Source organism: Ursus maritimus, unplaced genomic scaffold, assembly GCF_017311325.1.
Source record: "Ursus maritimus isolate PB19 unplaced genomic scaffold, ASM1731132v1 scaffold_8, whole genome shotgun sequence".
NCBI lineage: Eukaryota > Metazoa > Chordata > Mammalia > Carnivora > Ursidae > Ursus > Ursus maritimus.
Genome location: NW_024426996.1, coordinates 63,075,092 through 63,147,180, shown reverse-complemented (window position 1 = coordinate 63,147,180; position 72,089 = coordinate 63,075,092). Strand labels below are relative to the sequence as shown.

Genomic DNA, 72,089 nt, shown 5'->3' with positions numbered 1-72,089 from the left:
CTTCTAAACACTCTGTTTAACACTGCAGAGCAATTTATCAAGGCTTTACTGGGGCAGCTGGCTGGAAGAAAGATTTCAGGGGATGTAAGACATAGGATAAATGAAGGGAGTCAGGTTGTGAGGGTTGATTACGTGAATGAGTGAATGATTGCTTGATTTACTCATTCATTCATAAATTTAACAAACATTTATTGAATACTCTCGCCTACTGTATGATACTATATGATAGCCTAAATACCAGGGAGATTATACCTGTATATGGTGGAGACCTGCCAGGATTTTCTTCTTTTTCCTGGCTCTGCGGAGAGACTACATTTCCCAGGCACCCTTGTGGTTGGGAATGGCCATGTGCTGATGTGAATGGGAGACCTCTCTTCTCCCTGCTTTTCCCCTTTAATGCAGATGAGCTTGGAGAGCTTGGAATCTCTGAATTATTTTATTCTTGCCAATTTGGAACACCCTTTAGACCTAAACTTCTATTATATTAAACCACTGAAAGTTGGGAGTTTATCTTTTATAATGATTAGTGTTACCAGTGCCTCTTAACCAGGTTTCAGGAAGGAATTAAGCCCTAATACCCTAAGGCATCCATTGTAGAAAATGAATTAACTTCTCTCTTTTGCATTGAAAATGGTACTCGTTATAGATCATCCCTGAGAGACTTGAGTAAATAGTCACACATAATTTTCTGTGGAGTTTAATTCTCTTGCGGAACCCCTGTTGAGAAAGGCTGGATACACTTGAGCAATCCCAGTTGTCAAGGGGTTTATCATAATCTAGTTGTGGAAATTGGACAGGTGTATGTACCTCTAAAAGGGAATATAAAGGGGAATAACTCATATGGCTTCACTTCATCCCTAAGACAAGCCTGTGAAGCAGACTTTAGTACTGCCATTTTATAGCTAAAGAGATTGAGAAGTTAAGCAAATGTTCAAGGTCGCTCAGCTAGGAAGTGGAGGAGCCAGGATTTGAACCTATGTGTGACGGACCCCCGCTCATGCCAGAGGGACTCTGTCCATGTCACTGCAAAGTAAGCAAATTTAGGGACGCCTGGGTAGTGCAGTCGTTAGGCATCTGCCTTCGGCTCAGGGCGTGATCCCGGCGTTCCGGGATCGAGTCTCACATCGGGCTCCTCTGCTGGGAGCCTGCTTCTTCCTCTCCCACTTCCCCTGCTTGTGTTCCCTCTCTCGCTGGCTGTCTCTCTCTGTCAAATAAATAAATAAATAAATAAATAAATAAATAAATAAATAAATAAAAAATTTAATCCAATCCATGGTTCTCATTGGCGTGCTCACAAGGACCAGAGGAACCAAGACCTTTCTCTGCTTTCAAGGACAAAGATAACTCTTCCCTTCTGGAGGGAATAGGACCCTCCCCAGCACCCCTTGGTCTTGGGTATCCCTGAGGTGCGCGTTGTTCATCACAATTTTCCTACCCTGCACCTGTTTATGAGAAAGTGATAATAATATCATTAAAGGCCATTTATAGAAGCAAATTAGTAAAAAGAAGAGTCATCCTACATTCTGACTTTAGGAAAAGGGGACTAATTTATGAAAAGTTTGGGTGGTGTGATTAGGAAAGCAAAGGATTGTTAGCTTACTGAGAGAATTAGGTTAACTAACGACCATCTTCCAAAGGCTTAATTAAGTCTCTCAGCTCTCAAGTGAGGCCAGGAAATAATTGATTTCTGCATTGCTGGTGGGGAAAGCGATGGGGGGAGGTAATTTGCCCAGAGCCAACGAGGGAACCAGCATCTGTCCTGGGATTAAAATCTAAGAGTTTCTGGCTCTTGGTCCTTTGTTTCACTTTGGAATCTGGTGCGCTCAGGGCCCCGAAGAATTTTTTTGTGTGAGAACCCGTGAGCAGGACCATCACCCAAGACACGCAATGCAAATAACAGACCAAATAATTAAGGATTCACTTCTTAGTAATCTTCTGTCCTTCAAAGAAGTAACACAAACCACGCACTGCTGGTGAGAGTCAAGGCCACGTGGGTTTATTTTAATGCGTGCTGGCACTTTTCATTGCAAGGCCTGCCCATTGCCCAGTGATTTCCGATGCCAGACAATATTTGAACATCTAAAAATTTAAAAGACTGTCTGGACCAAAGAAAGAAAGAGAATAGTGAAACGGAGGGGAGAAGAAAGGAAGAATGAATAGCAGAGGAGGGATGGAAGCATTCCAGAAGAATGATTGAATCCACCAGTTATTGAAGGAATTTTCCTTTTTTTTTTTTTTTTTAAGATTTTATGTATTTATTTGACTGAGAGCAAGCACAAGTTGGGGGACCAGCAGGCAGACGGAGAGGGAGAAGCAGGCTTCTCACTGAGCAGAGATTCTGATGTGGGGCTCAATCCCAAGACCCTGGGATCATGACCTGAACTGAAGGCAGCTGCTTAACGACTGAGCCGCCCAGGTGCCCCACCTTTTTTTAAAAAAAAGATTTATTTGTTTATTTGAGAGAGAGAGAGGAGGGGCAGAAGGAGAGGGAGAGAATCCTCAAGCAGACTCCCCTCTGAGTGTGGAGCCCAACTCGGTGCTCGATCCCAGGACTCTGAGATCATGACCTGAGCTGAAACCAAGAGTCAGACTGACTGAGCCACACAGGCGTCCCATGTGCAAGGAACTTTTCAAATGTTTCCTCACGAGAACTCAATGTGTAGGCATTGAATTATTTCATATAGCTGTGAACACCAAGGCTTAGCTGGGAAGCATTCTGTCCAAGCTAAAAAGGGACAGGATGAACATTTGAATCCAAGTCAGACTGTTACCTTCATGTGTTTAAAAAAAAAAAAAAAAAAACCACAAAACCCCAGTCCTGTCTCCTCCTGCATGTCTCTCTCCTTTACTACTCACACGGAGCAATTCACTTCTGACGCTTCTGGTCATCACGGGTGTGGGCTTCCTCCCAGCAAAGCAATTATGAACACTAGCTGGGCAGCCTATAATTTAACTCAATTTTGACATGATCTACCTGGAGATGGTGTCAGATCCCACAGAGTAAGGGCTCAGTCCCAGGACACTGCTCCCTACTTCAGACGCCAATCACAAGTCGTAGGTCACCAGGTGACCCACAACTTCTGTCCAACTTGGCTATAATTGAAGGTTCCCATGACCTCCTCCCCCTTGGACTCAATGAATTTGTTAGAGCAGCTTGCTAGTTTATTACAAAAAGATACGACAAAGGAAATAGATGAACATTCAGATGGAAGTGATGAGAAGGGGAAGGTATCGGGAAGGGGTATGGAATCTCCATGTCGTCTCCAGACATACTTCCTGCACCTGTTCACCAACCTGGACGCCTTCTGAACCCCAGCCTGTTGGAATTTTATAGGGGCTTCGTCACATAGGCATGATTGATCATTAACTCTATTTTCATTTTTTATTTCTTCTCAAGAGGATGGGGGTGTGGGCTAAAAATTCCAAGCTTCTAATCAGGGGTCGTCTTTCCTGTGACCAGCCCTGATCCAGCAGCCCACCCAGAGTTGCCTCATTAGGACAAAGACACTCCTGTCACCCAAGAAATGACAAGGTCTGACGTCAAAGATCAAATATTACAACAAAAGATGCTCCCACTTGTCTCATCACTTAAGAAATTACAAGAGTTTCAGGAGCTCTGCGTCAGGAACCAGGGGCAGAGACCAATGTATATTTTCTATTGTCTCACACTTAACTGCTGCACAGTAGTGCCTTCTCCCTACAGATTTGACTAGAAGAGGGAAGCGTGGGCTGCTGGAATTCATGTGCTTCCTTGTCTGTTTCTCCCTGCTCGATGATAAGCTCCTTGAGGACCAGAATCAAGATTTAATAGTTCATGAAAGGCAATAAACATTTGTTGCACAAGTGAATGAATGAATATCTATAATGAACGAAGGCCGACAAGTAGCTCATCTTCTCATCTAAACTGAAGTCATCAATATACAGGTGAAATTGGCTTGTCTTCTTCCATCCTCCCCACACCCAACTCCATGGGCTGAGGAAGTCTGAAGCTCTCTCTGGCAAGTCTGGAAATTCTTGGGTTCGGGTACCGCCTCGCGCTCTCATCATCCTGGCCCAGCTTTTTCACCGTGTGCAGTGAACCAGATGCCAGCTGGATCACTTGCCAGTTATGTGACTTTAGGCAGGTCATGTTTGCATTCGGAGACTCTGTTCCCTCCTCTCGAAATGAACATCTCAATTGAGAGAAGGTTGGAAAATGCCTACAAGAGTCAGGCATGTATCAAGAAGGAGTGCTGCAGATACCTCTCATGTCAGATAATGTGGAGTGGTGACAATTACAGCCGACGGGAAAGGGTACCCCTGGCAGAGGAAGAAGCTTCTACTCGTCTCCAGCTGATTGTTGTGTGGGAAGGAGGACTCAGTATGGCCACATTTCCAGTTTTCTCAAAAGATGTAGGAAGTCTGGATTTTTATGTGAAATCTTCCAATTTTTAAATGTTGGCACAAACATTTTCAGAAACACAAAGTGAGCCAAACTCAACACATCTGTGTGCCGAATTCAGCCATGGGCCTCGAGGGTACAGCCTCTGGACCAGACGATGGCTAACGTCTTTGCCATCTCTAAAAGGATTTGGCCTTGTGGAAGATTGTCCCTTCAATCTGTATGTTTTTGGCTCTCTCTACTATTTCTGCTACAGTTTAAGCAGAGTGGACGAGGGCTTAAGTGTAACTGTGTTTATAAACACCCTGAAGAATTCCATATGGTATGCCGAATGTGAAGTTGGCTTAATTTGAAAAGATTAAATGTACTCAGGCAATTGCAGAGTTGTCTGTTTTGTAAGTCAATGCAATTTGTCGATGGCAGCCCGGGGAGGGATGAGCGTTGGGAAGTGCAGCTGGTGTGACCAGTAAGCCCAGTGGTAGGAGCAGAAGAGGCAAGTCAGGTGGCAGGGCCTCTCCCAAACACTCACCTCTTCCTCTCTGCACCATACACACATGTGCTCTCTCTCTCTCCCTCCCCTTGCCCCTCCCCCAGCTCTGATTTAGTTTCCTCCCTCTTAATTTGAACCTCATCCATCTTTACCCATTCAGAAGTAATGTTGGAAATGCTTAACAATCTGGGACCAGGTATCTCAACTGATTGGGGCAGATTGAGTCACGCAGAAGCCCGCAATTAGGAGCCTAAATGCTGGGGTGCAGACCTTCCCTCCTCTGGCATTACCTAACTGCGGGAGTTTCCCTCGCTGAGCCTCATGTCCTCATCTGCAAAATAATGGGGATGAACTTGGATGTCTTAGGTCCCTGCCAGCACTAACAATAATCAGGATTCACCTTAGGAAGCAGGTAAGGGCGATTGCTCTTGTTTTCTCTTTCAGCATTGTTTCTGCCTCAACAATGGGCAGCAACCTCTCACCTTTACATCTAGGTGTATGAATGACCTCTGAATGCACGTGGTCTCTCTCTCTCTCTCTCTCTTTCTCTCGACACCACCCTGAGCAGCGGGAAAGGAAATCCGGAGTAACGGAGTAACGTGTGGTGTGAACCCAAGACGGACTTTGAGGAATCTCTGGATTCCATATATGCCTGAAACAGAGGCACCCTTGCCTTTTTCTCTGCTTCTGGCACAGTTCAACAGTGCAAAGAGTGTCAAAGTCATATAATCGGGTTCCCTGATCAGCAGTTTTCAACACTTAAAAAAACAACCATGCAAAAAGGAGGAAAAGAAGAGGGAAAGGTATATGAGTAGGCTTTTGTTCACAAATAACAGAAAAGCAACTCAAGCCGGCTCAAACAATAAGGGGAGATTTAACTGATGTGAAGTGACTGGCCAGAGGGCACAGAAGCAGGGCAGCCAAGGGGCGGGGACCTGGGTCTAAGCTGCAGGAATAAAAACTGAGTGCCTAGGGATGCCTGGGTGGCTCAGATGGTTGGGTGTCTGCCTTCGGCTCAGGTCATGATCTCCAGGTCCTGGGATCAAGCCCCATGTTGGACTCCCAGCTCAGCGGGGAGCCTGCTTCTTCCTCTCCCTCTGCCTCTGCCTTTCCCCTTGCTTGTGCTCTCTTTGTCTCTCTTTCTCAAATGAATAAATGAAATCTTAAAAAAAAACAACAACTGAGTGCCTAGAGCAGGTCAGGACCCTCAGATGGCCTGTAGGGTCCCTTGGGGCTGCTTTTGAAATTCAAGCTCCTCTCTTTTTTGAGGCAGCCTCTTATTTTTCTTAGAGTCCATACTTTGGAGTTGCCCCCCAATGACTGAGGCTGCACTGGTTGCCCACCAGACCACCTGCGACTAAACCAGTTCAGAGCTGCCCCACTGTATCGGTCAGCACCAGCTGCTGTAACAAAGTCCCACAGATGGAATGGCTTATAAACAACAGACATTTATTTCTCACAGTCCTGGAAGCTGGAGGTCCAAGATCAAGGTGCCGACAGATCATGTGCTTGGTAAGGGCTCTTTTCCAGTTCTTCTCACTGTCTCCTCTCATGGCAGAGGGCAAAGAGCACCCTCTAGGGTCTCTTCTGTAAGAGGACTCATCCCATGCATGACGACTCTCCCCCCATGACCTAAGCAGCTCCCAAAGGCCCTACCTCCCAACACTATCACTTTGGGGGTTAGGATTTCAACATGTCAATTTTAGGGGGACACAAGCATTGGCTAGTGAGCCTTCACAATTCATTTTTGGGTATAGGTCAGTGTGTGGGTCTTGAGGACCAGCTTTACACCCAAGCTGAGCAAAGCGCCCAGCGTTTTCGTGTTTCTGCAAAGATCTCCCTACCTCCCTCCTCTTGAGGACGACCTTCTACAATTCAGGGTCGGTTGATTGATGGTCCCCCAGAAGGTGAGGATATGGGAATCCCTGTCACAAAAATAGCCAGACAGCACCTGGGTTTTCTTGTTACAAATCTCCCCCAGAAAAGGCAGCACTGTTCCCTCTCAGCCCTTCTTCCTGTTAATACTTTGGCTCTGGAGTCACATGGCTCACTCCTTTCCCCACTGTGAGGCCTCAGACAAGATGCATAGCTTTTTGTGTGTAAAAAGGAAGAGCCGTGAATATTGAAGTCCTCCAGATCATGAGCTCCTTGAGGACAGGAATCTTCACCTGTTTGTATACCTTGAATCCAGAGAGCCTGCAACACTAAAGGGCACTCAGCAAACATTTGTTGGATATTGAATAAAATGAAATAATCCATAACTTCATAAGCACGTAATTAATGCTATCTATTGTTATCAGTGGTTTGGAATCTTCCGCAGTCAGCGTTTAGAAGAATATGAAGATACGTAATTCATTCAGTGAAAATATGTGTATTGACTGGCTAGAGCATGCCAGGTGCTCTGTTAGGTTTGAGGGAAACAGCAATAAATAGAGACACATTTGCTGGTGGAGTTTATGGTCTATGAGGGAGGGAGACATTGAACAAGTGATTATATGTGTACTGAGGGTTACTCTGAGTGTTGATTCTCCAATATTTGTGGCATAAAATGAGCTTGGTTATACTAGGAAAATTGAGCTGCAGACCAGACTTCGGTTGGACTAGATCACCTTTTGTAGGTGTATGAGTTAAGGTAATGTTGGCCACTGCCGCAGATAAACTTGAATTATCAGTGATTAGAATAATAATTTCTTGCTCATATAAAGCCATAGGTAGATATTTCTAAGTAATGGGCAGCTCTCTATCAATGTTTCTGGGATCCACTTTCCTTCCGTATTGTGACTCTCATCTTCAACATTTGGTTTCAACCTCCCCACGTTCCTCTGCATCAACCTGGGCGAGGGGGGTGGGAGTGGAAGAGAGGGTTTGGCAGGGGGTTTTAATGGGCCAGACCAGGAAGTGGTGAGTATAACCCATAGTTAGCAGTTAGTCCACAGCCATACTAAACCACAAGGGAGACTGAGAAATGTCATCTAGCCTGGGGTTCAGGGATCTCTCTGCAATATGCCCTTCTGACCACCAAATAACCTTCACACACTTCTTCTCATGCAGAGAATACACTGACGCCCCCTGCCCCTTAAGGAAGATCACCCAAAGCCCAATCAGGTTACTGGGTCTAGCTCAATGTCCTGAGTATCGAGGTGATATGTTAAATCTCAAAATCCAGATGCAATATTTGATGTTCATTGACCTGTGAGCTAAAAAGACAAGGTATCTGCTAGCATCCTCCACATACACCACATGCCATGATGGAATAGGGGCTGGACCAGGCAATAAGCATTCTCATTCAGAAAAGCACAGAATGGGAGTCCCATGGCAGTCACTGGTCCATAGTCCTTAGATTGTAAAATTGTACAATCCCACCAAGCAAGAGTGTCTATCAGGCAGCGGGAGAACTTTCTTGATTATACCAAAATTAAATTCCTTGGGGAAAACTCCCTCATCTACGGTTTTCTGTGGTCTGTTAATCTATTGACATTTGGGACCAGACAATTCTTTGTCGTGCAGGGTCTAGCCTATGTATTGTAGAATGTTCATGGCCTCAATCCTTAGATGCCAGTGGGTGGAGGAATCTCTGTTCCAGTTGTGACAACCAAAAAATGTCTCAGACATTGCCAAATGTCCTGCAGGGGGCAAAATCATTCAAGTTGAAAACTAGTGGTTTAAGTCTTGAACAAAGTCCTAGCTTATGGTTTCTTTGGCAATATTGTCCTCTCAAAATCTGAGTAGGCTTCTGCTCTACCTGCTTCCAATCAGTTCCATGAGCAGTAACCATGGCTGAAGTTCTTTCCTAAACAAAAATGACTCATTTCCTTCTTTCCAAATGTTTTGCTACTACATAACATGGTCTTCACCTTCACGGCTTCTAAAGCATTTTCTTGGCATGTGGCACTCACCACTAATTAATTGGACAGCGGACAGTAAGGTAGGTGATCTTGGAGATTGGAAAGACTCACGTAGTGACAGAAAATCTGTGATGGCTTGAAAAGCAGGCCACGAAACTGGAGCCACACATTTTAGGTATATGTCACATCAGCACCCCGCACCAAGGTATCGATTTTTCTATTGTTAAGACATAAAAACAGGCAAAAAAGTCATTTTTCCTGACTGCCTTTCCTTCTTGTCTATCAGTGACTAACTGAGATAGCAAGTCCAAGGAGGAAGGGGAGGGTGATTAGCCTAGGCTAGGGGGAAAAGCAGGAATAGAGTTATAGGGTTAAATGGAGGTCAAAGGAGCAGGCAGGTGTGCAGAGAAGAGAAACCTCGAGGTGGGGCAGGGGGTGCAACTGGAGGGAATCTGGAGCAGCTCTTGGGATGCAGTGCTGATTTCTGAGGCCCAGCATGAGTGAGATGGCACAGGCCAGGTTCATCCAGAAGGTCCAGAGTAGGATGAACACCATGAAACCACTCAAGTAAGCCATGTGAACTTTGAATTTTGTGCTTCCAACATCTCATTTAAAATGTGTATATACAAGGGCACCTGGGTGACTCAGTCGGTTAAGCATCAGACTTGATTTCCGCTGAGGTCATGATCTCAGGGTTGTGAGACCGAGCCCACCATCGAGCTCTGCACTTGGCAGAGAGTCTGCTTAAGATTCTCTCTCTCCCTCTCCCTCTGCCCCTCCCTCACCCCCGTGCACACACACTCTCTCAAATAAATATCTTTAAAAAAAAACCAACATGTGTATATATTTTACATTTAGTGCAAAGGAAACTTAAAAATAATTACTATTTTATTCTGATTATAAAAATAATACATAGACATTGAGAGGTTAAATATCCACCCATACGGGAAACGCAAAGAAGCTATGGTATGTCCATACTGTAGAAGACTGCGCCACGGTTCAGCTCTCGTGTACGGTGTGATACCGTTTCCATCAAGAAGAGGAGCCCCCCAGTCGCGCCATACGTTGTGTGTGGAGAGTTGGTTGTGTAAGCAGATGCATAGGAAGTGATGTGCAAGCACTCACCAAAGGGACTGCTAACTCCGGCTGTGCCTGAAGAGGGGGCAGGGGAGGCGCAGATTGGAGTGAGGGTTAAGGGGCTTTAAATGCACCAGTTTGGCTGGAACAGAATGTAAACACAATCTGATAAAAACTGAAAGCATAAGATGGCTCTGTTCACACTGATAGATCCCTGGTTTCTTTTTTTTCTTGCTTGAAGGAAGCTATTAACTGTACTTACCTTGGGGGGGACAGACAGAGGGTGTAGGCAGATGGGAAGTTCCGCCATTAGTGTTGTCCTCCACGCTCTCAATTTTCTAGCCATGTTTCTATGTTATTTTAAAAAATGTCAATAGAGTTTTCAGGGTGATAAGATAAATGGGGCTTGCTTTCTTTCTCTTTCTTTCTTTCTTTCTTTCTTTCTTTCTTTCTTTCTTTCTTTCTTTCTTTCTTTCTGCTTTTTGCTTTGTAGTCATCTCTATTGAAATAATCTAATGGATGCTATTTGAAAGGCATTTACACAAAGTAATATGTGATCCAGGTGAATAATTTTGAAAAGAGAGTAAAGCACAAAGAACAGAATTTAAATCGTCCAGGGGGGCGCCTGGGTGGCACAGCGGTTGAGCGTCTGCCTTCGGCTCAGGGCGTGATCCTGGCGTTATGGGATCGAGCCCCGCATCGGGCTCTTCCGCTGTGAGCCTGCTTCTTCCTCTCCTACTCCCCCTGCTTGTGTTCCCTCTCTCGCTGGCTGTCTCTATCTCTGTCGAATGAATAAATAAAATCTTTAAAAAAAAAAAAAAAAGAATTTAAATCGTCCATATTCTCCCTATCAGACATGATGGTCATTAATAACATTTTTGATGATTTCATCTAGTCTTTTTTTTCTTATGTCTATTTTAATAAAATTGAGTTATGTTTAATGTTCAGTTTTGTACTGTTTCTTTTATTTAATATGCTATTATAAGCATTTTCCATACTATTAAATATTCTTTAAATAATATAATTTGTAATAGTTACATAAAACTGTACTACACATAATGTAATCTATATGTAATACAATTATAATGTCAGTAGTTAGGCATTTAGAGTGGTGAAGCACTACATAGGGCTTTATTCATATTGTCTTATCTTATCCTTCTAATCGGCCCCTAAGGTAACGCTATCATCTTCATTTTATAGATGAGGAGACCGAAGCTCAGTGAGGTTACATATAGAACTGGCCCAAGGTACCAAAGCTAGTGAGTGGCTAAGCCACGTCTCAAACTCACACCTATTGTCTTAACTACAAGACAGTATTTTATTTTTTTTTAATTTTTAAATTTTTATTTTATTTTTTTAAAGATTTATTTATTTATTTTATTTTTATTTTTATTTTTAAAAAAATTTTTTAAAAGATTTTATTTATTTATTTATTTATTTATTTATTTATTTATTTATTTGACAGAGACAGCCAGTGAGAGAGGGAACACAAGTAGAGGGAGTGGGAGAGGAAGAAGCAGGCTTCCAGCGGAAGAGCCCGATGCAGGGCTCGATCCCAGAACGCCAGGATCACGCCCTGAGCCGAAGGCAGATACTTAATGATTGTGCCACCCAAGCTCCCCTATTTAGTTTATTTTTAATGATAAAATAGACTTTTATTTTTAACAGTATTTCATATACTTTTATTTCTTTTTTTATTTTAAATTTTTCTAAATTTAAATTTAAATTCAATTAATTAACATACCGTGTATTAGTTTCAGAGGTAGAGTTCAGCGATTCATCAGTTCCATACAACACCCAGTGCCCATTACACCCTGTACTCTCCTTAATGTCCATCACCCAGTTACCACATCCTTCCCACCCATCCCCTCCCCTCCAGCAACCCGCAGTTTGTTTCCTACGATTAAGAGTCTCTTACGGTTTCTCTCTCTCTCTGATTTCGTCTTGTTTAATTCTTCCCTCCCTTCCCCTATGATCCTCTTTTGTTTCTTAAATTCCACAAAGGAGTGAGATCATACGATAATTGTCTTTCTCTGACTGACTTATTTCGCCTAGCATAATACCCTCTAGTTCCACTAATTACTGTTTTAATCCCCTATTGTTGGACATCTGATGGCTTTAAAATTTTTGCTACGTTGAGTAACAGTGACAAATACCCCGTACACACAGCTTTGGTCACATCTTAGAATTCCTTGCTTCGGCGGGTGCCTGGGTGGCTTCGTCGGTTGGGCATCTGATTTCAGCTCAGGTCCTGATTTCAGGGTCCTGGGATGGAGGCCCAGGGTGAGCCCTGCAGAGAGCCCCTCGGGGAGCCTACTTGTCCCTGTCCCTCTGCCCCTACCCCCGCTCGTGCACCATTGTCTCCGTCTCTTTCTCAAATAAATGAATAAAATCTTAAAAAAAAAAAGAAAAAGAATTCCTTGCTTAGGCCAAATTCCTCAAGGTGGAATTACTGGGTCATCATGAGAGAACATCTTTCAGGTTCTTGCAACATATTTCCAGACCCTTTTGCAAGCAGGCTTTGGAGCTAGAGGCTACTCCTGCCAAAAGGAGCGATAACCGAAGAAACTCAGAGCTTCAGTAATCATGGCCCCTCTGGGCGAAGGGCCGAGCGGGAGGCTGCTCCCATTGTCGTCTAAATGATGGCACTCAAGTCACACCTGGCAATGGAGAGTTTTATTGAATTTCCCCGCGAGGCCATTATGCTCAGTAAACACACAGTCGGGCAGAACGGTGACCAAGGGCCCCTATTACGCCAGGGGAGTGCACATCTTGCTACAAGCCGCCTCTCGAGTTTCTATTATTTCAAATGTCAAATGCACTTTGCCTCAAGGCTTCTCGGCCTTTAATTTTTAAATCCACATGCATTTAATTTATTTATTGGATTTCTATAGGACTTGAGGGGAAATTTAATTCGCATACTTCTGGTTCATCTTCGCTTAACTCATTTGATGGCTTAAAAAACTTTGTTGGCTCTTTTAAACAAGAATTTTGTGTGCAGCTTCTTTCCAGAGATGGGATGCTGGGGGGCAGGGGAGGGGTGGTGGTGGTGGTGGAATTCTCACTGAAAAAAATCAGTACAAAGCTAGGACGGTGGTGGGTATGGGTAAGGGCAGGCTCCCTGCCATTCTGGGACGCGTTTTTGCTAGTCAAGAGGTTAGAGAAAGGTACACATAACTGGTACAGCAGTAGCCTCTTCCTTGGCCTCATTAACTTAATTTGGGGGCCCACCATTACCGCGGGGATGTTCCAGGGAGCTCAGAGGCACCTCAAATGAAAACTTCTCACTCAAAAAAGTTAATTGGTGACATCCGAACTCCCCCATCTGTCCTCTTACTAAGACAACTGAGGTAATTCCAGCCCAAAGAAACCCAAACTTGACATTCTCTTACGTCATTTCAGCCCGAAGGTGGGGACGTGTGTATTTTCCGTTAGGCTTGTTCTTTATTTCTTCATTTCCCCTTTGACTTTATTGTGGACATTTTCAAACATTCAGAAGTGGAAAGAATGGTATGCTGAACACCCATATACATAAGCCCTTAATCCTGCAGTGATTACAGTTTTGCCCTGTTTATCTCGTATCAATCCACCTCTCCGTGCATCTGCAGTTTATCTGGTTTTTTAGCGGACTTCAGAGAAAGTGCCAGACATCCGTACACTTCATTCCTAAACACTTCCGCATGCGAGTCATTAACTAGAGCTCAAGATATACTTTTTAAAGATTTTATTTATTTATTTGACTGAGAGAGAGCACGACTAGCAGGGGGAGCGGCAGGCAGAGGGAGAGCCAGATTCCCTGCGGGGCTCGATCCCAGGACCCCGGGACCATGACCGGAGCCAAAGGCAGATGCCCAACTGACTGAGCCACCCAGGTGCCCCGGAGTTCAGTTTTATTTACATCTCTTTTTTTTCTCTTCCTGGAAAAATGTATGTAAGTGAAATGTGCAAATCCTCATTGTACCCTGCAGTGAGTTTTGACTAATACGTACATCTGAGTAACCCCAATCTCATCAAGATATAGGCATTTTCATCATCACAGAACTTCTTTGGTGTCTTTTTTTGCAATTAACTCCTCCCTCTCCCTGGTCCCAGACACTGTTCTAGTTTCTATCACCATATATTTGTTTTGCCTGTTCTAGGACTTCACATAGCTGGAATCATACCACATGAACGATTTACTTGGTCAAGTCGCCATAGCTTGTTACTTGTAGCTACAAGCTTCCTAGTGGAACCAAGAACTATTTGAGGGTGGTCTCTCTTGCCCTATGTTATGCATTGGAATTTCTCATGGAACACATGAAATGGAAGTGAAGGAACCACCTCATTACTGAAAAGAATAACCTTGCTAACAGTTTGCTGGAACGCTATTAAACATGCTATAGGGTTATTCTCCTTAATAAAGTAACATTCAATGGAGAGGCTTGCCAGAAAAATGCAATCTGTATTTTTTTTTTCTTAAAGATTTTATTTATTTATTTGACAGAGAAAGAAACACGAGAGAGAGAACACAAGCAGGGGGAGTGTGAGAGGGAGAAGCAGGCTTCCCGCTGAGCAGGGAGCCCGATGCGGGCTCGATCCCAGAACCACAGGATCGTAACCTGAGCCAAAGGCAGACACTTAATGACAGACCAAGCCCCCCCGGGCGCCCCTCCAATGTGTATTTTGGAAAGAATCTTTTCCCACTGGAGTTATTATCCTTTCTCACAGAACCACATTGACCTGCCTTACATTCAATGTGCTATGGTTTCGTTGGTCTCACGGTGCCTGCAAACACTAGAGTTGGAAGTCAAGACCGAGAGTCCACTGGTCTGCTCAGATGGCCCCTCTACACCCTTTGAACAGTGGTAGCAGGAGGGTCTAAGCCCCACAGCAGTCGTGTTGAAGGTGGAGCAGGTCATCAGTAGGTGGCGCTCTTCCTCTGAACCATGACCCAGACAGGCCAGGCCACCGCCGGCTAAGATCAGAAACTAGCCTACGGAAAGGCCCTGCCTTCCGAAAGTGACAATAAAAGGAGTCTTCAGATGCTTTCAGTTTGAAGGTTGCTTAGACATCCCTCGGATGGAGTCCAATGAGAGTCCTGTTAAACCATTCCCAGGGCTTTTCCCTGGAAACAGTAATCTTAAGTTTCCTAAGAACAGATGTTTCATGATGTTATTGAAGAAAGATGCTTGGTACATATCAGTGTTAAGAATCAGCACTGGGGCGCCTGGGTGGCTCCGCCAGTTACGCACCCAACTCTTAATCTCAGCTGAGATGTCGATCTCAGGGTCGGGAGATCAAGCCCTGGGTTGGGCTCCATGCTGGGTCTGGAGCCTGTTAAAAAAAAAAGAAGAAGAATCAGTACTAAAACATCTGGGAAAGAAAAATCTGGCAAGGGAGTCAGAAGACTTGATAGAACCTGAGTTTTAATCAGTGATATCAGAATGATTTCACCAGGGAAAAAATAGAATAACTCAATCCTTTATTCTTTTATTCATTTATTCAGTTTTCAACACTGTGGAGGGAATGGAGTATATCATTTGCTTAAGAAACAGCTGTTGGAGTCAGTCCAACAACCTCTCCTGAATTTCTACCTGAGCCCTTCATGGAGTCTCAATATTTTCCATCTGTCAAATGAAGATGATAATATTTACATCATAGAGCATTTCATTCTTTGATTCAATAAAGGTTTATTAAACACCTATTACGTGCCGGGCACTGCTCTAGGGCTGTGAGTACGTGTGAGCAAGGCAAGGTCGCTGCCCACCTGGAGCTTTGCAGCGGGCTGGATTTGCTTTTCCGTTGTTTGGGTTTTTTTTGGTTGTTTTTGGTTTTTTTTGTTTGTTTTTTAGTTTATTTACTTAAACTCAGTGCTCCATTTTATCGATTTACTTTTTTTCAAGTGTAATTCACATCCAGTGTTATATTAACTTCAGTCATACAATATAAATGGTTCAACAATTTTGTATACTTCTCAGCGCTCATCACGGTAAGTGTGCTCTTAATCCCCTCCTCCTATTTCACCCCCCCACCTCCCCTCTGGGAACCACCAGTTTGTTCTCTATGGTTGAGTCTGTTGTTTTGTTTGTGTCTTTTCTTCTTGGTTTGTTTGTTTTGTTTCTTAAATTCCTCAGATGAGTGAAATCATATTTGTCTTTCTCTGACTTATTCTATTTAGCATTATACCCTCTAGATCCATCCATGTTGTTGCAAATGGCAAGATTCCCTCTTTTTGATGGCTGAGTAATATTCCATTATGTCTATATACCGCCTCATCCTTTAGTCCTTGGGTAAGTACCCTGTAGTGCGATGGCTGGATCATATGGTAATTCTGTCTTTTCGTTTTCTGAGGAATCTCCACACTGTTTTCCACAGCAGCTGCACCAGTGTTCATTCCCACCAACAGTGCACAAGAATTCTTTTTTCTCCACATCCTCGCAACAACTTGTTATCTCATGTGTTGTTGATTTTAGCCACTCTGACAGGTGTGAGGTGACATCTCATTGTGGTTTTGATTTGCATTTCCCTGATGAGTAGTGATGTTGAGCATCTTTTCGTGTGTCTGTTGACCATCTGTATGTCTTCTTTGGAAAAATGTCTATTCGTATCCTCTGTGGCAGGCTATCTTTTCAAAGACGGCTATTCTGGTATATTCCACCCCGTGTCTCTTCTTCTTCTTCTTTTTTTAACTTAACTTTAATTTTACTTCTTGGTAAACATCCTTACCCTTACAAACAATGAAAGCAAACCAAATCATGAATACATGTCTATTTTTTTTAACCACTTTATAGAGGTATGATTGAGATGTAAAAACTATACATATTTAACATCTGCAATTCCATGAGTTTGAGAATAAGTATACATCCATGAAACCATTACCGTCATCAAGGCCATCAACATATCCACCACCTCCCAAAGTTTCTTCCTGTCCCCATTACTATTATTTTTATTATTTTTTTGTGGTAAGAATACTTAACATAAGATCTTGGCAAGTGTTAAGTATATAATACAGTGTTATTCATTACAGACGCTGTTGGAGAGTAGATCTTCAGAACTCATTCATCTTGTAAAACTGAATGTTGCACCTTTCGACCACTAACTCCCCATGTCCTCCTGTCCTTGGCCCATGGCGACCACCAACCTACTCTCTGCTTCTGTGAGTTTGACTTTTTAAGATTCCACATGTAGATGAGATCATACAATATTTGTCTTTTTGTGGCTGGCTGATCTCACTGAGCATAATATCTTCCAGGTCTGTCCATGTTGTCACCAAAGGCAGGATTTTTTTTTCTTTTTTAAGGCTGAATAAGATTAATTGTATGTATAGTCTACATTCTCTTCTTATATGAGGACAGTGGCAATCCTCCGTGGAGAGGTAGGGTCTATGCTTCCTCCCCTCGCATGGGACAGGCCTGTGACCAGAGGAAGTGACACTACATACCCTTTGAAGCTGGTTCCTAAAAGTTAAGGCGGCATTCTCTTGGCCCTCTCTCCAGACAGGCGCCTGATGATCCCTGAGCTGACACAGAAGTCCAGCCACATTGTTGCTGCTATGCTGGAGGGATCACATGGAGAAACCACATAGAGACAGAAAAATAGCCCAAAGGAACCGCTGTCGTCCCAGCCTCCAGCCTTTGAGTCTTCCCCCTGAGGTCCTAAGAGATCAGCTGCCTTTATCCGACTTTCTTACCTGCAGAATCCGTGAGCGTAATAAACGGTTCTTTCATGCTACAAATTTTGGGGTGATTTGTTATGCCACCCTCGTAACTGGAACAAGCTATATGCTAGCTGGGCAGGCAGAAGATGAATCAGCGAACAAATAAACATCAAGATATTGTCAAACGTGGCTGTAAAGAACCAGAGGCAGGGTGATGTGACTGGAGTTTGGGGAGTGTTGACCCCAGAGAAGGAAATCCTGGCAGAAGAGAAAACATTGGAGCCCTGGAGATCTGCAAATACAAAAAGGGGCCAGAACGAATGTTCTGGGGACAGCAGTAACAGCAAGTGCAAAGGCCCTAGGGCAGGCAGAACCATGGCACATTCAAGGAACTAAAAAATGGTGGGTGCCCCTGGATTAGAGGGAAGGGAGGATAATAGTCCCGTCTGAGGTCAGAGTAGACAGGGTCACCTTCCATAAGGACTTCCAGGCCAGAGCTAAGGGTTTGGATTTTTATCCAAGTGTAATGGAAGCCTTTGGAAGATTCTTAGCGGTGGTGAGATGTGGTTTTATGTACATACTCGCAAGATCTTGTTGGCTGCCGTGTGGTGAAAGGATCGAAGGCTGAGAACTGAAGCAGTTCTGGGAGGCTGCGGCCTCAGTCCCAGTGAGATCTAATAGCAACTTGGACCAGCCCAGAACTTGAGGACGTGGCTGTAAGAGCAACAACCAGGACTAACTGCCTGACTGGTTTCTCTGCTCAGGCATTGTTTCAAGTGCTTTCCTGGGATTGTTTGGTTTTGTCCTCACACCAACGCTATGATGCAGGTTCTCTTGTTATCCCAGTGAGAGTTCAAGTACTTTGCCCGTCAGCACCACGTAGTAAGTGTGGGAATCAGGCTCCTAACCCAGGCGGGGCCACCTGCAGAATGCTGTTCTCCTGCATGGAGTCCGGTGGGAGGATTCAGGATATCCTAGATGCAAAGCCGACAGGACTTGTTGAATGATTGGACCGGGAGGAGTTGAGTAGAGAATCAAGGATGATGCCTTGGTTTTGCACAATCAGGAGGCAGGTGGTGCTATCTACCGAGACGGGGGAAGGCTGGGCGAGAATCAGGGTGGGAAAGCCAAGACTTCCCTCGCTGTAAGAATGAACAGTAACGGTGCTCAAGTGACCATCATAAAGGCTAATATTTATGGATTTCCTACCACGTGCAAGCATTCCACATATTCCAAACTCATTTAATTTTGTAGCCACCCTAAGAAGCAAGGTACCATCCTTCCCTCATTTTACAGAGGCTGAAACTGAGGAACGGCAAGGCTGAGAAAATTTGTCAGAGGTTACAGGGCCAGGGAAATTGTGGACCTGGGATTCGGGCTGTCTGTCTGTCTGCTCTACCCACTGCATCCACGGCTTCTCCTGCAAAGAGAAACGTGTTTGGGAAGCAGGTCACACAGTGCCCAGCACACAGTAAGTGATCAATAAATGGTAGCTACTCTCATTATTCAAACGTGGTTGACCTTCTCCGGTGGATATGACATTGTGTTACTAAGAAATAGCACCCCATCGGAGCCCCCAGGAAAGATGCCATGTCTAGGACAAACCCAGACTCAACACGCATGGAAGTGTGAATGATTCGAGACAGCCACACAACAATACAAAACAGCAACAGAAGAATTGCCACAAGGCAGCACATGATAAAGTGCTGGAGGAACGGCATATATCTAGCTACACAGAGGTTTTCAAATATCTAGAGGAATATTAAAGCCTTGTGCCAGGATTATTAACACATGTGCTTGCAACAGGGAGATTCCTTCTCTATAATTCATTGTGCCCTGTCAGGACCCAAACCAAATGTCAAAGATTGGAATAGTGACATTTACACTGTTTTAATTACCCAGCGAGATTAGTGTTTGTGGTCTTGTGAAGCAGTTTCCAAACAAAGCAATGAAATAGAATGTTTCTGCTGTGCAACAAAATTTGCCCCCTTAGTTTCTCCTCCTTCCCTCCCTCCCCCTTCCCTCCCTTCTTTCTTCCTTTCTCTTTTTCTTCTCTCCCTCTCTCCCTCTTTCTTTGGGGAGGCAGTGGGGACAAATTTTTACTAGTATAATCAAGACCAATTCCTTGAAGTTTTGATACAATAAAAATGAAAAACGCAAGCTGCTCCCACCTTTTTTGCTGTTTAGAACACCATCTTTTCTCTGTGGTTCCCCAAATGCCAGAGCTTCAAAGCAGTAAGTCAAGCTATGTTTTGAGGAGGCTTTTCACATTTCCTTAAATTAAAAGTTTGGAAATAGAGAACATTAAGAAAAACCTCATATAATCAATCATACCACTCCAACACAACTACTGATAATATCTTGGTGCTTTTTCTTACAGTTTTCTATGTTCCCATGCTTAGTTTTAATTATTGTGTGCTTATAGTTTTGTATCCTGCTTTTATATGTAAATGTTTATCAGATAATACTTTTCTTTGCTATTAAGTAGTCTTCCAAATTTTGCTGGAAACGTCTCTTGAGTGAATCTCCCTTAATTTTTAAACCATGTAACTAAATATCTTTTAAAATAAGAACATGAATACATAAAACAAAATACATAAATGAAACATAAATACGTAAATGTTACTCTTTCTCTTAAGGTTGATCTTGGCAAGGCCTCATGGATAGGGGTTGAGCGTTCTGGCTCTGAGTTCTGCCACTTGCTAGCTGTGTGACCTCTGACAAGTTACTTACCGTCTCTGGGCTTTAGTTTTTTCACCCATAAAATGGAGATAATGACAGTCCTACCTCGCTGAATTGGGATCACGTTCACTGAAAATACCTAGACAGCACCTCTCCCCTGCTGAGCACTCCATAAATGCCAGCCATCATTGCTGGTAGGATCGTCATTGTTATTTACATTTCCAGACATTTACTTTGGCGCATGCGCACTGGATTAGGAATCAGAAAGTCTAGAAGAAAGGGGCGGTAAACAGAAGGGGGAATGAAGCATGAGAGACTGTGGACTCTGAAAAACAAACTGAGGGCTTCAGAGGGGAGGGGGGTGGGGCAATGGGATAGGCTAGTGATGGGTATTAAGGAGGGCACGTATTGCACGGAGCACTGGGTGTTATACGCAAGTAAAGAATCATGGAACACTACATCAAAAACTAGGGATGTACTGTAGGGTGACTAACACAATATAATAATAATAATAATAATAATAATAATAATAATAATAATAAAAGAAAGTCTGAGCTCTAAGCTCTAAATCTGGGTGAGCTCTGTACTCTGCTGGTTTCCTTACCTCTAAAATGGAAGGTTAAATACCTGTTATGCTCCTTTCAAAAAGAACTTTGGACAAGATAAAAAGTTCTATAAAGGCCAGATCTCCTGCATACAAGATGACACACACTTCCTTGTGACCCAGGAGGCACAGTCCTGTGGCTGTGGCTAGGGAGAGCTGGGGGCCGGATTGCTCCCTGATCAGCAGACCGCATCAGAGAGCTAGTTTTGCTGCTTCGACCCATGCTGGCAGAACGCAACACTATGCACAGGTCAGCAAAGGCTTGCCCATCGATGCGGGGCAGTCTCTGGCTGTCCTCTCCATGAGAGGCTCAGAGCCACATGGTTCTGCTGGGTTAAGGAAACCCATACCTCGGGCTTTTTCTTTTTCTTTTTCCTGCCTTCTTCTTCTTTTTTTTTTTTTTTGTATTCATTTATTTTAGATATTCTATCAATGCCATTTGCACGGCTCAGGTTAGAAGTTGCCAGCATTTCCCATTAGGCTGCTATTTCCAGGGGACGGTAATTTGAGCGCCACATTTGTTCCAGGGAGCAACAGGCCAAGGAGAGGTCTCAGCACAAAAGCATCTTCCGCCCACTTTAAAAACAACAGCCACTGCAACGCGTTCCTTATGTGACCAATTTAAAATGATGAAGGTCGACAAAAAACACTGATATTTTGAATTCCGGAAGATGGAGGGGGCTGTTTCGACATCGGCATGAAGTTCATGGCTGCAGGTCATCGAGAGTTCATTCTCCAGCATCCCAGCAGGACCACACCGGCTGCCAGCTCGTGCCTGGTGCAGCGCCAGAGGCCAGCCCCGTCCCTTCTGTGGGGAAAATGGGTCTGTGCTGCCGCCTCCTTGCCTCCTTCCTCCTCGCCCTCCCCTCTGCCCAAGAGGGATTAAGTGAGGAGGGGAGAGGAGAGTCAGCGCCTCCTTCCTGGGAGTTAGCCCGGCAGGGAGAGCAAGCTCAGCGAGCTGGACGCTGAGGACACGCTATTATGAAGAGGCTGACCTCCCACATTTGCGCACCTTGCCCTGCATCACCTCGCCTGTCACCGTGAGAAAGCAGACATGCAGGGGAATGACTGCAGGTGCTGTGTTAGACACTCGCTCATTTATTGAGCACCTACTGTGTGCCTTGTGCTTTGCGTCTTGCAGGGCGTGCAAAGTTGAATAGTAACATGCTTCCTCTTCCCAAGGAGCCTCGGCTGGTGTGGAGGACCGTCACGGTGACTGTACAATTACACACGTGATTACGACTGCCCAGGGGACCCCGAGGCGCCTGGAGAGGCATCGTTTGGGGCAGCAGGTTAGAGATGCCATCTCCGAGCAAGTGACCTTTAACTTCAGAAAGAAAGGCTAGGGGAAGGGGGTGGTTGGAGGTAGAGTCCCAACCAACACCATCTTTTGAACAAATTAAATTAAAAGGGAGATTTGTTAAAAGGGGGAATTTGAGAAAACCCAAGGGGCGAATGCATAGCTAGATTTTGCAGGTGGTGAGCCGGGAAACAACAGAGGGGACCTCACATTACTATCTGCTGGGGATGAACTCCTGGCCTTTGCTAACACCGCCCAGGAGGGAGGTCAGGGCACTTACCTAGCTCCAGCCTGCCCCCAGAGTGGTGGGCTCTTGGCCTTTGCAGATAGGGGCTGTGATGGGGCCACCGCATTTTCTTGTGGTGTTGGCTGGAGGAAGGTGCTTATTGTCTCAAATTTTCTGTCTTGGTAATCCCTGTCCTGGTCATTTTGATAGAGAGAGCCGGTTCTGTAAGAACTTTTGGTCTGTCCTCCTTGATGTTTCTGGAGCCATTGTCCTGAAAACTGAAGGATTCTGCCATCACTCTGCCAAGGTGAATGCCACGTGGCACCTGTCTCACTGCATCACGGCTGGTTCAAAGCCTCGTGCGGGGATGTTCGTTTGGAGGCCGAGTCAATGCCTGTGTCCTGGCTGCAAAGGATGCTGGGAAAGCCAGTTTTTGGCTTCTGTTTTATGGAGGTGAGGCCATCTCCCATATATAGAAAGGGTTCTGGCTGGCCCACACGACTGTCCACTACCTGGTTTATTTTAACAGTGCATATGAGAAAGCAGGCGAGGAGCCAAACTAAGGAGGGAAGAGAAGAGATGGAGAAGAGAAAAGGACATAGAATCGACAGAAGCTCATAGCAGATTGGGTGTGAAGCATGAATAAGAGGAGAATCTAGTTACTGATCAAATATCTATGCTTTCAAAGCAAAAGGTGACGAGTTATTGTGTCAGCAGCTGATAAAGAATCCAATTACCGACCCGCAATACTCTGTTGTTGGGAGCACCCTTCCTGGAGAAAAGTATAGAAGACAGAGTTCATCTGTTCCTGTAGCATTACCCACCATTGTTGCTGGGCCTTTCCACAAGCCGACGTTAGTTGTATGGGTGCTGCAAGCTGAGACCTTCAGAAACAAGCTAATCGGATCTCCAAGACAAACGAAGGAACAAACACACACGTCGGAAGGGTATCTTTCCTCATGACGTCACAACACAAATCCTTTTTCGTGTTTATCGTTCTCACGTCCCGCCAGTTTCCAAAATCTATTTGGAAGATTTGTCATTAAGACACACGTACTTACAGGAGTAAAACACAACATAACAAGACAGAACTCCACATCATTATAAGGATGAAAGACTGAATGCTGAGTAATGAGGGCAAGGGGTACAAAGAAATTACAAATGAAAATCTAGATTAAAAATGCCAATGGAATTGAGTCTAAAACTTTGATACGATAGTTCTAGCATCAAAAGAGGAAGAAGAGTGAATGGACTGTGTACAGTGCTATGGACTAAATTGTGTCTCCCTCCCTGGATTCATACGTTGAAGCCTTAACTCCCAACGTGACTGTATTTGGAGGATGGGACAGTTCCAGAAGTAATTAAGGTTAAATGAAGCCATAAGGTAGGGCCTTGACCCGACTGGGTTAGTGTCCTTATAAAAGAAGACATCAGACGGGCGTCTGGGTGGCTCAGTTGGTTAAGCGTCTGCTTTTGCCTCAGGTCATGATCCCAGGGCGCTGGGATCGAGTCCCACATCGGGCTCCCTGCTCAGCGGGGAACCTGCCTCTCCCTTGCCCTCTACCCCTCGCCCTGCTCATGCTCTCTGTTTCTCTCCGTCTTCCTCAAATAAATAAATACAGTCAAAAACCAAAACAAACAAAAAAAGGACACGGGAGAGCTCACTGTCTCTGGCACTGTGAGCACATGGCGAGAAGGCAGAGTCTGGCGGCAGGAAGAGAAGCCGGCTGTGCAATGATCTCAGAGGAAAGAAATTTCTGTTGTTTATGCCACCCAGTCTGTGGTATCCTGTTGTGGCGGCCTGAGCTGAGACATGTGAGCCGTACGTATCTGCTTATCAAGAGAGAAAGCAAAGTGCCCTCTCAGTTCGGGGCTCCGAGTCACCCACCTGCAAGTTACTTAGATAAGAGACGTTGAGCAATGTCTGAAAATTTGATAGCAGTGTAGCAAAACACCTAAAGATGACCTTATCGTGGCTCCTGATAAAAAGACAATGCTTGAACGTTAAATTATGGTTCTTTGAAGGAATTCGGGGACCCTAAGTTGTATGGTGGGACTCGGCCGCGGGATCTGGTAGGAGGTGGAGTTCCTGTCAGTGTCCAGAAATTGGCATTACTTCCAGCCCATGTCTTCTGTGCGGCAACCCATGAGTTGGAACACCCGTGAGACTGTGGTGTGTGTGTGTGTGTGTGTGTGTGTGTGTGTGTGTGTGCATGAGAATTTCACATGTACCAAATGACAGAGAAAGGACGAGCACAGATTCAGAGAAATTTCTGATCAAGGTCACAGAAGAAAACATACCTTCAAGAGCTAGACAGGTGGGGCTGGGTGTCCAATGGGCCCAGTGGGTACACACTCAGCATGGATTTTGTCAGAGGCCGATAGATTCCCCACAAGAATATCCTGCATGTTAAAAACCATCAAAGGGCAGAATTAATCCCGAAGACCTCACACACGTCCGTGGGCCTCACACACGGCAAGACCGTTCCTCTCCTTAATCAAGGATCCCCCTCAAATCATAGCTAACAATTCCAATGGTGAGTATCTAAGTGCAGGTCGTGTCAACACACTTAATGTCCACAAAGCAATTCTTCTTTAAAATAGTAACGACCCATCAGGACTGTATCACAAGAGTTTGGAGAATGGATAGCCTTCCCACTGTGGCAGAGGGCCATGTTTTTCTTTCTTTTATTTCATTTGCTTGGGCCGTGTGTCCTTCAGAGGGGCTTCTAAATGGGTACCACCACCCTGCCTGGAAGTGCTTGGTCAGAATATTCGTCGCTTCTTTGCAGCCATGGAAAATGCGCACAGGGATTGAAAGGCCCACTTCATGCAACGTTGCTCAAAGGATTTGAGGATTCCATTACTGCACAAATCCTTTAATTAAAGCCAGTTCCTCCAGGCCCCTGTTGCCCGGGCCCAATCCACAGCGTCCCTGGCGACCTTGGGAGGGTTGGTTAATTGAGGAGTTGGCAGTGCGACCATTCCTTCAAAGATCCCAAGATATACCTGTTAAAACAAAAATGCCCCCAGACACCATATGGTCCTGAGTTTGCAGTGGCTCTTAAAACATATCTGCAACTTGTCCCCCGTGTGACACAGGCCGGCTGCCTCCTCCTCACTAGCTGTTTCGACCCATCACCCTGCCTCTCTGGGGCAGAGAACTCTTCAACATGGAGGTCTTTTTGGAAACTCAAGAGGGCGTTTTTGCAATTTGGCAATAAGAACTAACGTTCTCCACGGGGTCCAAGTCACCGTCGACATCAAAGTGGCCGGATTTTTGAAAACTATCTCTGCCTTGGCTTCTCATGGATTCAGCCATAAGCAATTATATCTGGGAAGCACCAACGTCTAGACTCTGCTTCGCAGAAGAGTGAAGTGAAGGGAAGCTGGATAACACAGAAAAATCAGGCGGGAACATTGTTCCTTGGCAACTCTTAAAGGCGACCGTAAATTCTTCCTCTTTATAATTCTGGGTTGTCTCCCTACGCCTTTGCCAGCGCCCCGCCGATGACACGCTAGTAAAACTGAGTTCTCAGTCATCTTTTCAGACACCCGAGAAATGAGAGAACTTAACCAAAGGCAAACTTTTATTTTTATTTTTTTAAAGATTTTTTATTTATTTTAGAGAGAGAGAGAGTGAGGGGAGGGACAGAGGGAGATGAGAGACAGAATCTCGAGCCGACTCCCCGCTGAGTTCAGAGCCCAATGTGGGGCTCGATCTCACAACCCTGAAATCATGACCTGAGCTGAAACTAAGAGTCAGGCGCTTGGGGCACCTGGGTGGCTCAGCGCGTTAAGTGTCTGCCTTCCGCTCAGGTCATGATCTCAGGGTCCTGGGATTGAGCCCCATGTCAGGCTTGCTGCTCAGTGGGAGGTCTGCTTCTCCCTCTCCCCCTGCTCATGCTCTCTCACTCTCTCTCAAGTAAATAAGTAAAATCTTAAAAAAAAAAAAAAAGTTGGACACTTAACCGACTGAGCCACCCAGGTGCCCCCAAAGGCAAACTATTAAGATTGTCTGAAGGAGAGGGGCTTCTGTGAAGTTTGTCTGTCGGATTGCAATGCCATCATCGTGGGTCTGGGCATGCATATGTGAGAGAAGAAGCGTGATCCAAGCTGTATAACAGAAGAAGAATCTGGAGGAAAGAGGTATAGAGGCCAGAAAGGGGAGGAGGCTGTCAAGGAGTCAGGGGGCTGTGAAGCTGGGTCCTGACTCCTCTCTGTGAACCATTCCCCTCCATCAGAAGATCCCCTCTACCAAGGTCCCTTTTTAAAAGCCACATACATTCCGGGACCCCTGGGACCCAGTCTTGAGTTGAAGTCATGGACAAAGTAATGCAGTCCACTAGCCAAAGTGAATAGCTGATTCCAAACTCTGCTTGAATGTCTGTGTCATCACGAAGGAAACACAGTTAATAAGCCCCGTGGGGAGTACAGAGCAGAGCTGAGAGCGTGAACTTGGACATGCTCTGAGTTCGAGTGTTGACCCTGCCGCTCTCACAAGCTGTGAGATCTCTGGCAAATCGCTAAACGTTTCTGTGCCTTCATTCCCTCATCTGTAAAATGAGAAGGATAACAGTACCTCCTTGTCAGCGGGGTGAGGAGAATGAAATCAGTTCATATTTGTTGAGCCCCCGACACAGTCCCCGGTGCATAGGAAGAGCTCCATCCATGTTAAGCAAAGAGCTCCATCTCAGGGTCCATGTTCTCTAGCACTCAACGGAAAGGATGTTTCCAGCTTTCCTTTCTTTACCACTTCTTTTCACTTTCCCACTCTTTTCTTTTACTCTCTCTCTTCGAGAAAAATCTCTGCACTTCCCGATGCAGTCCCCAACCTTTGATTCTCCATCTCTCCCACACCCAGGGAGCACCCAGGTCTCCAAACTAAGAGCCGAGAATGGGGCTGGAGAGCATAAGACAGGAACACACAGAACTCGCAGGAGAACTGGCCCCGTTAACCCAGGATGCGGGGGTGGGAGAAGAGCCCTGACGTGCAGCTTTGCAGAATGCTTTTCCATTGTAATGGATGTGAGTGACCACAGGGAGAGAACCCGAGGAGGGCACGCTGAGTTTCACACCCACCGGGAAGCAGATCGGAGGCAGCGCGAGGAGATGTGGAATCTGGAGGAGAGCTCGAGAACCTAAGGTCATCTACAAATCCACAGAATCCCCCAAAATTCCTGACTTCTATGGGCTCTGGAAATGTAGGAAGTGTGATTCAATCTTTAACATCTTGAGAGGTAGGAAACGTGTGAAGTACTCTTCAGAATATGGAAAAACGCAGAAATAGGTTTCTTTGAAATGAAGGTAAACATGTATCAGAATCCTTGCAACAAGAGGGACACGGATGACTAGTGTTCAAGAACTTAATCTAGTGTGCAGGAGGAAGGACAGTCATTGGGTTAAACAGTAAGTATACAAAACGTATTCGGTATACAGAAGGTGGTACACGCACGTATACTCATTTGCACGCAAAGTTAACTGTATGTGTATGTGTGTAGAAATGAATATATTCAATAAGTGGATTTGGAAGAGTCGGTTTGGCTGGTAAGACTTACAAGAGACACAGTGAAAATACACTGGACTCTGCAATCTGGCGCCCCCCCAAAAGGAAGTAGGTTAGGCAAGTGGGTGGAGCTCAGTTGTGTAAGTTAGTGGTCTCGGCTAAGCCTGGGTGCCACCAGCTCCTCTCCTGGTTATCCTGGCAGCAGTACCCCTCCCCTCACGACAATGACTTTAGAATGAGCAAAACTACATGCAAATCAAGTACACGGAAAGGATGGGAGAAGACAAGAGGTGGAGTGCCTTGCCCAAGACCTAGAGCTGTGAGCACATGGCTATTGTCTCTCCCTCTGGCCTGATCAAAAGGTAAGAAGAGCCAAGTGTTGGAGCGTCCCCCGTTGCCTTGCCCATCCTACCTATTCAGCTATGAGCTATGATTGCTCTCTGTCATTCTGCTGCTTCTAAAGAGGGATGGAATACCTATGAGGAGAGCGTGGACTCATGTTACCTCTCGTGTGGATTTCCATGTACATGAGACAGATACCGTGAGCAAGCACGGGGGTAGAACTGTACCCCAGCTTTGTCATTCTCCCATCTCCCATTAAACATACTCCCTGTGGAAGAGGGGAGTCCTGCCCTGCCTGTGGGTAGAAACTCGGGCTGCTCCTATTCGCTCACTAGCCACACTTAGACAATAAAACATCCTTGATCACTTTCAGTCGTAAGCACAGTGTCCATCTTAGTCATTTAAAAATGCTCAGTCCCACTGAGGGGAGTGATGACTCTCATGTTTTCAGGTAAGGTAAGGACATTGAAGTTTAGAGAGAATCATTGGTCGAATAAAAGTCTCAGAGGTAGAAAGTAGGAAAGCCAGGATTTAAACCCATGACCCATGTCCACACCACACTTCCCCCTCTCCACTAGGTGTATCCGAAAAGATCCACTCTCCCTCCTTTGTCTCTAACCTGTTTTATCTACCCCTTGAGCAGGAAATGAGTAAAGGGTTAAAAACCAGTTGCATCCCAACGTCTTAGCATGTTCCACGTAGGTGGTGTTGGTACCGGCAGGACTCTGCGATCACACTGGAAAACTGGCATTTACCGTTCTGTCCCACTTGGAAAAGAAGAGAATTGTTGACAAGCGGGGCTTCTTCACCTGCGGTGCATGAATGATCTCCTGGTGGGAAGATGAGTATTTTCTTTTAGATATTTTTGTGTGTGTCACTTTGTAAATTATCTTGGTGAAAATAACATGTTCTTTCTAAATGTAAAACTGTTTTTGATGTGTGGTTTCACTGCAAACAAATGTTGGATGGAAAGGACGTTACTGTATGAGGTTAGTAAGGGATGTATTAGTGATTCCCCTGACTTCCTGTCGATGAGAAGAGCTTCCCAAACGGAGAACGTGCACACCGGCCTTTTCCACACTAAGCCTAGCTTCAGTCGGAAAATACAAGGAAAAGAAGTGATGTCCAAATTTAGGTATATCTTTTGTTTTGATTTTAATCAGTGCACGTGATAAGCACCTCCACCTGCCACGCTCCCTAAAGAGCCCCTGTGTTTTCTATGTGGCAAAATTATGTCTGTCTATCCTAAAAATACACCAGACGATGCAAATGTTTTACATGAGAAAACTTGATTTTTTAAAAAAAAATATTTATTTATTTGAGAGAGAGAGAGAGAGAGGAAAGAGAATCTCAAGCAGACTCCCTGCTGACTGCAGAGACTCACGACCTTGAGATCATGACCTGAGCCAAAATCAAGAGTTAAACGCTCAACCAACTGAACCACCCAGGCACCCCCAAAAGACTTGATTTTAGAAGGCTGGAACTGTATTTGAATTTGTGTTGTTCTGACACAAAATCCTTTTGTTAAATATCTTTTTTTTTTTTTTTTAAAGTAGGCTCCTTGCCCAGTGTGGAGCACAATGCAGGGCTTGAACTCACGACCGTGAGATCGAGACCTGAGCCGACATCAAGAGTTGAGCCACCCAGGCCCCCCAACTTTTGTTAAATAGCTTACACAATTGTTTATTCACTTCTCAAGTAAAGGAAGCCATATATAGTTAGATCTGGGGAAGTCCTTGTTCCATGGATTTGACCTCACTTATTTGGGACTTGGGGCAGATGAAGAAAATTGAAGTAATACTTTTGTCGAATGGCAACGCCCTTCTGGAATTGTTGACATTTCTTTTAATGTGTTGTCCTATGAGGATTTGTTGTTTGGAGTTACTGCAGCCATTTTGTGACCATGAGGGGGAGGCCCAGAGTACTGCAGAGAAGCTGACCCTGAAGTTGACATTGTTGAATTGCTAAGTTAACACTGCATCTCCCTAATGTTAGATTCCTCGGGCAAAAACACATTCTTAGGATTTAAACCTCCTTAGTTAGATATTTTGTTACTTGCTTTTACAACAGGATCCGTGATTCAAATCTTGTCTTGGAGAGCAAAGTTGCTCCTTGGCACAAGTCTTTTCTCATTGGCAGAAAGCCTCCGGGGCACTGATTCTTTTGTGACTCAGCGGTGAATATTTCCCAAAGGAAAAGTCAAACTGCTAGGATATCAAAGATAACACTCACAGACCATGCCAAACTGTATATTACAATTTCAATTTCTATTTCAAGGCAGACACCATTACATTTTCAAAATTGAAATTTACTTTTAAGCAGATTTAGGGTTGACTTTTGTGTTATTGCACTTTTTTTTTCTTCTTGGAATTAATCATTAATTTTTGAATAATCAACTTAAAGTAAAAAACATGATTTAAAAAAAAACGTTGCACACAGGTGAAGTACAGTTGACCTTTGAATGACTCAGGGGTTAGGGCACTGAGCCCACACAGAGTCAAAAATCATGTATTGCTCATGACTCCCCTCAAAACTTTACTATAAGTCAACTATTGTTGACCAGAAGCCTTACCAATAACATAAAGTCAATTAACACACATGTTGTATGTTACATGTATTATGGACTGTGTTCTTACAATGAAGTAAGCTAGAGAAAAGAAAATGTTACGAAGATCATAAGGAAAAGTAAATATATTCACAGTACTGTACTGTATTTATTGGAAAAATCTGCAAATAAGTGGACCTATGCAGTTCAAACCCATGAAGTTCAAGGGTCAACTGTAAATACATTTCTAACATAATAAGATCATTGCATGTAATTTTCCCCACTTACGTTTTTGTGAGCATTTTTTTCCGGGGAGGGACTCTATACCTTTTGTCAGACACTCAAATGAGTCTGGAAGAGAACAAAAGTTCTCTTATGGAAAGTCTGTGTAATGGGATGTTGTAGGAGAGCGTGGCAGCAGCTTGCAGGCTTATGGGAAAAGAAATTTGGATTTATGGATGCAATGTGACACAGTGGGTGAAACTGGCTTTTAGAGTTTGACACCTCTCAGAGCCTCTGCTTTCGAATGCAAAAAAGATGGAATCAAAACGACCCATCTCATAGGCTTGATGTGGTGTATATATCGTTCATTGAATATGAAATGATATTATGTATTTTTAAAAGATTTTATCTATGTATTTGTCAGAGAGATAGAGAGTAAAGGAAGGGGGAGAGGCAGGCAGAGGGAGAAGCAGGCTCCCCCACTGAGCAGGGACCCCGATGTAGGACTCAATCCCAGCACCCTGGGATCATGACCTGAGCCAAGGGCACTTAACCAACTGAGCCACCCAGGCGCCCCATGAAATGATGTTAGAGTGTATAGTGAATGTGAAGTGAGTAGCATTGTTTCTGGAATATAATATGAGCTCGATAAATAATAACCGGTCACCTTGTGCATTTGGAGAACCTCCTGCAGGATGAAGTGTGGGTGCCACGAGATGCCCCCAAGGTGAAGAGAGGAGGAGAACGCAGGAGAGGTCTAAGAGTCGGGCTCAGCAAAGATGAGTAGAACATGGGGTTCTCTAATCCTGCCTTTGGCACTGACCTTGTGACTTAGAACAAATTACCTCCCTTCTCTGAACCTCAGTTTCTTTACCTGCCAACTGGGGATAAAGGAGTCTACCTCAGGAGGATGTCGTGAAGGCTCTACATAGAGGAGATGTCTGCAAAGCACCTGGCCCGGTGGAGATGTTCAGTGAAGGAAAGCTATCTGCCCCTCCCTCAGCCCTCCTGCCTCTACCCTAGTTCTGTCTTTGCTCCTGGCCAGTGACCTAGATGTTCACACACAGGTGTAGCTGCATACATGGAATGTTCCAGATCCGTGCTGATGCCCAGGAAGACTGAGGTCTCGCCGGTGGTTACATCATGACCCGGTGGAGGCTCTTCTTGCCCTGCTTCATCTAACTTGTCCCATTCTGTGTCCCCGTGGGGCTCTGGAACAGTAGGAATCCGGGGCACTTCCCAGTATCTGCGAAGGTCCACACTGGGAGGAGGGGAGCCAGCTGAGGTGGTGGGAGTTGGCGTTAACTCTTATGTTTGTGAGAATCATCGTTGCTATTGTCATCAGCATTATTTTGAGGCACTGCTGTTACCTTCCAGAAAGCTTTAAGGGGATGGGGGAGGGGATCAAATAGAAATGGGGAAATGCCATTCAACTCATTCGACACCTCAAGCACACACTTTGAATCCCACTTTTCATCCCTCACCCTGTGGTCTTTTTCTCTATAGCGCTTATCACACCTTGAAATGACAGTATGTATTTCCTACTCGTTCGTTGTTTGAGTTTCTTCTAGAAAACAAGCTGCATGACGGCAGGGACCAGATCATGTTCACTGAGCCTAGGACCATGCCTGGCTCATTGAAGGTGTGTAGCCGTATCATTGACTAAACAAAAGGTTGAATATTTCAAGGAGTTATGGTTAAAATTTGAGCTGATATGACAAGATAGATGATATCCAAAGCCTCAACTTGTGCTAGATTTCCACCCACTTTTTATTATAAAGGGACATTGGCTAGGTCCAAGCTCTTGTATGTTGATCCATGCCTACACCCCCAGCACAATACACTCCCACCCTGTTGATCTCGGGTGTGGCCACGTGATTCGCTTTAGTCAATGAAATGTGAGTGGAATGAATACGCATCGCCTCCAGGCAGAAACTTGAAGAGTGAGCCTATGATTCCTCATGTTCCTGCTTTTCCCTTCCGTGAACTTGGAATCATCTAGCAAGATGGAGCTTCTGTCAGGGTTCTGTCAGGTTTCTGAGTGGTCACGATGAGTAGAGCTCCCTTGTCAACCCCGTGATGGGCACGGGGTGTGAGTGAGAAATGAACTCGGCTGTCTGGAGCAAGGTTTTCAGATTGTCCCTGCAGCACAAGCTAGCCTATCCTGATGGACTCAGTGTTCCCTTCAGTCCTTCCTGCTTTCTCCATTCGCGCCTCTGACCCCCAAATCCAGGCAGCGTAGAGCAGGGATGTGGAAGGAATTGCAATCATGGAGTGCCCTCCAAGTGCCCAGGGGTGGTGTGAGGGTTATTCCCAAAGCCGTTCTATTTCAGCCTCTCACACAGCCCAGTGGGCAGGGACTCCTAGTTTTAACACCCAGTTGGGTGAACTGAGGCTCGGAGAAGCTTCAGCACCCAGTGCAGGATATCCCAGTTTCCACTCCAAACCTTTCCCTCTGTGCACTACAGCAACTGTCTCTCGCCGAAATGTTGGCTCAGGTCACCCTGGAAGAGATGCTTTTAGATCTTAAAAAAAAAAATAACCTTTACTAATGACCTGGTAATTGTTTTTATAGCTTCCCAATGAAGTGTGAAGTGTTCTAAGAGACAACACAGGACAATTTCCTCTGATGATGAAGTTTTCCAAAGAACGATTGCTTCGCTCTTCTGGGCTTTTGGTGCCCTGGACTTCGGAGTGACATTGAAGCGGGGCTGAGCTGTAGGCCTGGGGACTCTGAAAAAGCCACAGAGGTGGGAAGGCACGTAGGCTCAGTCCTGTCTTTTGGTTTAAAGAAAGTATCCTGTCTTTCTTTTTCACACGTGGTCACATAATAGCCTATGAGCAAATAGTAAATAGCTGGCATTGATCCAGCACTCACTCTGCCACGACCGGGCTCGTGACTTAAAGCCAACACCCTCTCCAATCAGGGCCCCGGGCAGTGCCCAGCACATGGTGAGGGCTCCAGAAATATCTCTGCAATGAGTGAATTTTCCATAATAAATATGGGTTGGACCTGCCGCGTTGAGCCCTGATCAAACGCAGTGAAAATTGACTGACAGAGGAAAAAGGGGGTGAGTGTTCAGACAACTTGGCCCTCGAGTTTGCATCCCAAAAGCCATTCGAGATCCCAAGAAGGTGAGAGAATTTTAATTGAAAACATTCATGATTCTGTCGCTAAAATATCCGAGCCAGGTCAGACCTGTGATGCAATCGAGTTGCCTTTTATTTGCTTTAGTACAAATCGCAGGATTCAATCTGTCCAGGGCATGATGTTCCCTGTAGGGTAATGCCTTCTACGAGGACACTTAGCAATTTCCTTGCAAAGCCTTGCCAATGGTTGCCTCATTTTATTCCCACAACTCCCCCCCTCCCCTGTAGCAGGCAGGACAGATGTGTTTATTATGAGTGGAAACTGAGGAGGCTTAGACGTTCAGTGAACCGCCTGCAAACCACATACTCGCCAAGAGGCGGAAGGATCTAGAACCTGGGATGCTGCTCTGACCATGGAGTGCTTTCCATCATACCACGGCGTCTTCCATCATACCATGGCGTCTTCCATCATACCACGGCTTCTTCCATCATACCACGGCTTCTTCCATCATACCACGGCGTCTTCCATCATACCACAGCGTCTTCCATCATACCACGGCGTCTTCCTTTGCCACTTGGACGGGCCCGAGGCAGGCGTCAGTTGTTGTACTTTTGTGTTGCTGTTGTGCTTTTTAATGGTGTGTTGTTACTCTAAGTTTCTTCCCTTCTCACTGCTGGGTCAGGTACGATTTCCGCTGGAGTAGGAGATGACAAGCATGTGTTGACCTGGTTCAGCCAGGGTGCCTCGTTGTTTGGTCAGATACCAGTCCCCGTGCCTCTGTGAAGGCGTTTGTTAAAAACGTGATGAGTATTCAGATCAGTAAGCTTTGAGTAAAGCAGATTACCTTCTCAAATCTGGGTGGGCCTTAGCCCATCAGTTCAAGGCCTTAAGAGAAAAAGCCAAGGACCCCGGAGATGAAGGAGTTCTGTCTCCCGACTTCCTTTGGACTCAAGACTCCTTCAGACTCAAGACTGCAACTTTAATTCCTGCCGGAATTTCCAGCCTGACAGCCAGCCCTGCAAATTTTGGATTCGTCAGCCCCCACAATTGCACGAGCCAATTTCTTTCTTTCTTTCTTTTTTTAAAAGATTTTATTTATTTATTTGAGAGAGAACGAGAGTGCACAAGCAGTGGGGGGAGCAGCAGGCAGAGGGAGAGGGAGAAGCAGACTCCTGGCTGAGCAGGGAGCCAGGCACCCAGGCTCGATCCCAGGACCCTGAGGGCATGACCTGAGCTGAGGGCAGACGCTTTACCGATTGAGCCACCCAGGCGCCCCTGCACAAGCCAATTTCTTAAAATCCACTCCCCACCCTCTCTCTGTACCCACCCACACGTACACACACTTACTTACATATTTATATTTACATTTACTGTATATATACATATTTACATCTTATTGGTCCCGTTTCTCTGGAGAACCGAGCACAAAACCTTAGTTATGCCTTTTTGGCAGGTACGACGACGAGGACAGCTCCATTTCTGACTGCCTCCTGTCTTCTCGAGCCAGTTCCTGTAACCTTCACAAGGACTCTCTGCGCTGAGCCTCAGTCCCCCATCTTACGAATGAAGAAACCAAAGTGAGTTGAAATAACCTCTAACCCGAGGTCAGAAAGCTAGACAGTGACAGAGAACAGAGCCAGGTTTCCAGTGCTCGGCCCTCAAACAAATACTTCTGGATTCCTCTAATTGATTTTTTTCACGTAGTCCAAGAATGCATCACGGCAAAAACTAGGCAGCTGGCTATATTTTTCAGATGTGATATTTTACTCATCGGGAAAGAGCAGTCCATTGGTCAACTATTATTTGGGGTCGTCATAGTCGAATACGTTGAACTAACAAAGGGGAAACCTTTCTGTTTCCTGCTTTTCCAAATTCACTGCAGAGAGGATTCCAGAACCTGTCACCCAGCAACTCAAAGACCAAGTTGCATTTGGGTGACAGAAAACAAAAGCCCGTCCCTTTCCAGGTGGTTCTGGGTTTGGAGATTTGAGACCCCCGAGGTGGTGTGAGGCAGAGAGGGATGATAAATGATCCTGGGGTCTGGGCTTTCTCTCCTCCTGCAGCCCGGCCCTCAGGAGCATGAGCCAATGTTCCAGAGAGACGGAAAGGAGATGGAGTTTGAGAGAGGCTGCCACCTGTCCCTGGGTAGTACGCAAGCTCCGTGCCATTTATGTCACCTATCCCACATCCACAAATATGTAAAAACCTCGGGAAAATCGGCTCTCCATTTTTCTCTGGGAAACTTGATGTGAGCTTTGGAAGTCAAAAAAAAAAAAAAAAAAAGGCAGGGATCCTCCTTCATATGCACATTTTTAGCTCTTCTCTCTTTTGCAGAATGGCTAACGCCAACTCAAACTATTTCTGCAAAGAGTCGCTGGGGACAAAGTGGAGATGTGGGTAGGCTCCTCGAGCTGGCTCTCAGAAGCAGGTGAGATGCGAGCTAAAGCAATCGCTTTGCAGCCACCTTTGACGTAAGTGCTGGAGATTTCTTCAATTAGCTTAATCCTTTCCTCCTGACGCGCACTTTATAGGAAAGCAAATGCCATAATTATCCTCCCCCATTCTCTCTAATCCCTGTCTGCGTGGCATGCCGACAGATGCTTTTCTGCCTGCCCGCGCTGCCTGCCTCTCTGAGCCTGGTGTCACGATGAGGCGGGCTGTGTGTGACAGATTGCTAAATCTGGCCTCCTCCATGCAGGGGACTCGGTGTTCAAGTGGCACCGGCTGCTCGCACCTCCCCTCAGGGCTGAGGCAGGCCTGGCTTTGGGCAGGCCCAGAAAGTTCTGGAGGGCTGCCTTGTGACTCAGGAAATCCCGTGCAGAGAAGGCCAGCCCTCCGCCGCTGGCAGAGTCCACCGTAGGTAGCTTGCCTTGTTTAGGATTGAAATCTGGGACCCTGCCCGGGAAAAGCTTCTCCCCTCCGGGGAAGAGCATCCAGCCCCATATGCCAAGGCAAGCACAGGCTGATTGTGTCATAGCCAGGGGGCATAGGACCCGGTCCCACCCTCTGGGTCTAAACATAGCAGGGGACGGTCTGTGTGCAGACATTTATTCATCTATGTATCTATAATTTACACCCCTCACACACTTAACGTGTCTTTTTCTGAGGCTGCTGTTTTGGGTCTGGAAACTGGTCTTCGCTAGAATTCAGCCCCATCTCTAACACTCGGTAGTGTTTGAGCTAATTTCCGAGCCTCAGCTTCCCCATCGGTCAAGTGGAGAGTAACCATTTCTTTCTTTGCACGATTTGTGAGGACTGAGTAAAACAGTGAATGCAATGCACCTAGTATACAGTGAGTGCTTAATAAATGGACTTCATTCAGGGGACTCACTAGCATATGACTATTACTGCTACCACTACTAATGTACACTTCTCTAGTGTTTTAGTTCATTATAATTTTCAAGATAATTTCATATAACATCTCTTCAGCTGTTTAAAAGTGGGTATTATAACCCGAACTTTGTTTTTTTCAGATAAGGTTTGATAATGTTTGAGATCACTGAGATCAGGGGTTGGCAAACTATGGCCAGTGGACCTACTGTCTGATTTTGTAAATAAAGTTTTATTGGAACGCAAGCACGTCCATTCAGTTACGCGTTGTCTGCGGCCACTTTTGTGCTGCAAAGACAGAGCTGAGCTGGTTAGGCTGAGTTTAGCCCACCCGGCAAGCTCATGGCAGAGCCAGCGTGGGGTCTGCAGTTTCTGTTCTGGGTGAATTCTAATGAGGGCTTGTTCTCATGATTCTCTCTATGTAAATATTTCTTGTTACTTATTAGATGCTCTTTATCCCACTCATTCCTCTTCTCCCCACAGCCGCCCCCACCCTGCATGATCGGAGCAGGAGCTCCTTGGAGCACTGGGATGTGTGGACTGCGGCTGCGCAGACACTCAGTGCCACTGACCCTGTAGGCAGAGAACCGAGCTCTAGGGGGCCCTTCCTGCTTCCTTCCCTGCCCTGCATGTTCCCCAAGAGCCAGTGGTGTGTGAAGCCCAGTCTGCAAAGCTGGGGAGACACCAGTGGACTACAAGTCTTGGCCCTCAAGATGCAGCAGAGAGGAAGAGGATTGGAAAGTAGAGAGAGAATGATAAAACCGTTGCTCTGTCTGTTAATGCAAATAATTTAGCGGGTCGGGAATGCGAATTTGAGAGGGAACTTGAGGAAAGTGGCCAAAGCTGGAGGGGCACGTCAGGGAAAGATCCTTCTGAGCCTTACAGCATATTTTCAGGTGTTGAATGTTTCTGAGGGCAGTAAGGAGTCCTGGAGGTCTCCCAGCAGGGAGGCCCCCAACCTGCTCCTTGCTTCTCCTTACCCCAATGTCTATCCCACTCAGCGGACGTGTGCTTTCCTCAGCCTACGTCCTAGCTCCATCCAAACAGGACGCTGCTCCTTGGCCCTCCCTCAGGCCTGGGGTGTGTATACTGCTCACAGCTCAGCCTCCAAGAGTCCTGTGCAGGCCCAGAATAGGCTCAGGGCCGAAGTATCAGGAATGCAGGGTGTCTGGGTGGCAGTCTCAAATTTGTGTTGGGGGGGAGGGTAAGGGAAGGAGTGGGGGACATGGGCTTTAGTGGGAACATCCCCTTGGACTGCAGACTCTGTCTCTGGGCAGGGCTGCAGCGAAAGGAGGGCCAGAGCCAGACCCTGTTTAGAGCAGAGCCCAGGAAAGAAGCCCAAGGGCAAGGACAGGGTGATGTCACCAGATCAGGTTGGGCAGCGGCAAGCCTTGAGGCAAGACCAGTTACAGTTCATGGGATGTCAACGCTGGTCTGAACCAAGGTGGAGGAAACAGGGCTGCAGAGGGAGAACAGCCCAGGAGGAGGAATGGATAGGTCCGATTGTCCTAGCTGCTGCTGTGGTCTTGACCTTGCTGACTCTGATCAGGTCACATGCGGCAGCTGGAGAGGCGCCGTCTGTGTCACCCACCCCGGGGCAGACCCTGGACATGGAGGATCACAAAATGGGAAGTACAAGGTTCTAATCCAAGTATGTACCTGTGCGAGGAAGTGAGATCCTAAGGCAGGCTATGGGTCAGCCAGGGGGGAGGATGGGGACGGAAGACAGAGGACAGGCAGGAACAGCGTTCCAAGCAGAAGTGCTGTCAGGAGGCGAAGGCATTGTGATGTCTGCCATGTTCTCTCCCACAGGGGTGAAAGGGAGGGGCAGCAAGTGGCAAAAGGTAGGCTGGACCCAGGCTGTCTGTGGCGTTAGCATACAGCTCTGTGTGCGTGCATGTGTGTGTGTGTGTGTGTGTGCACTCACATGCGTGTTCGGTAGGCAGGAAGGGCATGTAGGAGACACCTCTTGAAGTGACACATATGTGAAGGTTGCATGTTGGCCCAGCAGGTCAGGGAGCTGTCAAGCTCCGCGCTCACCTCCTCTTTCCTGTGTGGGGTTGTTCAGGCCCAGAAAGAATTCAGTCTCAAGAAAATGAAGATAAAAGCAGCAGCAAACACCACCACATAGACGTGTGCACCGGCAGAAGGGAAAAGAACGGCCCATCTCTCTTGATCCCACATCCTGAAGAGAATCCGGTGTTTGCCCCATCCAAGCAGCTGCACGGGAGGCAGGGGGGGCACGGCGGAGGTAGGTGCCAATCGCGTGGCTTTGAGCGAGTTAGTGTTCGAGGCTGCAGTAGCCCCAGAGGACTCCTGGGTCAGTTATCTATAGTGGGAACATTGTGTACGCTGTCTTTGCACCGAACAGGGCCCACTTCCAAGGAGATGTTATGTTTTCCCCATCAATAAAGCTTGATTTTTATGGGTGTTTAAAATCACGCTCCCGAGAGCCACGGGTATTAGGGGTAAGTGTTGAACGGGCTCCAGCACACGGGTCTGCCAATGGCCATCATCTTCATGAGCTCGAATGCCCTAAAATATTGCCCTTGACGTTCTTTCCAGAAAGACCTTGGCCTTGCCAATTTTTTCAGTATATCCTGAGATAAGAAAGAATCTTCTGGAGATTGCAGAGCATTTTGGGAAGGACCGGTCCCCTGCACCCAGGGGTTGCCGGCTCAGCCTCTTTAAGGTGGGGCTGCCTTAATCAGTGATGACTTCTACTTCACCTCCTTGCAGCCAATCCTCTTCTTTTCTCTCTTACCATCAACACCGTTTGTAACATGGGTACAATAAAAAGCCTAAAATTAAGGTCCAATCTTATGTGCTGCCTTGACATCTGGTGAAATCTTGAGGGCCTCCAATGTCCTCACCCCCAATTCCCCTTCCCATTCTGCTCCTGCAGATAAGGTCTCCTAGAAAAACAGCCTTCCTTATTAAAAGGACCAGTTGTATCCCTGAGTAGCGGGTTTCAGTTCTTTGCTAGCATGCAAAATTATCAAAACAAGCCAATCGTATCTCCCCACCAGAACCAGGGGACACACCATCCTTTTGATACAACAGAGCCTGGCCTTGTGGTCCACTCTGTCCCCCAGTGTGACCCCCTTGGGGCCCCGCTACTCTGGTCTTCAGCTGTGTGCCTTGGGCAAATTATTCTAACTTCTTTGAGCCCGAGTGCCCTCAAAGGTAGTGCAGGGCATGCCTTATGGGTTGCTGGAAAGACTTAGTGGGATAATTTATTCAACACCTCTTTACTGAGGACCTCCTCGGTGCCACGAACAGCGAATGGAGCAATGAAGAAGCCAAGCAGGGTTTCTATCTACATAGACCTAATACTCTAATGGAGGACACGAACAACAGGCATTTAAAACTTAGTGAGATGGGTATAGACAGTGTGAAGTACCAGGAAGAAAAGAATTCATCAAGCCATAGGAGAGAGATGGCAAGTGCTGGGCCAGGGAAAGGAGGGGATATTAGACATCGATATCCTGGGGGTGCTGGTGGGGTGGGAAAGTTAGTGCCAAGAACTGAGCATGAGAAGTCAGCCACTGGAAGATTTGGGGGACAGCGATTCCAGGCTGCGGGGACATCAAATGCAAGTACTCTGAGGTGGGTGAGAGCTGGGCTGTTGGAGCAACACCAGTGAGATCAATGTGGGGGATGTGTAAGTGGGGGATGTGTAAGCTGAGGGGGAAGGGGCCCAGTACTTAAGGACCAGCAGGTGCCTTCCCCAGGAAACCATCCAAAGTCAAAGCCTGGCCATGGCCTCCACTGCGGTACATCCTAGAAAAATACAGGCTCTGTGATTCTGCACCACAAGGTCACAAAGGGGAGAGCCAGAAGGAAGGGCGGAGGCTTTCCAGCCCGAACCAGTGAGAGGTGTGACTGGTGGGTGTTTTTAAAGAAATGAAGCCCTTCCTTCCACAGATCAGAAGTGAAAGAGAACAACTAGACCAAGTTTGGGTAAACAGAGGCCCTGCTGGAAACTGCTTTGTAAATAATTAATAATCCCTTGAAACTAGCACCTCAGTGGATGGAAATGCTGAGTCCGAACAGTTATTTCTGAAATGCTGGGGAAGAGTTTGATTTCTCCAGGGCTTGGGTGGGCCTTAGATCTCCCTGGATTTGTACCCCATCTTGCTAGATACGCAGAGCTTGGATAAAATATTTCAGTGGGATAAGCCTCAGTTTCTTCAGGTTTGAAATGGACATCAAGATGGTGATGAGGGTCATGGTGATAGCAAGACCCATCTTCGAGGGCTGCTGGGAAGGTTAATTGAGAGAATCCTTGAAAAATTCTTAACATACCATGCGTGGCTCTGATGAAAGTCTACAAGATGAATACATTCAATATTTTCCGAAATATTGGTCCATTACTTGCTTTTTCAACCCAAAGGAAAAGTTACAGTTGGCTTTGGTTTGAGTTGGTACATTCTGAATTATCGGGTTATTACTAAAATTTTTTTCCACTGCTCATCTGCTCAGTGCTCTTTGACATTAAGGGAATTTATCCAGACTGTATTTTGGATACCATCCATTAAAATTTCTTAGGAAATGTTTTTTATGTTAAATATAATACAGCTTCACTATAGAAATAATGGGGACAAAAAGACAATATTCAGAAGAAAATCAAAATCGCCTGTAATTTCATGCCCCCAATGCTGTCACTGACATTTTTTCTTTGAGGTTTTCCTCTATGCATCTTTGAACGTAATTTATATCTTATATGTGTTATTTTTGTCCTATTTGCAAGTTCAGATTATATCATGAATGTTTGCATACATCGTGAAAGATTTCCATAAACATTTGAAATGGTTACATAATATTCTATTATCTTGTTTTACCATTACAGTTTTTTATTATATCATGTAGTATAAATAATGCTGGTATAGTAAATAAACACGTCTGATGCTCAGCTCCACAGATCTGGGTATAATAATTTCTTTGATGAGTTTTCACGATAAAGACCATTGCTACCTTATGCGGGAAGGGAAATACTACAGATATTATAGAATAGGGTTTGGCAAACCATGGCTAGTAGGCCAACTCTAGCCAGCTTGTTTTATAAATAAAGTTTTATTAGAACACAGCCATGCTCATTTGCTTCCATATCGTCTATGGCTGCTTCCATGCTGCAAGGGCAGAGTTGAGTAGTTTAGCTTTGCCAAATCTAAAATATTTACTATCTGATTCTTTATAGAAAAAGTTGGCCAACTCCTGGCATTAGAATGGAAGGGAGCTCAGGCTTTCTCACTCAAAACCCAACAATCCTAAACCATGAATTTTTAAATAATATTTTTTAAATGTCTTTCTTTAATTCATTATACTAAAAACAAGTAGGGGAAAACGAACATAAAATAATAAAAGAGCTGAAATTAAATACGCCTCCAAAAGCTGACTTCTTCCTCCATCCACCCTTCCACTGTATATTTTAGAATTTTAGCCCGGACCAGGCAAAGTTTGATAGAAGACTCTCAGGGACAGACTTAGGTATGTATGAAAATTTTGTCATAATAAAGATGGCACCAAAAATCAGCTTGGAAGAGAAGGATTGCTCTGCCTATGGTGTTGGCATATGGTGTGAGGTAGGAATCAGGTTCAAATTATATACAAAGATGAACTTCACATTAAGACCTGAATATGAAAGGCAAAACTATGAAGTAGGGTTCTCAACATCAATCCTTTTGTTAATCTGAGGAAACCTATGGACTCCTTCTCAGAATAATGTTTTTAAATACATGAAGTGAACTAGACAAAATGACCAAGGAAACCAATTATGTAGAAATGCAGACATTTAAAAAATTGTGAAGTCAAATATATGCTTCTTTATGAAAGCAGTAACTGATAAGGTCTAGTAGTAAATCTAATAACTATGGCAATTTTAAAATAGTGATGAACATAAGCAAAATTTTGAGATTTCCATAACAACTGTCACCTAAGGTGAAGATATACTTAGTTTATTCCAAGTTCACTGACACCTTGGATTTTAGGTTAATGCCCTCCAGGTTAAAAACCCCTTTCATAGAGCTGATAAAAGTGGGGAAGATTATTTTTGTGTTCTTTAGGCTAGGGAAGAACTTCATATAGTGGCCCTCTAACACTCAAAGAATTGATTGATTTGTCTGCATTAAAATTCAAAAGTTTTATTCAGTAAAGCTCACTAGACTTTAAGAAGGGGACAGGCTAAGAGAGAACTTCTGCAACCTCCAAAACCAACAAGGGATTAACATCTAGAATATTCAAGGAGCTTCTGTAAATCAACAAGAAAAAGATAGGGAAACCAGTAGAAGATGGGTAAAGAATATGAACAGACAGTTCACAGAAGGGAAAATCTTGAATGTGTCATAAGCATATAATGAGAGGCTCAACTTCTCTTGTAATAAATAATCAGAAGATTAAAACATCAGTGGAATAGAGACTACTTTGTACCCTCTCATTTTCCATAAATAAAAAGCCTATTACAACCAAGTGTTGGCAAGGATGTGGGAAAACGAGAACCCTCACGCATCGTTGATAGGATATAAACTTTTATAACCACCCTGAGAACAGTCCAGCGATACTGAAATGAAGGAGCCCATGACTTATGACTCAGCTCTCCCACACAGAGTATAGGAACAGGGGACTCTGGCGTACTGTTTCCCAAGTGAACACATATGAGGATCTTGATCTCAGTGTTGGCTGTGGTGGAGGATACTTGAGGCAACTTGATAGAAAAGTGGATGCTTTATACAATGGAGCGTATGAAGCCATAGGTGCGATGTACTATACACATACAGCAACCCAGACATACCCACAATTCATAGTATTGCGTGAAAAAAATAAGAACACCAAGAGATTTATGCACAATGCTCTTTAGTAAATTTAAAACATATACACACAGAAAACAGCACTACTTATTTCATAAGGTACCTGTATCTTGAAATTGAATATGCAAACAATGGCCGGACCCTATATAAAAATAGAGCTCTGACCCACAACTTGCAGCAGCCTGCCCAGGAAACCAAACCCTCCTGTCCAATAACCAGCCCGGAAGCCAGCGTTATGGGTCCTTCCTGTAGGAAGTCAGGCTTTTAGCCGATCCAGGAGCTAAACAATGACTTCTGGCCCAAAATGGCCAGGGCCTGATTAATAACTGACAGCTTCCCTCATATTTGTCCCCACTTGCACCTTAAGATACCAGTCAGAGAAAGCCAAACCCAAAGTCACACAGGGATGCTTCGCTTCTGGTTAGCCCACCTCCAGTTTCAGCCAACAGCCTCCCATCAGGGCATGCATGAAGCCTTCCCCCTTCCCACGATGAAACTTTCCCACTCCTCTGCATTTGAGTCTCTGCCAAAATGCAAGTGACAGTGACTGACTCCTTTGCTAATAGCAAACTTGGAATAAATACCCTTTGCTTATTCTCATTTGGTTGGTTTTTGTTTATTTCCATGATTTCCAAAGATCTATTGGGCACAGTGGAGTGGTATGGTACCCCTTGTGCTGTGGGAATGAGTCGGAACGGAGATCAGGGCCGTGCATGGGTCCCTGAAGCCTCTGTGCCACAAATACGGAGGAAGTGATTAACAGAACTTTCCATGAGAAGGCTCATGAAATATAAAGACATTTAAAAAATTAGTTGATTTTAATTTCTTTCTGCATGGTACCTTTCTCTTCTAAAATCTCTCCTACTGTCTGCTTCCAGGCTTTCCTCCGCTTGGGCTTGGGGGCTAAGTATCCAGATCATTCTTCAGCCAGATGGAGGTGCTCAAAGTCTAAAAGGAAGCTGCAGTCTCCCCTGGCTTCTCCAGACCCTCGGGTAGCAGCGATGTAGACGCCCCATCAAGGTCCCTGCCAAGCTTGACCGTCTCTAAGAAACTCTTCTGCCCTGACAAAGGCAGAAGGGGTCTTGAATCCTGTTTTTTTTTCATCTACAGCCTGGTTTTATCTCTGTCAGAGCATAGTTTACCCCCAGGATCCTCCTTACCACTCAATGCAGGAGATTAAAGGACAAAATAGCCCCAGTGACTTCATCTTGCTCTTTTTCAGCAAAAATTACTTTTCCAAACTATTAAGTCTTCTGTGAAGGTTAGAGTAGAGGACTGAGGTTCAGTTTAGCCCACTTATTAAGATGTAGGCTACCCAGCCCCAATAGAAAAAATAAACAAACAACGAGTAGTTTACTTGGATTTATGCACAGTTTGTCTAATCAATCAATTTGTAAACATTATGCAAATGTGTGTAAACCCAAACCTAGCCCAGACGGTACATATGCATTGTTATGTAAACGATCCATCTTGTTAATGCAAATATTAATATAAACCTGACATTAAACGCAAGTTTACACAGCCTTGCTGGTTGAAGGGGCTTGATTTACATTGAAATGTAAATAGCAGTAGTGCTCTTTTTGGGGGCTTTGGAAAACAGACTGACTAGAGTTCACCGGGTGGCCTGTCCCCATCAGGTTCCCCAGACAGAGACCCAACCCCTTCCTTCAAGGCATCTCATGAGGAATTTGGGGAGAATCTGGACGGCAACTCATGGGTCCCTACTGGTGTCTTCGGTTTTGATATCTAGCTCCTCCCGGCCTCCTTCAGGACCCCAGGGCGCCAGTCTCCAAACTAATGATGCGGGGAGAGTCATTCACCATCTTTCACTCTCTCACGAATGGAGGGCTTGAAGTGAGCTCTCGTGCCAACAAGATTGGCCATCAGGTGGCCTGCTGGGCAGCTGTGTGCGGGACAGGTCTCCCTTCACTCTGCCCACCTCCTTCCCTGGGCTGGCTTCTTATTCTTCGAGACTGTTTTAAGTGTCATCTCACCTCTTCGAACAGGACTTCCTTGATATTCTCAGTAGGTTTTCTCGTCCAGGGTTCTCTAGCATTGCACCCAGTTCATCACATTCATGATGCTTTTCTCATGTGTGATGACAGATTTATTTCCTTCTGTGTTTACGGATGTCCATGCTCCCCACCTGTGAGCTTCACGGGATCAGAGCTATGTCTGTTTTTTTCATCACTTTATCCTCAGTGCCAGGCCCATGAGATGGGCTTGGAAACATTGTGTTGGATGGATGGACGGTTGGACGGACAGACAGACATATGTACTCTGCAGCCTTGTTGCTTAGCGCAAAGATCCACCTTCCAGAACTCACCTGGTCTGTCTTTTCTATTAGGACCTGGGTCCTGCCCTGAATACACTGATAATTTGCCTGACTACCCCCCCTCCCCAAGCTCCTGCCACAGCATGATGATAGCAGTAGGAGGAAAAGTAGCTGTCATATATTCAACAATTAGTAGATTCCAGGTATTACACTGGGTGTCTTACACCCATCATCTTATCTGAACATTAATCTTTGAAGCATATTTTCAAAAGATCAGGCCTTTAACGAGGAGTCAAAGGTAAAGGGCTTTGGCGGGGGCAGTGTAGGGCCCAGCTCCAAGTCCAGATCGGAAGTTGTCTGGGTCTGAGTCCAAATCCTGACTTCACTAGCTATGGATTTTGGAAAAGATATTTACCAGGGGTGAACATTTCTTTCCTGGGGTTGCTGTGACAATTGAGTGGGATTGAGAGTCTAGTACAAAAATTTCATAAATATTTGTAAATATTTCCAGCTTTTATATAAAAGTTCAGACATCTAGAGACCAAGGACTGCATTTATTCTGTGTGATTACTTTGTCCCCTTTGGACCCTGGGTTGCTTTCAGCTCTCTCCTGCCACCCAGCATGCCTTCTAGCAGAGAATTTGCCTCCCCGGAGATCGGCCACCCCAAGCTGAGACTGAGGAAGTTAGTGACCCAGGTCCTTGTGGAAGTGAAAGAAAGAGGTGCTAAAATGACCTGGAATTCTTTTTTTTTTTTTAAAGATTTTATTTATTTATGTGACGGAGAGACAGCCAGCAAGAGAGGGAACACAGCAGGGGAGTGGGAGAGGAAGAAGCAGGCTCCCAGCGGAGGAGCCTGATCTGGGACTCGATCCCAGAACGCCAGGATCACGCCCTGAGCCAAAGGCAGACGCTTAACGACTGCGCTACCCAGGCGCCCCATGACCTGGAATTCTTATACACGCCCATCAGTCCTAACCCTAAAGGCGCTGAAACCAAGGGAATGCATCTGGGCTCTGCAAGGTAGAGCTGGTAGGTCGCTCCTCGCAGCCGGAGCCTGTCTGCTCCTGGGCAGGTCTGTTTGCATCTGACTCCCCACCCCCCGGAGAGCGGGCCCTGTGCCTTACTCGTCTCTGTAACTCAGCAGCCAACACGGTGCCCGCACGCACGGATGGGGTGGGTGTCTGATCAACGTGCCGAATAAATATCCCTTCCCGACCCCTCTCCCCCAGATTTATTGGACTTCCACCTTTTTAGAGCACTTTTTCGAGGAGGTTCTTTTAATATTGTCTTTGATCTTCATTTGGGTGGGAATTGGGGGTGCCACGGGAAGAAGACCACCCAAATATAATTTCTCCCAGGCTCTCCTCATACGTCTGCAAGCAACGCCTGCCTGAACACCGCCTGCTGCCGGAGAGGCTCCGTCCTTGGCCAGAGGGAGCTCCACGCCAGCGAGGGAACCCCCATCGTTAATAGCAGCGGCAGACCCCAGGGGCTCCCTGCAAAAGCAGAAACGCCAGTTGCGATGAGAAACTTCCCACTGCCTGTAACGAAAGCAAGAGAAACTAACCCGGAGTGTCAAGGTGGGGCCCAGCTCTTTCTCGTCTATATTATTAACCATAGCACCTTCATTTGAACTGGGCTTTGGAACTGATAAAATGCTCTTTCTTGTGTCATCTCATTCACTTGTCTCCAATTAGCAGGTGGAGAAACTGCTCTGAGACAGGCCACCACAGCATCTGGAACCTCCTGTGGTCCGCAGCCAGGATCCTTTAACGAGAAGTCGTGTGTTCCTTGACGTGTCCCTGGAAGGAGCTCAAGGTAAGTAAGGACCTTGGGGCGGTCGGCTAGATGACCCCTAGCTGAGTGACTGTAATTGTTCTGACTGTTATGGGCTCACAAACTCTTTTTTTGTTTTTTGTTTTTTTTTAAGAGAAAGGAGATGTTAGCCAAGATGGGATTTTCCCAGAAGAATTCTTTAGACAAGTGCCAGAACCTTTACCTTCCACCTTGACAGTCCCCGGAGACAAACCGAAAGGACCTCGCTTAATGCCTCATCCGAAGGGTATTTGCAATGCTGGCTTCATCATTCAAAGCAGGAAAGGCCTTTGTCATGGTCAGATGGCTTTAATGTGTTCTGAATGCTACATAAATTCAAACTTGATGGCTCATTTATTTGTTGGATTGAAGTTTTATACAATAAACTAAGCCTTGGTATTTACTAATAACTTGTGCACTGCCCTTTGTTTGTTTAGAACAGCCAGAAGGCAAAGAAGTTGACCGAGTCCCTCATGGCCAATATGGTGTTCAGATCCTGACATTTCCTGGGACGGTTTATGGATCGGTGGGGGGGATGGTAAGAGGATGGTTTGTGGAGGGAGCAAGGGACATTGCGGGAAAAGAGGAGAGGGGAAAAAATGTAGGGTACGTGTTTTATTCCAGACGAATTTGACATAGTCCCACCACACATGCTTCAACGGCTGAATTCAGTGAGCTGGGAATTCAAAACATTGAGTGACAGGCCAGGCTTGGCTAGTGACTTGTGGCATGACCTTGGAAGATTCATTTTCCCCTGCTGTGTCTCGCTGTCTCACTCTGGGAAAAAAAAAAAGAGAGAGAGAGAAGAGAGAGCTTATAATAAATTCTAGTCATCATTCAAGGTGAGCTTCTTTGAACTACTCTCCTTTCCAGAGATCTTTGCTCCTTACCCCACCCCATCCACAAAAATTTCTCTCTTTCTCAGAATCCAAGAGCTATCATTTGCCCCCACGTCTTATGGGCAAGAACACAGGCTTTGGTGTGCGACCGAGCCCAGTGTGAGTTCCAACTCTGCCACTCGTCTAGACTCGAACAAGTTAGGGAATGGTTTTGAGCTCCCACTTCCTTTTCTGTAACATGGAGAGACAGAACCTATCTTGTCTCGTTGTGAGAAGCAGAGGATCGGATACACGTGAGGTCCTCAGCTCCGTGCCTGGCGTTGTGGAAATTCTCCTGACAAATAGGAGCGATTGTCATGGCAGCCTCATATTTTGGGGTGCAGAATAGATGGTGAGCTCCTCGGGGGAAGGGACCAGCTGGTTTTCTGAAGGTGCAGCGTCCAGCGCCTGGAGCTTTTTCTCTGGTGTGTTCCATGACCACAGAGGTTCACTGCCTGCGTCTCGGAGACAGGCATTGTGACTGCCCCTCAGGGGACACCGAGAGCAGCGGCGTCTTTGAGCTCATTTCAAGGGTAAGCACGAGTTCTGGGACTGACACAAGTGGGCAACATCTGAAAATCGCTACATTTCCATGGCTGAGGAAATAGATTCCTGTTAAGATTGGATCATAGGATTTGCCTTCCGCGTCTCCTCGTTTCCAGACAACTACGTTCTTCCAGTCTCAATTAGGGGGCCCACCGGGGGCTCAGAGATGGGATAGGTTCTGGCCCCGAAAGAAGGAAATGGCTCGCTGGACTAGAGCCGCAAGTCAGGGGTCACTGGTGTCTCATGACCTCCCGGAAGCTGGTGCCTGACTGGGCCCCGACCTAAGGCTTGCTGCTCCTGAACTCCTGAACTTTCTGCTGTAGCTGACATTGGCAAGTCCTTCCCCCTCTTCCACATTGGAGGAGTCTTAATTTTTCCAGTCTCTACATCTCTGCCAAGTCAGTTAGAGGAATTCAAACTAGTCCAAGCCAATCAGGTAGTCCCATTCCCCAAATTCAGCCAGTGAGAATAGAACACATGAGCAAGGTTTCTTAACTCTAAAAAAAGAAAAAAGATAGAAGAGATACCAAGAAGAACTGGCTCCCTGTGTTATCAGGATTCTCCAGAGAACAATAGGATGTGTATGTATGTGTGTGTGTGTGTGTGTGTGTGTGTGTTTACTATAAGGAGTTGGCTCTCATGATTATGGAGACAGGCAAGTTTCAAGATCTGTGTGTTGAGTAGGCAAGTTGGAGACCCAAGAGAGCCTATAGTTTAGTTCCAACCTGAGTCTGAAGTTTGGAGAACCAGGAGCCAATGGTGGTGTTCTGGTCTGAAGGTCAGCAGGACCCAGATCTAATAGAAGCTTCTGCTTCACTTTGAAACTGAAGGCAGGAAAAAGGCTAATGTCTCATTTTGAAGGCAGGCAGAAGAATTCTCTCTTACCTGGGGGGAGGGTCAGCCTCTGTGTGCCATTCAAGCCTTCAACTGATTAGATGAGGCTCACCCATGTGAGGGAAGGCAATTTGCTTTACTCAGTCTATTCATTTCAATGTTAATCTCATCCAAATACACCTTCACAGAAATACCCAGAAAAATGCTAGACCAGATAACTGGGCGCCCTGTGGCTTGGTCAAATTGACACATAAAATTACCCATCACATTCCCTTTCTGACTTGGTAGAGGTCATTAGCTAACTGTGTCTCCCAAAAAGATATGTTGAAGTTCTAACCCTTGGTACTTTAGAAGGTGACCTTATATGGGAATGGGTCATTGCAGGTGTAATTAGTTAAGATGCGGTCAAATTGGCATACAGTGGGCCCTAATCCGATATGACTAGTGTCCCTCTAAAAAGAGGGAAATTTGGACACAGATACTGGGAGAAGGCCATGTGAGGACAGAGACAGACATTGGAGTTTTGGCAGCTGCCAACCAAGAAAGGCCAAGGATTTTGCAATACCCGAAGCTAAGAGAAAGGCCTGGAAGCTCTCAGAGGGAACCAACCCTGCCAACACCTTGTTTTCTGACTTCCGGTCTCCAGAACTATGAGACAGTAAACTTTGTTGTCTTAAGCCACGCAGTTTGTGGCACTTTGTTACAATAGCCCCAGGGAATGAAAACAGTGTGTGAAGATGTCAGGCTCGGGACTGCTGTGCCGTCTTGTTACCATGAGAGCTGCTCACAGACACACTGGGAATGATGGTGCAGAGTCAGCAAAATGTGGGTCTTGGTGAATTCGTTGAGCTTCCAAATTAACCAGCTCAGAAACTGCCCTATGTCTAAACTTTAGAATATGAAATAGTGTATATCCTTATTGTTTCAAATAGTAGCTGGGATTGAATTTTCTGAGATTTGCAGACAAGAGCATCTGACTGGTAGACTGATCTCCTATCTCCCCTGCTCAGACAGATACCCCCTCCATGTTCCTTGGCTTTGTGAATGGTTTCACCATCCACCACCACCCACCACCAGATGCCCGAAGGAGAAACCCGGTTGTCATCCTTGGTGTCTGCCTTTTCCTCAACCCCCTAACTTAGTCATTCATTAGGCCCTGACAGTGACCTCCTTATTGGCCTTCAGCGTGCTCAGTCATCGCTCCCTTGATCCTGCCCTCCCTCCTGTGTGTTATCGTCTTAGCTTAACTGGACTCTCTGTGTCAAATCATAATCAACTTAGACCATTCCCTTCACTGAGCCAGAGCAATGTTCTACCATATATAATTTTTCCAGGTGACCCTCATTGTCTTTAGGACAAGGTTCAAGTCTAAGCTCCTTAGCATGGTGTTCTTGTCATTCATGGTCTGGCCTCTGGTGGCTATTTCAGCCTCATCTCTTATCACCTGTCCTCTGGTCAGACTTGAAGCTGCTGAAGTTTTCACTCTCTCTCTCTTGCCTCAGGACCTTTGCATATGCAGCTCCCTCAAGATGAAATGCTACCCACCTCTCTTGGCGTGCCCCATGTCAACTCATTCTACAGGGGTCAACTCAGCCACTCCCTCCTCCAGGGGGCCTTTTCTGATAATCTGCTATTGTTCGGTTGGATATTTTCAGGTTCTAGAACAACATTGATTCTGCCCTTACCCTTAACATGGCCTGGGGGGCTCTGGGTTGTGGTGGCAAAAGCACTGAGCAGACAGCAAGGAGACCTAGGTTCTCCCTTCTTCCCCAGTGTCTGCCACTGAGGAAGCTGTGGGACCTTGGTAAAGTCCCTTCTCTTCTTGCGGCATCAAATGATGGAGTAGGACTATGTCAGTAGTCTGCAAACTATGTCCTTCAGAGCCTGAGGGTTCCAGAGAGATGGTCCAGGTAAGGGGCAAAAGAAGGCAAAACAACTCCTTGATCTCATCTTCTAATTCCATTCAGGTCTTACCAACATCCGTATCACATACTGTACTTTCATAAGATTTTTTTCAAAAAAGAGACTAAGTAAGAACTTTAAAATGTTAGAAAACCATGATTCTTTCTAACTAATGTCTCATTCAGCTCAAAGGTCCTATTGTAACATGGGCAGGTGGAGAGAGGGAGAGGTTGAGGGAACAGAAGACAAACACAACAAGGTCTATGAGAGGAAGTGAGAACTATCAACCCAGCCAATTGCTTTGGCCCAGTCAAACCTGGTCCAGGTTGTAAAGAAGCAAGAGGCTCTGTGATGAGACTGGATAGTAAGGGTTTGGAGTCCAGAAAGCCTGGGACATCCAGGCTCTGAACCAGTGGGTCACTGCCTGTATGCTCAACCGAAATACCTGCGAGCTTTTAAGAAACACTGATGCCAGGGGCCCCTTCCTAGATAATGAAACCATCTCCAGGGGTAGGGCTGAGGCATCTGGGTCATTCTGAAGGATCTAAACCCTGGGAGGGGAGGGGCTGTGATTTCTTTGCTCACCATCATATTGCTGGTGCTAAATGCATGGGGTCAGCAGGCAATCGGCAATAGCAAATACTGAGTGACTAGGTGAGTAAACGAGTTTCATATTAGCAACTGATCAGATTTATATCACCTGCTTCAGGTTATTGCAACTTGCTAAAGTTCAGTTCTCTCATATGTAAAGTGAGAAAAGTAATTTCTACTTGGAATTGATGCTTTGAGAATTAGTAATATGGCAGGCACCTTGCAGAGCATATGGCAAATAGTAGCTGATTAATAAAATGGTACAACAATCATTTGTGGTAATTGATATTGCTCAGATTCAGACCAAAAATTAACTCGGTTCAAATTTGGCTGCCATGTATCAGTCAGGATCGGCTAACTTATGCTGTGGTAACAAACAAGCCCTCAATCTCAGGGACATAACACAGTAAAGGTTTATTTGTATCCATTTACTTGTCATCACAGGTTGGCTGGGGGCTGCCAGAGTTTCAGTCCTATGGAACATTGCAATTGTTGTTCACCAGGAGACAAGAGAGGAATATCTTCTGGAGCTCCTTCCACTGGCAAGCCCTCAGACCAGACATGATCCACGTAACTTCCTGTTCTGATTGGCCAGAACGAGTCACATGGTGCTACCAACAGCAGTGGCCCAGAAAGTGCCATCCCACCATGTGCCCACAAAGCAGAGGACCGAAAGTTACACTGATGAGCAACAAGAATGATGAGCACAGCTGCTCTCAGTGGTCCTGTCTGACTATACACACCTCGCTCCAAAGACAGCACGTGTCAATGACAGTTTGAGGAACAAGGAGCTTGAGCCTTTGTCGTGCTTTGATACCCAACATTAATTCCTCCTTTTGGAATCAGCACTCGAGCATAATTTTTAAAAGACCTAATGAGATCTAATTTACATTCCACAAATTTTACCAGTGACAAATTTCAATGATTTTTAGATTTATAGAGTTGTGCAATCATCACCCCAATTCAGCCTTTCCATCACCTCCTGCCTGTGTGAAGTCAGTCCCCACCCACACACCCAACCTCAAGCAAATATTATCTGTCTCTACATGTTGGCCCTTTCTGAACATTTCACACAAATGAAATCATACAGTATGTAGTCTTTTGTGTTTGGCTTCTTTCACTTTGTGTTTTTGAGGTTCACCTATGTGGTAGCATTGTAGAGGGTTCGAAGGATTTGGGGGTGATCAAGAACAATATATATGGCCCGGAGAGGCAGTGACCCGCAAGCTTTATGGATGGTGCTCAGGATTGCAGGGGAGGGTAAATCCCTGTCAGGACAAGGCCATCCAGAAGCTTATGGTTCTGGGACCAGCATTCAGAAAGGGAGGAGAGCAAGAGAACTCCCGGCAGGGAGCTGGCTCAGAAAGGGGGCTTTTGTGTCTCAGTGATGTCACTCAGCAGCGCTCTCTGGGTCTGAGAGGCGGGCAGGAGCAGCTTGGGGTCTTACCTACTGCTAGCAGATATGGGATGGGGTTTAGTGCGGAATGCAAAGCAGACAAGCTTTAAACGGTTAAAAATCTGCTTGTTAGGACTGCTTTTAGAATAATTGGGTGTGTAAGAATTTGGGTTTCATCAGGCTTTTTGGCTAAGGGGTTCAGCCTACAGAAATAGCCAACCTAGGGGCCAATACACAGAGACCATATTTGGCTCATTTACATAACAAGCATATATCAGTAATTCCTTCCTTCCTTCCTCCCTCCCTCCCTCCCTCCCTCCTTCCTTCCTCCCTCCTTCCTTCCTCCCTCCCTCCCTTCCTCTCTTCCTCCCTTCCTTCTTCTCTTTCTCTCTTTCTTTCTTTTCCTTTTCTTTCCTCCCTTCCTCCCTTCCTTTCTCTTTTTTCTTCCTTTCTGCTGAATAGAATTCCAGTACTTCACATTTTGTTCATCCATTTATCAGCTGATGAACATATGGATGTTTCCAGTATGTGCTCTTTTAAATAATGCTGCTATGGCCATTTACAAACAAGTCTTTTTTGAGATAGGTTTTCATTTCTCTCAGGTAGATTCCTGGGAGTGGCCTGGCTAGGTCATATAATACTTTTATGTTTGCCTTTAAAAGAAACAAACTGTTTTCTAAAGCAGCTGTAAACATTTTGCCTTACTGCCAGCAGTGTTATGAGGGGTCTGAGTTCTCTGCATTCTTGCCGACATTTGTTACTGTCTTGTCTTGTCGATTACAGCCATTCTAGTGCGTGTGAAGTAGAGTCTCTTAGTGGTTTTCATTTGCGTTTCCCTGATGGCTGACGATGTTGAGCATTTTTCATGTATCAGTGATTCAAATATCTTCTTTGGTGATGCAGGTTCTTTTGCCCATTTTAAAATTGAGCTGTTGTCTTCTTTATTTATTCTCTTCTTCATTTCAGATACAAGTCTTTTACCAGATATACAATCTGAAAATATTTTCTCCCCCTCTATGACTTCTTTCATTTTTTCAATGGTATCTTTTGAAGCACCAAGTTGTCCATTTTGATGAAACCTGATTCATCAATTTTTTCTTTTATGGATCATGGTTTTGGTGTTGCATCTAAAGAACTCTTGATCTAATTCAAGCTCACAGGGATTTATTCCTATTTTCAATTTCTAGAAGTTCTATAATTTTTGCTCTTAAAATCCATTTTGAATTCATTTTTGTTGTATGGTGTGAAGTAAGGGTCTAAATTCATCTTTTTGCATGTGGATATTCAATTGTCCCAGTACCATTTGTTCAGAAGCCTATTCTTTCCCCATTGAACTGTCTTGGAATCTTTGTTGAAAATCTATTGACCATAAATATGTGTTTATTTCCAATCTCAATTCTAACTTTGATATATATATCTTCTTATGCCAGTGCCAGACTGTTTTTTTTAAGTTTTATTTATTTATTTATCTTAGAGAGAGAGCGTGCGCTCAAGCAGGGGGATGGACAGAAGAAGAGGGAGACGGAAAATCTCAAGCAGACTCCATGTTGAGCATGGAGCCTGATGCGGGGCTCAACCTCGCGAGCCTGATATCATGAATTGAGTCAAAATCAAGAGTCGGATGCTCAGCTGACTGAGCCACCCAGGTACCCCATTGTTTTGATTACTATAGCATTATAGTAAGTTTTGAAGTGAAAGTTCTCATACATTTTTTCTTCTTTTTCAAAATTGGTTCGGCTATTCTGGGACTTTTGCCTTTTCATATACATTTTAAGATCAGCTTGTCAATTTTTGGGAAAAAAAGGTTCTGGAATTTTAATACAGAATATGTTGAGTCTAAAGATTAATGTGGGCTACTTAGTACATTGTGAATAATTAAATATACTGCATGGAAATAAGGATCATATGTCATAAACAAAGTTAAAATCACAACCTTTTGAGCTGAGTTCTGCCAAAGGAAAAAAAAATCTAATTAATAAATTGAGACTATGCAATTGGAAAAAAATATTAATATGGGAATAATTGATTTAACAGTTTTGTCCTCAATCCACTAACATGGAATATTTCTCATATATTCAGATTTTCTTTAATTCCTCTCTGTAATGGTTTGTAATTTTCAGTACACAAGTCCACAAGTCTTACCCTTTATTGGTAAATCTATTCCTAAATATTTTATCCTTTTTGATGTTATTGTAAATGATATTGCTTTCTTAATTTCATTTTGTGGATTGCTGGTAATTACTATATAGAAATACAATTGATTTTTGTATGTGGATCTTATATCCTGTGACCCTGCTGTACTCATGTGTTAATTCTAGTAGTTTAAAAAGAAATTGTATGGATGCCTTAGGATTTTCTCCACACAGGATCATGTAATCTGCAAATAAAGACCTTTTTGCTTCTTCCTTTTAATATGAATGGTCTTAATTAAAACTTTTGCCTTACTATGCTAGCTGAAACCTCTAGCCCGAAGTTAAGTAGTAAGTGGCAAGAGAGGACATCCTTGCTTTGTTCCTGATCTTGAAGGAAGCTCATTAAGTTTTTCACCAATAAATCCGAGCTTTAGCTGTAAGGTTTTCAGAGACGCCCTCTACCAGGCTGAGGAAGTTCCCTTCTATTTCTAGTTGGTTGAAAATTTTTTACATGAATGGGTGTTGGATTTTGTTAAATGCTTTTTCTGCATCTATTGAGATAATCATGTGGCTTTTGTGCTTTATTCTATTAATATGGTACTTTACATTAATTAATGTTTAGATGTTAAACCACTATTGCATTACGGAGAGAAATCCTACATGGTCATGGTGTATAATTCTTTTTATATATTTCTAGAATCATTTTGCTAATATTTTGTTGAGGATTTTTGCATCTATATTCATGAGGATATTAGTAGTTTTATTTTCTTGTGATATCTTTGACTTTGGCATCTGGGTAATGTTGGCTTCACAGAATGACTTGCAAAGTGTTTCCATTCCCACATTTTCTGTAAGGGTTTCTGAATGATTGATATTATTTATTATTTAGATATTTGATAGAATTCATTAATGAAGCCATCTGGATCTAGAGGTTTTTGTGTGTGGTGGGGAGAGAATTTTAAATTAGCACTTCAATTTATTTTTTTATAAGTCTATTCATATTTTTAAATTTCTCCTTGAGTCCATTTTGATAATTTGTGTTCTTCTAGGAATTTGTCAATTTCATTTAGGTTGTCTGATTTGTTGCCATAATGTTGTTCATACTAATCTCTTATAATTAATTTCTGTAGGGTAGGTAATGATATCCTCACTTTCACACCTGATTTTTGTCATTTATATCTTCTTTTTTTTTTCTTGGTCAATCTAACTAAAGCTTTGTCAATTTTGCTTATTTTTCCAAAGAATCGACTTTTGGTTTCATTGATTTTTTCAGTGTCATTTTGTTTTCTGTTTTGTTAATGTCCACTATAATTTTTATTCCTGTCTCTGCTTTGGGATTAGTTTGCTACTTTTTTCTCGTTTCTTAAGATGGAAACTTAAATTTTGATTTGAGAACTCTCTTCTTTTTTAATACAGGCATTTTAAAGCTATACATTTTCCTGTTAGCATTGCTTTAGCTGCATCTGATAAATTGTTGATATGTTGTGTTTTCATTTTCATTCATTTAAAAATATTTCCCAACTTTGCTTGTGAATTTTTTTCTTTGGTTCATTGGCTATTTTGAAGTGCATTATTTAATTTACAATATTTGTGGATTTCTTGATATAATTTCTGCTGCTGACTTCTAATTTATTTATTTGTAATTGGACTTTTCCCCCTCAGCACCTTCAATATGTCCTTCCACTGCCTTCTGGCCTCCATTGGTTTTAATAAAGAGTTGTTGTTAATTGTATTTATGTCTCTTTGTACGTGATGAGTCATTCTCTTTGGTGCATTCAAGCTTGTCTTTAGCTTTCAACAATTTGTACCTGATTTAGACGTAGATTTGTATTTAGATGTAGATCTATTTATATTTATTTTATTTAGAGTTCATAGATCTTCTAGAATTTATAGATTGTTTCTCATCAAATTTGGGGATGTTTTGGCCATTATTTTTCAAATATCTTTATGCCCATTCTCTCACTTCTCTCCTGAGATTACATCTAGATACATATATGTTGGTATGCTTGACGGAGTCTTACAACTCTTTAAAATTCTGTTCAATTTTCTCCTCCTCTTCTTCCTCCTCCTTCTCCTTCTTCTGTTCTTCAGAGTGGATAATTTCTTTTGATTTATAGCCAAGGTCGCTGATTCTTTATTATGCTATCTTAAATAAAGTGATGAGCCCCTCTAGTGAAAGTTCCATTTTCACGTACTCTGCTTTTCAATTCTAGATTTTTCTATTTCGTTCTTTTAAAAATATAATGTCTATCTAGATGTCAATATTCTCTATTCCATGAGTCATTGTTATCACATTTTCCCTTAATTTTTAAAATGCATTTTCTTTTTGAACAAATCTTGACTATCTGCATTGAAGTTGTTTTCTGCTAAGTCCACCGTCTTAGAGGACCTCTCAGATAGTTGCAATTGATTGCTTTTTCCCTGAGCTTTACGCACTTTCCTGTTTCTTTGGCTGGATTGTAATCTTTTACTGGAAATTAGGCATTTTAGATAATATATTGTAGCAGCTCTGGATTCTCACTTCCTCTCTTGGAGTTGTTGTTATTATTTGTTTACTGACTTGCCTGGACTTATTCTGTAGAGTCTCTCTTTACTTCAACGTTGACGGTTGATGACTTTACTATGTTTTATTTTTGTTCTTGTTTTGGTTTCTAAGTTTGGCTTCCTACCATTCACCCTTCATTCAACACAGCTTACCAATTGATCAGTTGTGCTCAAACACCTTGAGCTACTAAGCCTTCTACCCTTTGCTAATGAATCGCTATATGGATTGGGGAAGAAATTTAAAGGTCAGACATTTTACAAATCTGCTCCTGTCTTTACTTTCTGCTGAGCCTGTTTGGGTCTTCTCCGCATGTCCACAAGGTCTTGCATTTACCCAGGGATGTGTAGATGGCTAGAGTCTTCTCCAGTCTCTATTGAGCATGCACTCAGCCTTGAGCATGGTTACAGCCTTTCAGACCTTTAGGGATATGTTGGAGCTTTCCTAGCTTTCCTAGGCCCTTTGCCTGACTTGTTCCCTGGATGTCCCTGTTAAATATCTGGCTAAGCTTCTAGTCTGTTGCTTGTCCCAATCAATATCACAACCTCAGAATAACTGACACTGGCCTTCCTCACTCATTTGATAATGAAATCACTACTGTTTCCCATGATTTCTGAGGGCATGAGATTTTTTTCCATGCTCCATTCCAAAATCAAGTCAGCCTCCTCTGGCAGAAAAGCTGTTGTTTTTCACAGCTTGCCTTGCCCTGGTAGACCTACTATACTGATGGAACTGAAGGAGTAATGGGAACAGCCGTAGGCTGAAACACCCTAGAGTCCAGCCACCCTTAGCCAAGTTTTAATAGGTTTACTTGAATAAACACTTCTGAACTTTTTGCAGGTCTTTGGTCAGTTTCCAGTGTCTCAAAGTTGTTTTTGACAATTTCGTCCAGTTTTATAGTTGTTCTGGCCAGAGAAAGAATTTGCTGAGCTCCTCTGCCATTCTGGAAATCCCCCCTCTTCAATATAATTTTATGTCATTATCTCTCTATTGTGTGCTGCTTTGCTGACCAGAGTTCCTGCCTTTTTCTAGTCAGAGATACACCTAAGACACAGCTGAGTCATCAAACTCTCTTGATTCAAATATTAAATTTTGGTGGGAGAAATACAAAAGCAGGAAAAAAGGTTGTACTCCATTCATTTTATCTGTACCTTGACAAGATTCCTAATTATCTCCTGCTACCTAGAGCTCCCTGGTTCCCATCATGTAGTTCCCCAGGCCTAGTTCTCTGGCCTTTCATCAACTGTGGAAGAACTCCCACGTCCATCCAAAAAAATAACCTTTTCTGCTCAAGTTAGCCAGAGCCCGTTTCTGTTGCTTGCAAACAAAGAACCTGACTGATATGGCTTTTCAAAGGATGTGCAAAAGGGAATCTTCTAAAGACTCCAGAAAAGAGGCCAATTATTCACTTGACAGTTCTCAGGACTGCTACAACACGCACGTGCTTGTGGGAAGCTCCTGAGCCGGCAGTGTGCTGTGCGTCTGATGAGACTCCACTGCAGGGGCCAAGGCTGCACCTGTCACCAGCCACAAAGAGGATCCAATTTTTATCCATTTCATCTGGAGAACCATCTGGGCTGGGAATAGCAGTAATAATAACAAATCATTGTCACCAGATTTCCTCATAGATAACACTTCTTTTTTGTTGCTCTTGTTAAAAATCAAGTTTTCAAGTCTGCTGGTGAATAAGAAGCCAGCAATAGTTTTAAAGGCTGTCCCAAGCTGCCGGGAGACCGGACTGGGACTGGGGCTAGGAACATGGCATAGAGAGACTTGGCTGCTGGTAGTCTTTTCTGGAGGGGCACGAGGTTGGGAGGAAAGCCCCAGAAGGCTATGGTTGAAAGAAGTCCTATTAAAAACCATGCACGGGAGCACTGGGTAGCCATGGCTTACTTACCAACGTGATATATGACAGTTTGGGGTTTGTTTGATGTGGGCCAGCAGCAGGATAGAGGTGCTAAGAAAGTAATCTGTGATATTAAGTAACATTAATAGAGGTCTATTACCTTAAACAAAGGAGATGATAGTCCTCTATTTCACGCTTCTCAGAGCACTCAAAGTTATGTCTTCGTTTTGGCATCATACACTGTGTGTGCCACAGACTCACAAGAACACACCCAGAAGAGAACAATCAAGACGGCAAATTGACTTAACTTACCGTGTGATGAACAATGGAAGGAACAGAAGGCATTTAGTTGATAGGGGAGAAAATAAGGGGGTAGGAATAGAGAACGGGAGGTATGATAGCTATTTTAAAATATGTGCAGGTCTGACAGCTGGGAGAAGACTAAAATTTGTTCTCTCTGCCCCCAGTGACAGATCTAGGATCAATGGGCAGAAGCTACCAATAGATACATTTTAACCCCATACCCCTCTATGTGAAGTACTTAAATATATTTTCCCAAAGGCCATCTGAAAATGGGTTTTCACTTTATAATTCCAGAGAAAGAATGTATCATTGTGAAAACCAAAGCTATTAATTTATAAAAACCGACACTAATACATGGCAGGTAGGCGATAGCTGTATGAATTGTGTGTGTGTGTGTGTGTGTGTGCGTGTGTGCACGTGTGTATTTGCAAGGTTTTTTTCACTTACTCTTCTGAAAATGAAACCTAGCAACTGCACTACAGGCTGTAACCTGTAATAGCAAATGTGTGTTTCCTATTTGAAATTAATACAGTGTACAAACACTGTTTATAAAAGAACTATATCTATTTTGAGCCTTTATCCGCTTAAGGGTGCTTAAGAGTTTCAAAAGAATTGCAGAACTGTGTATAAGAACGCTAAGAAATGGAAGAGGATACACCAAAAAAGCCTCAAAGAAGAGATCAAACAGCTGACAAGTGAGAGGCTAACAGTGAACCTGAAGGAAAGTGTGGGAATGAGATGAGCAAACAGCACGACAACTGTCAGGAGAAGCAGAGAATACTCCATCAGCTGTCATCAGGGTGGATGGGCGCAGCATGGAAAAACGTTAGAACTGTGTGCACTGCATTGGTCTTGGACAGGGGTACTCTACGGTAATAACCATTTAAAGGATCATCCATAGTCACAGGAGTAAGACTCAGGACCACAGCTGGCTCATGAAACACCTTGGGGTGAATTAGAAAAAGGCCCCCTGCTGGCGGATGTGGCTCTGCGGGGGGGAATCTCTCACAGAGCGGAACGTGGGTTTGAAGTCACCCTTCTAGTACCCCTCCTGCTGAGATCTCTGTGCAGGGAACAGCTGAATCCACAGACCTGGAGAGTCTTGACATGATCTAGTCCTATGTTCTGGAACCCACATACAGAGTTCTATATCTGGGCTCCTTAAGGGCTGTATCAGAAGAATGAGGTTATTCACTGTGTTTGGAATGGAACGGAGTATGTCATATTACATACAACTGGTAAGGAAGGACTTTCACAGTTATCCAAATTCGAAAGATAAAGCTCTAAAAGAAAGTGGATTCCCCATACTTAGAGGGGCCCAAGCAAAGATTTGGTCATAGGAAATAAGATCTAAAGTCTGAGTCGAATTGGGAACAATATTGGTGGGGCTGTGCCAGGGATTTTCAAAAGTGAGGGTACATCAGAACCTCCCAGAGCACATACTGCTGGACCCCACCCCCAGAGTTTCAGATTCTGTAGTTGTTCTAACAAGTTCCCAGGTCATGCAGATGATGCTGGTCCAGGGACCACAGTCATTTGCAAATTTTAAGGTGGAAAAAAAAATCACTTGGAGATCTTGTTAAAATGCAGATTCTGATTAGAGGGTCTGGACTGGGGCCTCAGACTCTGTATTCCCTGGACAAGCTTCCCGATGCTGGGCCAGGGACCAGGCTTTGAGTATTAAGGGACTCAGACTGGTTCCAAAGCAGATGCTGGGCCTGAAGTCATGTGACAAATTATCTCAGGGGCAGAGACTGGAAGACTGTTGGACAGGGAGCCAGGCCATTCGTACATTCATTCCACAGATATGAACACCAGATTCTGTTAAAGGTGCTGGGACATAGTCGTGAATAATCAAAACCCTTGCTTTCATGGAGTTCACATTCCAGAGAAGCAAAGTCATATTTACAGCTCATTCCCCAAATCTCAGAGGATTCTTCTTTTGGCTTCAATATTTCATATCACAGCTTATCCTGAGGAAGGAGAAGAAATATAAAGGACTGCAGAAAAGTAGAATAACTTAAAATACTTTTTTCCTTCCCATTTTATTTAAGAAGTATAAAATTTCTCAGACTCATGAATAAATCTTTGCAGAAAAGATGTTCGTGTATTTATGTATGCATACTCACTTTTACTTTCTCCAAATAATTTCTAACAAAATGTGCATCAAGATGCATCTTAATGCTACCGTCATGTGGAGATGCAGATGTAGTTAAAACCAGGACACTGACTTTACAATTGGGATGGCTCAAAAATACAGAACAGGACAACGTTTGGAGGGAGCAAATGAGAATTTTCCACCACCTTCTCCCTTCCTCCCAAGAAGTCTGGGTGTGTTGGAAGGAAATACCCAATAGATTGACAGTCCAAGTGAGGCAGTGTAGTGGCCAGAAGCATGGGTTCAAATCCTGTCCCCATCACTTACACATTATGTGCCCTGGGTAAATTACTTAATGTCTCTGATCCTTACTCCTTTTCTGAAAGGGAGGAATAAAGTCTACCTTACAAGGCCATCGAAAGGATGAAATAACATATGCATGCCTCACCGTAAAGTCTCAATCAGTGGTAACAATAACAGGCTAGAGGTAAACCAGAAAGTCAATATAGCTCAGGGCTATTTTTAACAGACATGCAAGCAAAGCTGAGGACTGGATATAGCCTATGCTGCTAAGGCTCTCCTTGGCCAACTTTCCAGAAGGAAACTGGGGATACAATAGAATAATTTTGTTGGGATTGAAAAAAAAAAGTACTAACCAGAGAATAAAGAACTGAGTTAGACTGAGTGGGAGAGAGCTCTATGGCTATAACGAGTGTGGATTCCTCTCTACAAGTAGGGAAATGGAATTCTGCACTACGTCCAGCTTTTAAATTTGTGATGCTTTTAAATATACCTAAAATTACAACACTCAAAGCTGGAGAAGTTGCAATAAAGCTGCTATACCCATAAGTTTTTGGTGGCAAATTGGTATTATCTTTTAGGAAAGTAATTTGGCAGTGTGAATTAGAAGTTATAAAAACGCTCATATTCTTTCACTTGGTTACTTTCCTTTTGGAAATGTATTCTAAAAAATTATCCAAAAGAAGGAAAATGAGGAAAGTGATAATTATCTGTATTTGAGCAAATAAATTGGAAGAAGCTATAGTAATTTTTATTTTTTATTGGGATATAATTGACATATAATATTGTGTAAGTCGAAGGTATACAATATCTTGATCTCATACAGTTATATATTACAATATGACTACCACAGTAGCATCAGCTAACACCATTATCATGTCACATTGTTTCCTCTTTTGTGATGAGAACATTTAATATCTACTCTTTTAAGAACTTTCAATTAGATAATACAGTAGTGTTAACTATAGTCATACTGCTGTGCATTAGGTCTCCAGAAAGTATTCATCTTCTAACTGCAAATTTTTACCCTTTGACCAACATCTCCCCAATTCCCCAAGCCCCCTAGGCCCTGATAACAGCCATTTTACTCTCTGTTTTGGCAAGTTCGGGGTTTTTACATCTTTAGATCATATAAATGATATCATGTAGTATTTGTCTTTCTCTCTGGCTTATCTCAGTGTTATGCCTTCAAGGTTCATCCATGTAGTCAGGGATGGCTGGATTTCCTTCTTTCTCATGGCTGAACAAAATTCCATTGTAGATATATGCCACTTTATATATCTACTCTTTGCCCATTCATCCATTGATGAACACTTAGGTTGTATCCATATCCTGGCAATTGTGAATAAGGCTTGCAATGAACATGGGAGTGCTGGTATCTTTTCAAGATCCTACTTTCACATCCTTTGGATATATACCCAGAAGTGGATTGATGAATCACATGGTAATCCTATTTTTAATTTTTTGAGGAACTTCCATACTTTTTCCACAGTGGCTGAACCAATTTATATTTCCACCCACAGTGCACAAGGGTTCCCTTTTCTTTTTAGTTAGATGCAGTCCCACTTATTGATTTTTGCTTTTGTTGCTTGTGCTTTTGCTATCATCTCCAAAAAAATTGTTGCCAAGACCAATATCAAGGAGCTTTACCTCTGTATTTTCTTCAAGGAGTTTTATGCTTTCAGGTCTTATATTTAAGAATTTAACCCATTTTGAGTCAATTTTTGTGAGTAGTATAAGATAGGGGTCCAATTTCATTCCTCTGCATATGGTTATCCAGTTTTCCCACCACAGTTTATCCTCTTCCCATTGAGTATTCTTGGCTCCCTTGTCAAATATTGGTTGACCCAATATATGGGGGTTATTTCTGGGCTTGTGTTTCTATTCCATTGGTCTATGCATCTATTTTTATACCAGTACCATACTGTTTTGATTATTATATAACTTTGTAGCATAATTTAAAATCAGGATATGTGATTCCTCCAGCTTTGCTCTTCATTCTCAGGACTGCAGTGGCTACTAGGAGCCCTTTGTGGTTCCATACAAATTATGAGATGGCTTTTTGTGTTACGTAAAAATGCCATTGGGATTTTGATAGGGACAGCATTGAATCTGTAGATGGCTTTGGGTAGCCCACTCTTTCCCATAATAAACAGCCTGTGTTTGCAGCTGGGTAGCTTTCTCATTCTGCTTCCTTCCTACAGAAGGTCGGAGATCCAAAGGCCTCTTTCATTTTGTGCTGCTTCTGACTCTTTTGGTTAAGATGGCATTACTTTGGCCAATATAATTCTTCTGAAAAATTTCTGGGTTTTTATGACCCTTATTAGAATTCTCTTCATTAGACCAAAACCACAATAGTTCTTTGAGACGGACTGTTCTCTATCTCAGACTGCCTATAACACTGGTAAGGGCAATATCCTGGAGAGCCCAGAAGCTCTATTATTTAAGAGGTATGGTCTACAAAGCGTGATTTTAAGATCCTTAAGACACATTTTTTTCTGGTTGACGATGTCTATGAGATGCCACCTGGAATCTTTCTGAAGCCCTTAAAAACATGCTCTAAAGTCATCCCTCTGACTTCAATTTTACCCTATGACCACATTTTCCCAAAAATCTTGCCCCAAGGCTCTTTCTTACTTTAAGAAACCTTTGCTGGCTAAAAATATTCTCTTGGGCCCTTTGTATTTCTTCCAAATTCTCCCCGAAAGCTGAATGGTTGGTTTTTCAGCTTATCTGTTTATATCTCTCTGCTTTCATTTTATTATAGGCAGCTTGACAAAGGCAGAGGACATCTGAAGCATTCTGCCTGGAAGTTTTCTTATCTCAATCACAGAGTTCACTGGATGCGTTTTCTACTTTCCACATGACAGCAGGTGATGGTTTTGCTAAACCTTCCACCATTACACAATACTGGTCTTCGGCTCCTTATAACATTTTCCTTACTTTCCTTTAAGCGTTCACTGACGTACTTCTCAAGGCCTTCCAGCCCTTCCCTCTTGCCCAGTGTCAAAGTCAATGCTGCCCATTTTAGGTGTATGTCATAAGCCTTTAGGTTTACGTTATAAAGCCCCTCCTTTTCACGCACCACAATTCATTTTGGTTAGTATGGCTGTGGAGGACACTGCCGCACAACTTACTAGTTGACACCAAACATTTTATTTTGTTCATTTTGTGCATCAGAAATTTGAAAAGGGCTCAGCTGAACAGTTCTCACTTGGGGTTACTCACGCAGTTGCAGTAAGATGTCAGCTGGGCGGCAAACCTCTGATGAATTGACTGGGCCGGATGTCCAAGATGGCTCGTTCCTATGGTTAGGAGTTGACGCTGGTGTCAGCTGGGAGCACATCCAGGCTGTCAGTTTGTACATATGGGCTCTCCAGCATGGCTGTCCCAGGATACTTGGCCTTCTTACATGGTGCGAGTTTCCCCTAGAGTTAACATCCCAAAAGAACCAGGCAAAAGCTGCTTGGTCTTTTCTGACCCAGTCTAGAATGCTGTACAGCATTGCTCCCGCTGCACTCGGTTGGTACAAGGAGGTCACTAAGCCAACCTAGATATGAGGGGATGAAACACAGACACCACCTCTCAATAGAGGAATGACAAAGAATTTGCAGGTTTGTTTTAAAACTGCCACACAGCCCATTAAATTCTCTAAGATTAAGTACAAAAGCAGAGTCTAGGATTGCATGTATACTGGGACTGAAATGATACACAAGGAATAGGCACATGGAAAACACTGGGAAAATATGCAAACGTTATTATAATTATTCTGTTGTTATGGATGATTTTCTCCATTTATTTTATAATAGGAAGGAAAGACAAGAAAACAACACATGTAACATATTTCTAAGTGATTCTATACTTTTGCTTTCTGACCCCTCCCATTTTCTTATAGTTTACACTTAGGGTAACTGTGAAGGGGTGAGATGGGGCACTGAGAAGGTGACCCGTTGGACATGGAGGCAGCCCTGACTGCACTGGGAACTGACTGAGCAGTGGTCTCCGGCTCTTATATGACACTTCCAGGACTATCGAATTTTGGGCCAGGAAGGAGCCCAAAGGTGTTATCTTCTTAGATACAGGCTTAAGAGCTCCCAAAATAGGTTTATACATTCCATTACAATCAAATTCTGTCTCCCCCATGAAACAATCTACAGCAGAAATAAATCAAACAACGAAATTTAAAAATGGTACCAACCTGGGCTTGCTTTCAGTCACCCAACCAGTGTGGGGTCCAAAGTCATCCACCTGTTATACACCACACCACATCTTGCCTGCCCACCCCATTCTCATATCCAGAGAGCTTTCTTGATCCATTTTTGCTCACACAGCAGGGCCCATATCACAGTAGAAGTGGAAGAACTGCTATGAACTGAATCTGTTCAGAGGTAGGGCCCATAATGAAGTAATTAAAGTAAATTGAGGTCATCAGGGTGGGTCACTAATCCCACAGGACTGATAAGGGAAGACACAAGAGAGCTCTCCCTCTTAGTGCATACAGAGGAAAGGCCAGGTGAAGACACAGAGGGAAGATGGCCATCTGCAAGCTAGGAAGAGAGGCCTCACGAGTAATCCAACCTGCACCTTGGTCTTGGACTTCCAGCCCCCAAAACTGTGGGAAATAAAATATGTGTTAAACATATTTTTTAAAGATTTATTTATGAGAGAGAGAGAGAGATAGGGACAGAGAGAGAGAGAGAAGAGAGAACGTGCCCATGGGGGCAGAGGGGCAGAGGAAGAGGGAGAGAGAGAATCTCAAGCAGACTCCCCACTGAGCATGGAGTCCTATGCGGGGCTCAATCCCATGACCCTGAGATCATGACCTGAGCTGAAACCAACAGTTAGATGCTCAACCAACTGAGCCACCCAAATGCCCCCCAATATCTGTTGTTTCAATCACCCAGTTTGTAGCCTTGTTATGATGCCAGAGCAGACTAATACAAGGCCCTTCAAGTTGGCTCCTGGAGTCCTTGTGATATGTCCTCATTATTTATTGAATACTTCTTTATTTTCTGGAACAATACAGTGTTTTAGGTCATCTAATGTTCTTCCTGCCTATGGCAAGTAGAAGAATGCCCCACACCCCATCAATGTCTGTATCTTAATTCTCCAAACGCATGAATATCTTACCTTGAAGGTGATTAGCCCAGTAGGTATACTACCATCATATAAAATTGTTTTCCACGAAGAAATCTCGAAACATACACATTTGTAATATTTTCTGATGAGAGAAATACTGAAAATGAACGTAACTGAAAGTCAAGAAAATGAGGAGCCGTTTCCAGGATGAGGATGGTAACCACTACTGTGTCGATAATTCCAAGGGATGTAGCTGGCCCTGGTGCTGAAGCTTCCAATTATTTATAGAAGTCGCTTGCCACCTCCGCACAGCAGGGGTAAGTGGAAATGGTACAGAGCCGCCATGGGATGGGCGTGGGTGGGTGGTACAGAGCGTGGAGGGCTTATACAGTGGGAAAGGGCCAGGCATGAACTGAAAACTATTCTTTGAGGGAAGACATAGAACACATAAACCAATTCCCAACAATTCCAATGCGTCTTACGGTAAGGGACAGATCTAGGAGCTGAGGGGAAGACAAAGGTACTTAAGACACAGTCCGTGTCCTCAAAGAATTTATAATCTAGGGATAGATTCTCATTGACATGGGCAACGAGAGAGATCACCTGGGACTGGTATTGGCAAGTAACCCAGAGGACTCATTTAGTGACCCAACCGATGGCTAAATTTAAAAGAGGGGGAAACAGGGGTGCCTGGGTGGCTCAGTCGTTAAGTGTCTGCCTTCAGCTCAGGGCGTGATCCCGGCATTCTGGGATCGAGCCCCACATCAGCTCCTCCGCTGGGAGCTTGCTTCTTCCTCTCCCACTCCCCCTGCTGTGTTCCCTCTCTCGCTGGCTGTCTCTATCTCTGTCAAATAAATAAATAAAATCTTTAAAAAAATAAAATAATATAAAATAAATAAAATAAAAGAGGGGAAACAGAAAGACACAGCAATGAGAAACCTGATCTAAAAAGGTCAGCAGAGAAAATCATATTCACCCCAAATGAAGCTTTATTTATCACAGTTGAAAGAAGCCTGATACAAAAGAAACTACAGAATATAGCAGATCAAGGTCTTGTGAAAACACTTAGCTTTTGTGATCGTCACACCTGTTGTTTGCTGACTTTAAACAGCTGCACGTGAATAATGTGAGCAGGAACGAGGCAACCAAAGAACTCAAGAATGCTAGTGCTGTGGCTGAAGCTGCCTCTCTTGACATTACCCCCAAGATGGTGAAGAAATCACCTGGAAAATGTCAAAAGCATTCGGCTAACGTGTCCTTTTCTACGCTTCTTCTTGTTGGCTCCTGTTCCCTATGAACCCACCAGAGGTCTTCAAGTTTAACTTCATGCTTAACTCGTGAGTGCCACATGCCTTTTGCATCTTTGTAACATATTGATAATGGAAGAGTTTTAGGAACTCTCAGATCCACATAAGAAATGTGCTTTGTGCAATGGTAAAGCTCAGGGTTTGGAGTGATCACCCAGGTATAAGGCCTTAGAAGCTTTACAGGCTGTGTGAACTTCATTGAGTTACTAAACTTTTCTGGGCCTCAGTTTCTTTTCTATAAAATGGGAGTGACAACATAACAAGCACACTCGTGGTAAGTGGGGTCTGCAGGATGCTTGGACACTTAGAGAGAGACTGAACCTGGTGCTGTTTCACCTTGACTAAGCTAAGCTCTCGGTCTCATAGCAGGCCCTCGAGCTGAGTGAGAAAATCCTTTCCTCCTTTGTTGTAGAGCTTGGCCGTGTCAGCCTGGCCTAAACACTAAGATGTGGTAAGATCTGGGGGCTTTTGAATGGCAGCTGAGGGAAGCTCATCCAAGCCCCAAAGCAGCCCAAATTTGGGGTGCCTGTCAGGGAAACTGACCTATTAAGAATCCAGGATAGACCTGGGCCCATAAGAGCTATAAGCTTTTATTTGTACTTTCCTTTCCTGTCTTTACTGCCTCATCTACACTAGGCCTCCTTAAAAGTGACACCCTGGTCTCTGATCCCCTGTGGGAACCAAGTGGAAGAGGCTGCCCATTTTGGGGATTCAGTGGACACAGGAAGGGGAGCCCTCACTTCCTGAGGTCACCTGGCAGGAGTGGACTTACCAGCAGAGTAGCACTGAGGGCAGAGGCACTGAGTGGAGGCATGATGAAGAGGCCTGAGTGGCAGAACCCAGGAGTCGGTGCCCAAGCACATGGGAGAAGGCAGCCCAAGGCCTAACGTAGCTGGACCATGCGGTGATGAAATGGAGTATTTTCTGCAACTAAGTAGGCAGGGTCATGGATCTAGTCCCTCGGGTTACCAGCCCAACACCTGCCTTTGATGGAACACACACACCCTTACACCCACTGGTGATGGTCACTGTATTTAACCACTACTGTGTCGATAATTCCAAGGGATGTAGCTGGCCCTGGTGCTGAAGCTTCCAATTATTTATAGAAGTCGCTGTTGACTTGGAAAGGCTAAAAAACATTTTATAAAGGAGAAAAGGGGTAACTGGATTGTCCATGATCTTTGCAATAAACCATGGATTCCATCCTGAGACCAGCAGAGTTCTCAACACCAGCCTTTTTTGAATTCTGGATTTTGATACTGGCATTCTCTCTAGAGAACAGAGGGAATCAGATTTTCTGGATGCCCTGCTGGGCCAGGAATGAACTCTTTAGTTGCTGGGTACCAGGGGAGTCCAGGAAGTCCCAGAGGAGGGGATGAGTAGCCGGTAGTGAAGAGGCAAATAGGGGACTCATTAGGTCAATGTCTATTTACCAAGTAGTATGAAAATAGGATGAAATTCTAAAATTTTGACAACCAGAGCAGCTGGGTACTGAGGCTCACCAGTCTTATACACACAAAATCTATCCACAATAGAGGTGTCCCCACCCTGATGTCATTTCATGACAGGGTTTAGATAGAAAGTTGAGGCTCTGGGTCCCCTGAACTTATAGGAGAGCAACAGTGCTTCAGTTTAGGCCACCTCCCATGCTCGGACGGCTCTTTCCACAACCCTCCTCCATAGCCAGGGAAGCTACACGGGTGAGACCTTGTGCTACTGCCCCTTCCCCTTGAGTTTCCAAAGAGAAGCAGGTCCACATGCCCCAATTCCCATTTTAGGGCTGTGCTCTGCCTTGCCTAAAAATAAAAGGTTGACTTATTTTTAACTGTAGCTCTTCTGCTTCTAGGCCTGCATGAATGCTAGTTGATTCGTAGCTGGCAAAATGAAACTATTTCCATGACCACAGAAACCCACTCAAGGTCCCGACACATTCAACCCACACCCTCCTACTCCAAATCAATGAGGCTGACTCAGTTTCCTGTTGACTCACAGCAGTTCTGGCTTTACCAGTCAGCTGGTTCCACAGGTTAAAAGTGGCCTAGGACAGAACCCAAGATCCCTGGGAATCAGAGCATCACATAGGGTCCCTGCAGGAGACTCAGGAGTCCTCAGACTCCCTGCATTGTCCTCATGGCCTGGACGTCTTCACAAGGCTGAGTA

At 44.3% G+C, this 72,089-nt stretch overlaps 2 long non-coding RNA genes across 4 annotated transcripts; both read left to right on the top strand.

Annotated features, from left to right (window-relative positions):
• Positions 1-34,370: 34,370 nt before the first annotated feature.
• Positions 34,371-39,761, top strand: LOC121101556. Of its 2 annotated transcripts, XR_005833547.1 has the most exons (4): positions 34,371-34,584; positions 35,401-35,524; positions 36,282-36,375; positions 39,346-39,761. It is a non-coding gene; the product is annotated as an uncharacterized LOC121101556 (long non-coding RNA). The 2 variants fall into 2 exon arrangements; XR_005833546.1 differs by lacking the exon at positions 39,346-39,761 and having other exon boundaries at positions 36,282-37,290.
• A 7,468-nt stretch (positions 39,762-47,229) lies between these two features.
• On the top strand, positions 47,230-48,576 carry LOC121101406. Of its 2 annotated transcripts, none has more exons than XR_005833391.1 (3): positions 47,230-47,940; positions 48,061-48,178; positions 48,291-48,576. It is a non-coding gene; the product is annotated as an uncharacterized LOC121101406 (long non-coding RNA). The 2 variants fall into 2 exon arrangements; XR_005833392.1 differs by having other exon boundaries at positions 48,058-48,178.
• The last annotated feature ends 23,513 nt before the right edge of the window (positions 48,577-72,089 follow it).